Source organism: Aphelocoma coerulescens, chromosome 3 (genome assembly GCF_041296385.1).
Source record: "Aphelocoma coerulescens isolate FSJ_1873_10779 chromosome 3, UR_Acoe_1.0, whole genome shotgun sequence".
Lineage (NCBI taxonomy): Eukaryota > Metazoa > Chordata > Aves > Passeriformes > Corvidae > Aphelocoma > Aphelocoma coerulescens.
The window spans coordinates 91893312-91965400 of record NC_091016.1 but is presented as its reverse complement, the minus strand read 5'-3'; the positions used below and the strand labels follow the sequence as shown (position 1 = coordinate 91965400).

Below are 72089 nucleotides of genomic sequence, written 5' to 3'. Positions count from 1 at the left end.
TAATTAGATTTTTTTTTTAGCCTCAGCTCTAAACCTGGTGAGAACATTCAAACATACTGATTAGTGTTCAAGGTCAATAACTCAGTTGTCCTGCTGGATAGTAAAAATCTTCTCTTTCAACACTGAAATAAGATGCTTATTATTGATTCGTTGGAAGCAGAAGGCAAAAGATGAATGGCATATCCTTGCAGGGCCAGCATTCTGAGGCCATGTCTAGCATTTTACATATCCTTTGTAGCATTTAATGGGGAAATAAAAGCCTGTAATAAAACAAGCAGAAATGTGTGACCAGGGGATTTGGTGGGTTTATAAAGCCTCTGTTTTTGTCTTACTTTCATGGTAAAATTTTCTCACTTTCTAGCAAAAAACCCTGGTCATCGGCTACCCATTTAAACTGATCACGACTGATTAACAAAAAATGAAAAAAAAAAAAAAAAAAAAAAAAAGAAAAAAAGAAAAAAAAATCGCTGTTGAAAAACAGTCACTGCTGTTTTATGAGATGGGTGGTTATATCACAGTATCCCACATCAACTCTCTCAATGGCCAGCAGTATGAAAAAATGCACATATTTTTCCCAGGAAGCCTCAGCCATGTCAAAACAGCTTGCACAGAGGTCACCCCAAATGCAGGTCAGACAGCAAAAGAAGGAAAGAAAGGAAGAATCCTAGCAGTGTGCTGTCACGGGTATGTGAATTGGGCTCCAGCCAGCCCCGCATCCAGTCGCACAGTGGGACTGAGTACGGGCTCACACTTCCCAGGAAAGGGCAACAAAACCACCGTTTCCCATTGCCCCATTTCCATCTGGCAGTTTGGGGCCGCTGGAGCTGTGGTACAAATGCGGTCCTGATGGTCCGAAAATCCTACTTAGTGTGCTTTCCGGTGCTGCACTGTGCTCTGCTATTGTTAATGCATCGATCAGGGACATTTTCTTTTGGCTTCCTTCTCCCAGCCGCTAGACTGCAAACCTGTCTCCACTAGGAGGTCATTGAGTACCCTCTAGCGGATATTTTGGAAAACATAGCTCAGCTCTTTATTGGCCCCTGGAGCCTTGGCGGCAGCTCTCTGGAAAGCCTGGTGTTTATAGTTAAGGTACGCAGGGGATGGATTACGGTAAGCACGGCGCATGCAAACGGTTGCAAACCCCTGAAGAGCTCCTTCGCGTTAGTTAAATCAAACACAAAGGGCAAACAAGATTAAAAATCAATACTTCAAGACAAAAGGCTTGATTTTTTTTTAACCTAGTAGATGTGTACAAGGCCAAAAATACCTGTAAGGAAAATCAATCTTCCAATGACATTCAGTTTCAGTTTTTGGAATAGCCTGAGATGGCAATGGGCCCCTGACCTATGGCATCCAAGGACAGGCTCCTGGGAGAAGCAGGAATATACCCCCATGCTTGGCCTCCTTACCCTTTATTTATTAGCTTTATTAATCATCTGGGTTTTTTTCTAAATTAGTTAATGCATTTGTTTTTTGCTTCCCATGATCTGTATGTGGTGAGTTAGCTTTCCCAAAGAGCCAAAATCCCTCCCAGCTGCTCACTCACTCACCCCCCCCCCCCCCCCCCCCCCTCAGAAAATGTGTGAGAAAGGTCTTATGTCACAGGAAGGACAGGGAGCTTGGTAACTTGCCAGGTAGCATCACAGGCAGACTACACTTGATGGACGTGGGGGGAAATATTTTAAGTTGTTGCCAATTAAAATAGATTCAGGTAGTGAGAAACAAAGATAAACATTAAAATAATACCTTTCTTTTCCCACTTCTTCCCCAGCTCTTCTACTTCCTTTTACCCCCAGGCTGCACAGGGAGATGTGGGATGGAAGCTGGCATCAGTCCATAACTGCTTCTCTTTCCTTCTCATGCTTTCCCCCTGCTCCAGCATGGAGTCTTCCCTGGGCTGCAGTTCTTCAGGATGAACCTGCGCTGGTGTGGATCATCAGTAGTGGGGTGGATATCTGCTTCAGCTCCTGGAGTACCTCCTCCCCTACCCACGTCCTTCTCCTCCTCTGCCCTTGGTGTCCCCTCTGCTGTTTCTCATTTTTTCCCTCCTGCCCTGCCCATCCAGAGTTGTCTGCTCTTTCTGATACAACTTCCCAGTAACATTTTCACTGAAATGTTGAGCAGCATTAGTTTCTGTTCCTGTCATCTGTCAGTCCAATCCCTCTGTCATCATCTTGTCAGTTTGTCTTGAGCTGATGTCAGACTAAATGTTGTAGCATTAACCTGCTCATCTTTATGCCTTTTATCAGTGTCTTAATGCTAATGCTCTGTAAGACTTCAGGAATTTCCCTGGTACATCAGGATGTTCTCAAAATGCAGATGGGTAGGTCAATTATATCCTTGGCAGATTTTCCAGGCCTTCTGAGTATGTAGCAAGACTTAAACCTGTTTATGTCTAATACAGATTTTTAATGTCCTCACTTACAACTTAGCAGCTGAAAAAATATCACTTCTCTCATTATGCTTGAAAATACCATCCTGCTTCTTTCTAAATGCATTTCAGAAATCTCTGTTTATCTGTCTACCTCTTCTCACCCTTCTCCTTAGTAGGATGTTGCTGCTGCCTGCTGTTTTTCAGGTTTCTATGAGGCTTTCACCTTTGTGTGTCCTATTTCTCTTTGGGAGCACAAGTTCTATGCTGGTCTGTTGGATATTTCATAAAAAATACAGATCTCTGTATATACAGCTTAAAAGGCCTCTCCTGGTGGTATGTTGTAACTTCATCTCTTTTTTAACATCGTTTTCTGTGGAGCTTTTGGCCATGGCTCCTGGAGTTGGGCCTCATATGGCCTGTTCTTATGTCAAATTCTGAATTTTCAATTTCTGAACCATCCTGGTGGGTGAAGTTTTGCTTTTTTTGCTGGGTATCACTATTATTTCCAGCAAATAGCTGGCTCTCTGTTTGTCATGACCTAAAAGAAAACCAGACTGTCTCTATGTGCAGGTAGGTAAAAGATGGGCCAGTTGAGCCTCTCCCTAACCTCTTATTTCATATTTGCCATGTTTCACCCTCTCTACTAACACCTCTGACCCCTTCTGCCCTGTCCCTGGGTTAGTCAAGGTGTCCAAAGAGTGAATGTTTGGTAAGGCACATTTTCAGTAATGGGAAGGGGTTATCCGAGGAGCTTCTTGGTCATTAGAAATTGGTCCTAACCTGAGCAGGAAATTGGGTCAGAAGGTCACCAGAGAGACCTCCTAGGCGACATTGTTCTATAATTCTATGCAAACATATGGTATATCACTTAATAAGCTGGCTGAAGGTATTAAAGAGGCAAAGGCAGGGTACAGGATGAGACACATGACAGAATTGCATTGCTGAAAAAGCTTTTTTCTTTTAAATTTTATTTCCTGAAGTAAAAACTCTACAAGAAGTGTGTAACCATTTTAAAAATTTTATATTCCCTAATCCAATGATATTTTCAATGGCTTTGAAGGTTTTCCAGTGATGCCAGGCTGCAGTGCTAGTGCCCAGGGATGCACCCAACACACGATGGTGTACATTTCTTTGTGGGCTCCTTTGTTACACAGAACCTGTGCTCTCTGGTAAGAGAGACAGTAATAACGTGGCTTTTTTGAAAGCAGTGAGTCAGCTGTGTTTGCCAATAACACATTCAAAATCTGTGCCATTTCTGGCTGTGTTTTAGCCGGGTCTCTGAGACACCTACCAGACAGTGTGGGGCCACAGGAGGAAGTTATCCAGCATCAGCAAATGAGAAAGGTGGTTTTCTAAGGAACTGGACCCAAGGTGCACATAGCCCTGGCTTGTCAGAGAGCTCTGCAAATACATATCTACCACACAGGAGGCTTGTGCTGCCTCTCCAGAGTCAGCAAGTCCTTGGCTTTGGCTTTGAGAGTGTAGTGGTATGTAAGGGAGGATTTTTTTCCCTCTCACTTACTCCACTTTTATATGGCGTTGGAAAACAGGGTGTACTGTGTTTGCACAGCAAGGTTTTGGTGGCAGGGGTCTACAGGGGTGGCTTCTGTGAGAAGTTGCTAGAAACCGTCCCCATGCCCAAGAGAGCCAATGCCAGCCAGCTCCAAGATGGACTTGCCACTGGCCAAACTGAGACCATTGGTGATGGTGGTAGCTCTGCTGGGATAACAGATTTAAGAAGGGGAAACACTTACTGCCCAGGAGAAAATTTTGGCCAGAGAAGAGTGAGAATATGGGAGAGGAACAACTCTGAAGACACCAAAGTCCGAGGGGAGGAGGTGCTCCAGGTGCCAGAGCAGAGATTCCCCTGCAGCCTGTGGTGCAGACCGTGGTGAGGCAGCTGTGTCCCTGCTGCTCATGGAGGGCCATGGCTGGAGCAAATATCCACCTGCAGCCCTGGAAGACCTCTGGAGCAGGGGAAGAGTGCAAGGAGTCCCCCTTTTGAGGAGGAAGGAGAGACAGAAACCATGTGCTAAATTGACTGCAGCCCTCATTCCTTGTGTCCCTGTGCCACTGTGAAGGAGGAGGTAGAGAAATCAGGAGTGAAGTTCAACCTGGGAAGAAAGGAGGGGTGGGGAGAGGTGTTTTAAGATTTGTTTTTATTTTGCATTACCCTACTCTGGTGTTAATTGGCAGTAAATTAAACTAATTTCCCCAAGCCGAGTCTGTTTCACCCATAACAGTAATTGGTGAATGACCTCTCCCTGCCCTTATCTTGGCCCATGAGCTGTTTGTTGTATTTGCTCTCTCCTGTCCCAGCTTAGCAAGAGAGTGATAGAGTGGCTTTGGCGGGCACCATGCATCCAGCCAGGGTGAACCCACCACCCAGGGATGTGCCAGCTCAAGCACTAAGCAGACAGGCTGTTTTACAGAGCAAGCAGAAGTGGTTTTATCCCCTGTGATTTCAAGCATGAGCAACAAACATGTAGCACAAAAAATAAATTGGCTTAGCCAGCGCTTTGAAGGGTGTGAGCTGCTACCCATGGTAATTTCAGTGTGAAACCTGCCGACTTCCCCTTTGCAAAAGGCCTCTTGAATGATTCATGCTCTCATCTACTGATGTTCCTGGCTTCTTAAACCACACCACTAGCCCTTTGCCTTGGACCCAAAATTTCCAAATTGTTTTTAAAGGGTGCTTTTATGTGTGTGTGAGCCTTCTTTTGAAAGACAGGCAATCCCAGCCTGTGTCCCAAGAGACAGATCTGGCAGTGGAAAGTCATCATCCTCCCTGGCCTTACTCATCTCACTCATGCTTGCTTTTCCCCTTGAAGGGATGGAGTGTGTCCTCCCTTCCCACAGGCGCCAACTGAGACACAGAGGTGCCAGGAACTCTCCATCTCTTCCTGGGAAGAGGTGCCTTGCCTTTTTCTGATTAGATGGCATAGTTAACGATGCTGACCCAAACAGAAAGCCAGGATGAGTGGGCACTTCCTCCCCGTGCTTACTGCTGGGCAGAGGAGGGAAGTTTCCAAACTCTCCTTCTTTTGGATCCTGCCATGTCAGCTCAGATGCTCCCCATTTAAAGAACTTTCAAAATCTTTTCTAAAATGCATCCCCCTTTTTTGTTTTAAGTAGAACAGATGGCAATGACTACTTTTGAAAAGGCACAAGGAGCTCCCCATCTCTCCAGGCCTGCAAGTGAAGCTGCAAGGCACTGGCACGATGGGTGGCAGTGCTTCCCATGGCAGCAGACCTATGAGGCCACGCTTTCCCAATGCCTCCAGTGACTGATCCACTTAGGAAAGCAGCTCTTCTGGTTACGTTTAGCTCTTTAATCCTCTTCTCTCCCTTTCCAGAAGTGACAACTTTTCTGTTTGCACCTCCATTACGTCACCACTCCCCTCTACAGCTGCCCTGCATTTTTTTTGCCTAACAGCATGTAATTAATCAGCTCAGGTTTGCAATAAAATATGACGCCCATTTAATAGACTGAGTCACCGGTAGAGCCAAGCAGAATGAGCTGATGGGAAGGATGGCAGGGGAGATAACACAGGGCTGTCAGCAGGCGAGGGGCAGGCCTGCCTTGCGCAGCCAGTGCTCTTCAGAGGTGGCCTGGGCGACACCAAGACCAAACCTGCTCATGTTTCCCTGTTGCTTGGTGAGGTTTTTGGCACGTTTTCCTGCCTGAGCCAGCACTTCTGCGGCAGGAGCCAGATGGGTCGATCCTTTCCATAAGTGATGGGCATGAACTGAGGGTTAGGCTGGGAATGAGGAAACACAGAGAATGGGTGGAGTGGAGAGGTGACTGCCAGCCCTGTGGGGACACTCATCCTCTGGACAAGGTGGAGGGGTTGGGCCCCACGTGGTGATGAGCCTTTTTGGCAGGAGCCACCAGTCTCATCCCTGAGCTGTTGCTGGCTTTTCAAAACACTTCTATATGTAGTATTTTTTGTTGCTGGCTGTGGTACAGTTACCTCATTAATCTTCATTAGAGGGTGCTAAAATACTTACATAAACACCTCATAAAACCAGCTGATCACTGGCACTGTACTACTCCATGTGTTCTGGAGTTTCAGGACAGAGCAGTTCTGTGATGTTATAAAAATCTCTCTTCTGTGGCTCAGAGACAGTCAAAGCTAAGGAAGAGCTGTTGTGCAGCTGACAAAGGCTTTAGGGCCTGCACACAGACAGCTAAACTGGGAATGCTCATGAATAACACCAGAAAGATGCTGGGGATTTTACAATTTACTTTGCAAGAGCTGTAGAAAAAGTAAAAAGTGCAGCACCATGACTGGGGAGATGGGTGTCCATATGTGTATATCTAGACATACATAGCAAAAATAAACACTTTCTGATTTTCTGGCTAACACAACTACTGTTGTGCTAAAAGCTTTTAAAGCAAAATGGTTTTAGCTCTATTTCCAGTAATTAGGAATATTTCCATGTGACTGCTTTTCAGCTGTTTGTTAGAAAATGCTTATCTAGAATTTTTTTATGGTGTAAGCTACTTACATCCCAAATTAAGAAAGACCTTATTAATGAATAAGATACTGGGGTTTGGCATTTGATTTCAGCATTCAGCACAATTCCTGTTTAATGCTGTGCAAACTAATTCAGTCTCTTATCCCAGAGCAGAAACTGCAAAAGCCGTGACGGTACAAATCACACGTTGCGGCATATTCATTGCACGAGAAGATTCAGGGTGCTCTGGGGATGGGCAGGAGAGCAAAAGCTCTGCCAGTTCTCGGTGTTTCTCCACACCACCATGTCCCAGGAGGCAGCAGTGGCTGCGGGACCTCATTTCCAGCCCCTCAGTGTGACAAATCCTGCACTGAGCTTGCAGATGCAACACCAGCCCTGTATTAGCCTGCCACACTGCAGAAGGAACAGGATCAAAGGAGAGAGTCATCCTTTCCCAAGTCCTTGCAAGTCTTGTTTTTGGTTGTTTACCAAGTATTCCAACAACTTTGTAAATGTCTTTTTTTTTTCCCCTTGGAAAAAAAAATATTAACAAAGAGATAGGACTAACACAAATTACCTACTCTGCTTTTTACTGTTGAATTAATAATCTCCTTACTTTATGGCCCTGCCAGGAGGGATAACACTATTGTTAAGGCATGACACCACACTGCAGAAAGGGTGTCTGCTCAAAACTTGTTTAGTCCTCTCATCCTTGCCTGTAAACCACTGGAAAACATACAAAACTCTCACAGTTTGCACAGCAGCCATTCCAGGTAAACTATAAGTCTTCTTTCGGTCAACTTTCCCTGTTAAGGTAAGAAATATCCCAAAGCTAAAGAACTGAGAGTGGTCTTTTACCAGTGTTGAGGAGCTCTGGAAAGAGCAGCTTTTGATTTTGTGGTAGGTAGACGCCAGAAAAGCCATTTTAAGATTGCCCATCAGTTAAAGTTCTAAAGCCATGGAGGTGGAGCTGCAGAAACGCCCTTCCTATTGATGCCAGGTTATTTAGCTCTTCCTTAGAAAACATCAGCAGTTAGGAAGGGCTCCAAGTTTTCCCAAGGAAACACTGTAATGAAATGCATCATCCAGCTGTCCGTGCCTTCACCACCACTCACCTGTATCCATCCCTTCATCCTGCAATCTGGCAACAGCTCGCAGGTTGTGCAAGCCTGCTAAACTCAAGTGCCACCTAGAAAATGTTTTGCAAGTAGACACAGTTTCCAGCTATGGGAATTTTCACTTTCCCCCCTAAATCACCTGGAACAGATATTCAATGTCCGTTATTTTTATTTATTTACATATTTAAATTGCAGCTCAGTCAATCCCCTAAGTCCTCAAAGGTAAACCAGTTCCAAGAAATAGGACTGACCAGTGATGAGAATGCTGTAATTTTAAAAGTGGGTCAGGGCCAAGTATTGCTATGATTTCTTATTCTTTCAACTTTCATGGGGCAGCAGGGCCATCCTGCTGGGTGTGGATGAATTCCTCCTTTGTAACATAAAATGCTCCTTTTGCTCCTGAATTTCCAGTTTCAAGACCTGAAATTCTGGCATAACAATTCAGATTGCATTATAACAGCTGAAAAAAAGAAATCAAGAAATATACACCTCTGATTGAGTGTATCATCAATCTCTTCTCTAAAGCATTCTTCACAACTGAAATGGCTATTTTATCTAAGTAACAAAGAGAAACAGGCTCCAGCTGGGGATTTAAAACCCGATACTGATTTTCTTAAAATAAATAGCATTAATAAGCAAAAATGCAGGCATTTCTTAATTTGATTGCTTTAGCTCTGAAATAGCAGAGGGCACAAAAAGAACAGTGAGTAATAACCTCAATGAGCACAGGTCAGGGATTTTTCTTTTCTTTACCTTATTCCTCAATGCTGAAGAAAGAGATGACAAAGTTGTATTAAATGCAGACTTTTTAAACATATTTAACACAAGAAATAGAACCCAAACAACGTGTTTGGCTTTTTCTTTTTCTTTTTTTTCTGAATTCCTAGTTCTTAAACATAGCTTTTGCAGCTAATAATCTCTATATCCTGGCCTAGTCACAGCGCTGGAAAAAAAAGCTGTTGACTATATTGATTTTGTGGCAGATTATGGAATTCTTTTAAATTTGTAATTTAGATACAGAATGCGCTGCTCACCAGGTCACAATGATGTTGGGAACTAATCTTGGTGTCTGGCATTATGCTTATAATGGGAAATTTGCTCAGTGAAGGAGACACTGCACAGCATTCTGCTGCTGTTCTAACAAACAAAGAATTACATTGCCTGAAGTTGTCATGCTGCCAAAATTGCTACACCAAAAATTAAATTGAGAACAGAGTCTTAAATACTTTGTCTGGCTAAAACATCATGTTATTTTGAGCATCCTTGCAATGCAAAAGCAAGCAAACCACTAATGCTTTGTGCATCTCTTTGTTCCTATATGTTTCTACTTCCCATGAAAACATAAATTAGGAGATAATGTGAAGAAAATATCAAGAATATTTTGGTCAGATTAAAATACCCACTTATTCCCCAGTCAGTTTAAATTCCTAACAAAACACTTTACAAAGTAAATGGATTCCTTCTGCTTAGTGCATCTCCTACCGAGCTGAACAGCCATCTTCTAATACTTGCCATGAACTGCAGAGAGCCCAGTGCTGTTCCCTGGTACCAGTGGCTGGACCAGAGGCTGGACCAGAGGCTGGTCTGGCAAAGTCAGACTCAAGGTGTTGAAAGAATGAGAAATTGGCTCATTGTCAAAAATGTGCTGGAACCTATTTTGAAAGGCACCCTGTGAGTCTGAGTATGAAAAAAATAACAGGCTTGCTTAATTTGGAACTGAAACTGTTGTTCTAATGGTTCAGCTCAAGGATTTTAGTAAATCAATACCTCTGTAGATTTCAACAGGCTTCAGACAACACCTTCTGGATCCAAGAGATTTTATAGACCTGTGAGACAGGCAACTTATGCCAACTGCATATCAAGATGGTACTACAGGTGTATTCCATAGTGCTGGTGCAATCAGAGGCATTAAGGAGAGTTTGAGTTACAAGCATTGCATATACAAGTCTTGTATCTCATCCCTTGTCAAAAGCAGATTTAATAAAGTGCCATAAAGCAAGAAAAAAAATCGCCCATGCACTGGTCTGCAGCACAAAGCAGGGTTCTCTCAGTAAGAACTCTGCCACAGCCAACATTGTGTAAGTTCAAAATACATTGCTAATTCTAGTGTTTTACTGAAGTAATTATATCTTCATTGTGAAGTCTTAAAAAAAAACTAAGTAGAAAAAAAAGTAAAGTTTATGGTCCTTATTTTTCTATTTTCCTCCAAATTTCTTAGTGTGCAATGTGAGGTCTAGATGGTAAGTAAACTTATATAAATTCTGTTAGCATCATGGACTGCCCTTAGTGACAATTCTCACTGAAGTAAGTGAAACTTCACCTAGAGAATACAAAAAAGCATCAGAAGTCACAATGAGGGATTTTACCTGTGCAAGAAAACTTACCTGACTTTAAAATAAGAATATCTGAAAGTCAAATTTATATAAAAATGTGTTTTTTATTAAATTTTCATCACAGAAGAACTCAGTATAAAATCTCTAACAAAGCAATTTTATAGCACACTAGTAAACTCTCTGTCTCTCACAGCCAAAAGCTCTGGTTACGAATGTACAGTGTGCCTTCATATCATAGAATACAAAACTGGAGTTTGCCTTTGTAGCCCTGTATTTGTTAAGCAGGAAGATGAATTTAATAAAAGCTGTTCCTTCTTCTAGTTTATTGTATCCACAACACCCAGTTTTGAGATTATTAAATGAAAAATGTTGTTACAACTCAACTTGCTCAGACTCTGTGGCTGCTATTTGGCATTTCAGACTGCAAGAAAAGCCACTCCACATGCCCCAGTGACAAATCACAGCAGTAAACAGTTCCCTGAACACACATCACAGTCTTCATCCAAGGAGCCACTCTAGCAGTGCAGAAAGGCATGCATAGTGATTGAAGAGGCCAAAGAGGGGAAAAAGGGGAATTTTCCAGTAAAAAACTAGCTACTACCTAAAATACCATTTTCTGAGTAAATCCTAAGAATGTGGTGGGTTTTTTCCTATTTAATTGGAGCATTTCCAGCATATTTGGTTTATGTCAAGCAACTAAGAACTGAAAAGCATGCTAGGCTCTCTACAAGTACTGAATCCAGGGACACATTTTCTTCAAACTCTGTACCTCACACTATCAGCAGAAAATGTTCCAACACCCCCTTCCAAGTTTGGTGTTTTGAGAATAGGTAGAACTACAGAAAACCCCCCATTCCTCCTTGGCCCAGGGGCTGCTTCTGTGCCATCTGCCAAATGTGTCAAAACCAAATGTGTCAGACACCAATTTCCAGGTGAGAATCTGTTGTTCAGTAAAAAAACTCCTATCAGGCTGGGCAGACCCAGACTGCTGTACCCTGTGCCCAAGAACAGCATTTGAGGCGAAGCCAGTGTAACAAATGATGCCATGGACTTGAAATCCTTGACTATAAAACACCCTGAAGTTCATTTTAACATTTTACAGACTTGCATCTACTACAAGATCTTTCTATGACATACATCCCACTCTGGAATAATTTAGTAATCAACCACCTGACCTGAAGATATATGTACAAAAAAGAAAAAAAGCAGTAACAGAAGCTCTGCAAAAAATAGGTTTTTTAGCAGTTATACAGCAATTTTCGGCTTTGGAGGGCTTTGTGTTATTGCAAGAAGCTACTCAGAAGTTCTGAAGTTTATTAATTTTCTCATTATTAATGAGAAAATAGTCAGACCTGCCAATGCAGGAGTATGATGTTTGTCATTACTTTCACTCCAAGCATTTGTAGTTAGACAAATTGCTCTCTTGATTGTCATTTAAGACAAAGCAATTTTTTATGTACTTCAGAATGTATATGCACAAGTACACTACTTGTGTACCATTACAGCATCTGTAATGAATACACAGCAATAACAGTTATAGAATAGTCATTTAACTCCTGCAACATCTAGGGGCAATGGCAAAAACTAGAGGAGCAATTACCTCATGTTCTCTAGCTTCTGGCCCAAGTTGTTTCTTGTATTTCTCTGGTTTCCTCTCATAAACACTCTCCAAAAAATACTAGCATAAAAGTGGTTTTCTTGTCAAACAAATTAAGGTTATACCACTGCAAGAACAATAGCTCTCTAACTAAAGATAAGGACAGAAAACATTTTGAATCATTTCAAAAACCAAAGATTTCTTGTTTAGCAGACTAAAACCTACCTGATATTGATTTGACAGATAGCAGTGATGCCATATGAGCTTGTATCAATTCCAACCTGCTGAATCAAAATGCACACAGCTTTTTCCCTCAAAGCTGCACTGACCATGTGGTGCTCTGGCAGGAACTGCCAGCACTGTTTTATAGTGTGCACTAATCAGGGCCTGGGTGATCAAGAGACATAAACTTACCCATCAATAAGTATCTTTGCAATTAAGTCAAATGCAACGTCACTGACCTGTCAGGCAGTCAACAGAAAAGTGTGTGTGCATTCATGAGGTGTCCTAGAAGAAGTCCCAAGCATAAAAAGACACTGAAAGGCACAAGTCCATAGATGGTACTGCCTTCAAAGCTGTCTTTGAGTACAGGCTTCATGCGTGTGTCTGAGAGTAGCCCACGTTCACCCAGTGCTTTGAGCTGAGCAAGAAAACAGGGAATAAAACCCTTCCTCCACCCAACCCAAATTTCCCAGAGGTTAAGAAGCAAATAATACAAAAAAGAAAATGGAACATCAGAGGATCCAGTCTATTCTATCCAATCATCTGATGAATCTGATTTGATCACGTGTTCTTATTTTTAATTACTGGTGGGGAATAGAATTATGAGAAAGATGCCTGCAGAGAGAGCCTACTCCAGCATATGTTAATAATCTAAGGGACAAATCCTCCTCTGAGCACTTGGTGTATTTTCTGATTCCAGGGAGGATGTAAGCAGTGGATTGAAGCAACAGTTGAGAATTGTGCAAGACATAATGGACCACACCATATTTTGCTATGATGGCAGACTTGATTCTCTACTACTTGACATTTGGAATAGCTATTTGCACTTAGATTCTAGCAGTGCAACATGGGTGCAACTTGGTATTAAAAGGTTGATAACAGCAATCATACTTGGCAGACAACAAAGGAACTTACTGTACCCAGCAACACGTAACCACGAATTGCACCTAATGCCAAAAGTGCTCCAGGTTCTCTGGGATGAGAGATGACATTAACACCACACAGTGTCCAGCAAAAGCTAAACTACATGGCTAATTGTATTCCTAATTGTTAACACTTCCAAGACCAAATAGGGAAACTTACAGGGTTTTTTTGTTTATTTAAGTGGGCATCCTATTTTCAGTCATTCAAAGGGTGATTTCAAAGCCACTGCACTATTATTTGGGGACAATATTTGAAACTAGGAAGTCCCTGTAACCTTAAAATGGGAGGATGTGTCACAAAAACGGTTTTCTCAAACTTCTGGGGAACAAAACAGATTAGATCACGTGATCTGCACAACACCAAAATTAGCAGGCATCCTGAGGCAAAATGGGACACAGAAGAACATACTACAGAATGTATAAAACCAAACTCAAACAGCATGAAAAAAGTAATGTTTATTTTTAATGTTTACAAAAGCATGAACACCTTATGCAAAAGCAGCACCCTGAACCATACATTTCCCTCAATCCTCCTGGGATATTGGCAGAAAGCAAGTATTTTCCCTGTTCTTTAGTGCTCAACATACTCTGCTGAGGTAAATGGGAACCAACCCACTGACTTCCATGGAGCTGCCTCTGCTTATATTAGCAAAGGGTCCGGCACATCAGACTGCAGTGCAATGAGATGTCATATGGGTGTCTTGCTTTAGGTATCAAATTAGGTAAGTCTGTGTTTCTAACCAAGATAAATACACTATCCAGATAGTTAATTAGCTCCCCATTCTCTTCAATTTTAACTGAAATAGATCTCATTTTAAATTTGACTCTCAGCCCACACTAGCTTCATGCAAGGTTTAACTTTATGCACCATGAACAATTTTATTCAAGTTTTTAAGAGATAGCTAGTGCTTGTAAGCTATTTTAGGACTGAGGTCTTGCACCACAAAAGCTATTTAACCTTTCTTACCTCCCAGCACATGCAGTTCAAATGTTTACTCTGAAGAAATGTGCCCTTAGGTTAAACCTGAAAAAAAATGTGCAGCATTTTCATTTTGCCTTCACCTTTTTCTCCTGATCTGGAGCTGGAAGAAATTGATGGTCCTGTAATCAAGTAGGCCATGCTTTTGAACCTACAGAGAAACATTTGTTTAATGGTTGGACTCAGTCATCTTAAGGGTCTTCTCCAACCTAAATGGTTTTATGACTATGATTTATTTTTAAAAGTTTTCTGTTAAACAGATATGACTGCAATGATTTCAAAGACTCACCTGGAGCAAGTTACTCATACTAAAATGATCTCTACTATAATACAGCGTAATTCCCCAGCTACCCTGAGTTGAGATCCCTCCCCTCAGAATCTACAACTGATGCCCCAAAATACTTATTATACTGGTAGAAAAGGCTCTGTCTTGTCTGCCATCCTATGTCTAAAATGACTGACAAATACTATTTATGTTTGCAAGACTGATATTGGAACTGTGGAATGAAAACTGCTTCATTTTACTGCTGGAGCTGTAGGAATCATTCTGTTCGCTCCTGCCAATTCACATTCAAGAAATATAATTTACTTCACATATTGAAAGAATCTGCTAAGAACCCATACATATATACACACACACATACACTATGTATGTGTACACATATATACACACATGTATAGATAATTCATACTTATTTTACACTGAAAAAGTGCTAAAATAATCCAAAAACTGTCACTGCTAGAGATGAGGCTAAATGAAATTGTATTACTTACATGGCATCAAATATTTATGAGACTCTGGTCCAAGAGCTTCAGAACTCTTAGCAAAAAAATTATCATTCGTTGGCAAAAAAAGTTCCAAATAGTTTGAATTTAGTTTTTCAATAAATTGAAAGGATTTAGAAGAAAAAACCCCAATAACCCTGCAAAGTAGATTGTATAATTTAAATTTCAGTACTGTGTATAGAAAATACACATATTTATACATACTTTCATGGCAAAATTTTAAGTTTCCTTAGACTCAAGTATGACTCTAATGAATCTGTCAGTATTTCACATGTGCATTATTGCCTCATATTTTGAAAAGCAAAAAGCTGTACAAGTTCAGCCCTGTATTCTATGAGTCTGGCTGCATAGTCAGAAACAGAAATATTGCACTCAAGACCATGCCTACAAAAATGCACATTTAATAAGGCCATTATATTCAAGATGGTAATGGGACTTGAATTACATGAACAATCAAATATATCATAAATAGACCTAGGAAAGTCATATTGCAAAAGATGTACTCAAAACAGCAGTGTTCCAGTAATTTAATAACTGGGGCTTTTTTCCCATGAAATGGCAATCTCTGGTTTTATGCACAGGGCCAGACAATATGATGTGCATGTACACATGCATCCTCACAGTGAGTTTTTTCACTTTTTCTTAGAATTTAACAATTACCCCAGAGTTTGACAGTAGGCTTCTACTCAAGTTCTGTCAATAGGGTTCAAGTTGCCATCAGCTTTAATCCACTTCCATGCATGATGAGGGGGAAAAACGATTTAACTTTCAGTTATTTAAATATTTGCCATCATGCAAGACATAATTCTTAACTCAGAAAATGTAGCAAAGACATAATTGAACCTGCACTGGAATACTCCCCAGTATGCTGTTTCAGAGCTAGATCACATTGAGAGTATCAGTTTAGCTGATCTGGCTTATTGAATGAATGACAGAGCAAACAACCAGTTTAACACAATTCACGGAATGATACAGATTTATAAGTTAGCTGCCCACATCCCATGGCAAATAGAAAGAAGCTACCCTTTAATCAAAGTGGAGTAAACTACCTTGAAATTACAGTAGGGTAAGTGTATTCACACCAGCCACTGCCTTGGAGTAGCGGGTGCGCTGTAAATCTGCTTTGTAGTTATTTACTCCTTTAGCCATTCCAAAGTTACTGAGTCAGCCAGCATTTTGGCTTGGTTAAGGGTAGTGGCATTTGTCCAAGAAGGAAGGGTAGATCACCGTCCCTCCTCCCCATGCCACACTACATAAATACACAGTTATGCAAATGCAAAAAGCATCATTACAAAGGCTGAAAGAATCACAAGACACAGAAGATAAGAAACTTAATGGTCACATGCATTTGAGTTCAGCAGAAACAGTTTTTCACAATTCTATATTCTGTCCAAAAATCCTCAGTGGTGGTGATTAGGGATGAACCACCTTCCAGCTGAACCAACTCCAGCATTAGGAATTATTTTTTAATACAACAGACTATATCCAAAACTCTTTTTTCTAGGACCTGTTTTTTGGGTTTAGATGGTTTTTTTGTATAGAGACGAGACAAACCTGAGACACAGAAGATGTGACCTGCTTGCATATTACAAACAGATGAACAGATGTTTGAGATACAAAAATCTATTGAACGTGTCACTCATTTTACTCTTACAGTTCCGTGTACCCTTCCTGCACCAATGGTGCCACTTGCCAGATATATGTTTGTTGCTACCTCTGGATATGTTTTTGACCAGAGCTGGGGAATGCATTTGGACAGTAACAATGCAGCTCTTGCAGTGATGGCCAAGGAATACAGTAATTCAGGATATAGTTTCCAATTCCACCCATCTTCTACTCATTGCATGCTAAGCAGCTCAAAATGTATCTCCTAGTAATCACATTATTCAGAAGGAGTATAAATCTTTCCCTATTTTCTTCACAAAAGGAATGGTAAAAAGTCCTTTATGTAACATGTAAATGAAAATCCATCTAAAAGTTTCTACTTATTTTAGCAGTTTTGACTTAAAATGGTGGCCTGCCAGCAATACTTTATCTGCAAGTGTCTAACAAATAGAGTTTTGACAGGTACCAAGCAACAGCGATATTTTCAATATTTTATGTTTGCTGTATTTAGTACTTTTAAACCGAACTCCCTCTCCCAATTAAGTGGCGGCCTTGTAGTTAGCATGAGTACTCATGCACACAACATTTCTAAATGGAATTACATGCTGTTTTCTCTCCACCATAACATTATCTTACTATTTTGAGTATCAATCAGCACCACAGATTTAATGCAGGTCACGGACAAGAAGCAGCAGGCCTATTTTTACTACTTGCTTAAACCAATATATTCATTCATATTTATACGTTCTTAAAATGTATTCTTTACTTGGCTCTACTGAAAGTACCACTCCAAAATGTCAGTTTACATTAAAAAAAAGGTTATTGATGACTTGATCAAAGGATACCACCAAAAATCCCTTTTACTCCCACAGGGAAACATACGTTCTCCTGAATTAGTATTAACAGATATTTAGATTAGAAGACTCCATATTTCAGAAACCAGTTATTTAATGCTCAATATTCTTTTCAGCAGATGAAGAGGTAGGTATATTTCCACACAAGAAAAAAAATAATAAAACAAAAACCAAACTGTAACAGATACTCAATTAAATCAAGTAATGTCTGAAAAGTCAAACACTGTTCTGACAGCACATATTTTGTCTTAAGGTACTCTCCAAGGAGGACAAGAAAAGTTGCGCATTCTGATTAGATAATACGTCATAATTTGAAATTTAATAATTTTCTGGAAAGAAAGCACAAGTATTCAAATGCTACTTCCTTCCCCTCCCCTCCCCTCCCCTCCCCTCCCCTCCCCTCCCCACCCCCCTGAGAAATGTGGGTGCCAACAAAACTGCCTTTATCAATGGTAGTATTAACTTTTGGACTGCTAAACATGGAATCAACTGCAATTCTTCCTTACATTCACCAACACCAGCAGTCTACAAGTTTACACAGAGACCATATGCATGATAATTACATAATTACAATAGAAATTCAACTTTAGTGTTGTTCTTAAAACAATCTTCATAAATAATGAAAATATCTGTGTTCTAGCTCTTCAGTAACCTAAGGTTAATTGGTACAGATAGTGTTTTTTTCTTCCTTTTATAAACCAAACTGGAGGCTCCTCACTGCCAACAATGGTTAAGGCCTGGATCAAGTTACTCTCCTTTTGCTTTTCCCTTTTTCTGCTTTTTTCCATTTTCCACCACCGCATTATTTTCTGGTTTGCTTACTCCATTTGCAACAGCACCATTTGCTATTTTGCCATTCTTTACAGGTTCCTTGGGCAGCTTATATGTCCGATAGTAGAAGTTACCAAACAGGAAGATGAAGGTGACAGCATAGAAAATGACACCCCAGTGCATCCATTTAGGGAAAGGACAATCAATATAAATAGACAAGGCTGTGTGGCCAATAGTCACATGGAACTGCACCTGAAAGACAGAAAATACAGAATCAAAAAAGTCTGGATATATTCCATAGGTCTGAGTGCATAGATTTATACCAATTCATTAATTAATGAAAACTGCTGAACTGGGAGGTGGTAGGGAAGCTGTATTTGGCTGTCACATTCATGCATGCACACTATGCTTGACCAGGAACTTCAGATTCATTGTAGTGTCTGGTATCAGTTTTCAGAAACAGGAAAATGAGAAGATAACAAGCCATCTGTATTTTCTCTACATTTTGAACATGTCTTTGCAATTCAGTTGAAACAACCAGCAAGGAAGCATTAGAGTTTAACTCACACAACTCTTATCTATGCTGCATATTTTTTTTTGAAGTTGAATAAATGCTTCCATCTCCAGGAAGTATTCTAACTTGAGGAGTGTCAGACAGAGAAGAACTTTTGGAAGGAGCAGCATCTGTTCCAAAGCTCTGCAAATGCAAATCCACTCAGAAGCAACACCTTTTACCTCAAAAGGAGAAACTTTACTTACCAATTGCAATATGGTCAAATATCGTTTCCACCACAGGTATTTCTGAAATTTAGGGCCACAAGCTGCTAATCCATAATACATGTACATAATGACATGAATAAATGCGTTCATTTGAGCTCCGAAGAAAGCTGTCCAGGAACAGAAGGGAAGATCATAATGCAATTTTGGAAAAAAGAGGATTATTTTTTAGTATTATCCGTATCATTATTTTTAATAGTAAAATTTACAAAGCACAGGACACGTCAGGATTCCATCCCCAAAATATTGAATAGTATAGTACAGACCTGGCTGTCAACATGTGCTGACACAAACAAATGTGAATGCAAGTTGTATGTCACATCTTCCATGGAACTACTTATGCCAAAGCTTTTTATAAGATTTTTGTTGAACAGACATAAATGACATGTATTCCACATTAGTTGTTACAGTGTAACTGCAATTGTTTTTCTAAAGGATTATTAAAAGCTTTTTTTGACAATGTAAAGTACGAAGTACCAGACTCTGTACTTCTATCTTTTAAGCTGTACTTAAATGCAAAACATTCACTTCTCAGCAAGAAGTCAAGAATCTCACATGGAAGTCTGATTAAATAGGCCAAAAAAACCCCATACAAAGCAAAACTTGACTTGTGTTTATAAGAACTTTAAGGCATTGCCAGGTGAGTTTGTCTAAATTAATCATCTTTAGTTTCTTTATTTATGATTTAAAGTATCCAGCATTCTTAAATATGTCAGTGTATAGTATAACATTTTCCAGAACGATCCATGTTAGATCCATGCTTACAGTTTAATTTGCATTAAGATCTCTTTGCTTTGTCAAGATTAGCAGTCATTTAACAGAATCCTGTTGTATCTTGTTAAGGTATTCTTACACTGACAGAGAGGCTCAAAAATGCTCTAATGTGTAAGATTAGGGCAATACAGACAATAGCTGCTGACATCAAATAGCTCAGATGCCCATGTGGTCTGGACCCAGTTGTTATAATAGGGTCTAGTTTATAATAGACCTGTCTATGTAAGCAATGTGCTATCAACTAGAAAATAGAAGAACACAGATCTATCCACATTTATGCATAAATGCAGAAAAGCAACTGCTGCTTTTCCTTTTGCAGGCTCTAGAAACTAAGAGGCAGTGCTAGAACATCAGAACTTGAAAGAAATTTGGAAATAGTTCCAACTGTTGTATTAAAAACTGCTGATATTTAGCATGAAAATTCTGACAAGGCAATGAGGGAGAGGGCCTTTTGAGATACCCAGGGAATTTCTAAAGCAAGACTACAAGTAACCATCCAGTCTCCAATAATCTTATTTTACAGGTGCAGTTGCAAACAAAGATCATGAAATGTCTGGTTGAGTACCTGCTTCCTGCATATTACATGAGAGAAATTAAATAGTAGTTGCAGATACTAAATTTATATATTTTTCTTTGTAATGTAAGTGGCCCCTCAGTACAAAATAAGTATTAGTGTCGTTCAAAAAAACCCAAAACACCAACCCCAAAATATTAGTTTGGTGTTCATAATATGGTATTTTGTGTTTACTGTATGGTATTTTCAGTGTCATAAGCCTACAAAGTACACATCAAACAGAACAGGGCATTTTCCCTGTACCCTCAGCTCTGGAGAGCTTTTAATTTGAGAGAGAGAAGGCTAAACAACAGGGACAAGAGTACAGTGTAGGCAATTGAGGATGTGGCCAGTGCAATAAATAGTAATAAAATTATTTGATGGAGGCTTTAGAAAGGAAGCAACGGGAAAAAAAAGGCTGATAATGAATTTAGACTTGTGTCAGTATGAATAGGTTTTAAAAGTGAATTGACAGATTTATTGGCTCGCCTCCAAGGGAAGGTTTCAGAATTTTATACATGCCTCTTTATAAAAATAAAAGCAAACCTCAAACTCATATACAATGCCAAAATAACATCTCCATTAACTTCATTAAATTTGCACACAGAATGTGGCCCACAATTAGATTTTGCAGCTCTCTGTATCTGCAAGAATCAAAGTTAGGCAAGACACATACATCTCTGTTTCACACAGATACAGATACTTTTGAAGGCAGAACTTCAGACTTGCAATTGATTCCCATGAGGAAAAGAAAAGAAGTTTTGCAATTCATTAGATTATTGCCCTGCTATCTTTTCCTCCCCCATGTTTCCCACAGAGGGAGACTGTATGCATTAATAAACAGTTTTGTGTATTATAAAGTCAAGTCTATGAAATTTTCTTCTGTTGCTACCAAACAATAATAATTCTCCCTTCTAACTGGTCAAAGGCATATGAGAAGAAGGGAACTCACCTTGTCCACCTGCAACCCACTTAATACCAATCCACCACAAGGTGAACATGGTGAAATGGTGATAGACATGAAGAAAACTAATTTGGTTAAATTTCTTTCTCAGGATGAAGAATACTGTATCCAAATATTCAATTCCTTTAGAGACATAATACCACCATAAAGCAGCAGCTATCTGCAATGAAAAACAGAGAATACTAAGTTTTAGTGATTCCAAACTGAACGGAATAAAGTTCTCACCATCTATCTGCTGTAAGAGAAGGATACCTCTTCCTTCCCTAAATCCTGGTTAAATGTTGAGGTGGAGTCAAACATCTAACAGAAAAACAAAAAAATACTCCTTCATCTATTCTGGACATGGAAGAAGATTATGGAAGAAGATTTTTCTGAGCCTACTGCTCACAAATCACATCTGTAAAAAAGAGCTGATATGGTTAAAAGCTTTGCCATATCTGAACAGTTTACCAGTTAAACACGGGAAGTTTGTGTCCTCATTCTCTCCTAAGCTTTGCAGAAGAAAATTCCCACAGGGCTTCCTCTTCTAATGAGGCAACACTTCGATGTGGTCAGAAAAATGAGGCAGAAACATTATGATAAAATGAAGTTGCAAAGGTTGAAACCTTCAGTACCGCAGGCATATGGGTGGAAAGATACCAAAAAAAGTTAGGTGCAGTACAGATTTCACATTCCTTATAGCAATATTCCCTCAGCTTCTTCTGGCCTGCTCGGTAACCCCTCTGTAAAGCAGCGTTCCCCCAGTGGCTCTCTGCCATTCACGGAGTAGGAAAAAAGAGACAGGAGCCATAAAAACTGAACAAATATAACCCATCTACCCAACAGGGAAGTGCTACACACCCAAAATTCTTTTTCTAATCCACCCATCACAGCAAATCTTGCCCAGGATGCAACATAAACAAGGCTTCCTGCTGAAATTAGGATATTGTTAAAGCAAGTAAAGCCCAGAAGCTCTGTGTAGCAATATGCTAATGCTAGGATATGGGAGTACGGTGGTGGTAGGGACTCCCTCCCAGGTCCCAAAACATAGCAACAAGTCTAGGTTTGGCATTGTAAGTCATCTAGCTTGTTATGCAAGGGTGGGACCAGATGGTGACTCATACAGAGAGTGAAAGAAAAAAAAAAAAAAAAGTTGGAATTGGTACCACTAGCAAGGAGAGCAGGCAATGTCACAATACAGCTATTTGTGAGAAGTTCACCTTGTCTTTCAGGACTCAGCGGATGGTAAATCAGACTTTCTTAACTTAACATGGTGTGAAATAACCCCACTGCCCCCTCAGTCCCCAGGGAAAACAGAAGAAAAAAAGAGTTAACACAGAGTAGCTTCCCTTCCCAATTGCACACATACTCTTAGGTGAGAGAAAGGGGAATCATAATGAGCTGTAGAGAACAATGCTACAACCCTGCACAGTGTTTTCCTCCACCTCTTCAAACCACTAGGAAAGGACAACATCTCTCCACAGACTAAGTTTGTCACAGCCATAATTGGTCTGGCAAAGAGTTTAGGAGAAATTACAGCAGAAGCAAAAATGCAGCATAGGAGAAGAGTGCTGCATATCTGCATTGCAGGCTCTGCAGTTTCCAGAGGGACTGCACATCTTACTGCTGCCCAAGTGCAGCCTTCTATGTATCTATTAATGAACAAACACCCTTCTCACTTCTCTGGACATGATTTAGCCCACTTCAGGTCTTGGGAAGAGGAGGCAGATTTCTTCAGTTTTATACAAAGACATATTAATAGCTAAAGCTGGAGAGAGGCTTAATGACAGAAAAGTGACTCCCACAGATCTTGGAGCTCTCAGACACACAGGCAAGCTGCAGGAACCATATATATATATATATTGCTCAATATCCAGTACTGCCTCTTATACCAGGCAGCCAGATATTTAATAACACCCACATCAAGGTTTGTCTCACACCCAATGGCTTAGCATAACAGTCCAGCATCTTTTACAGGTCTTTGCTAAAGTTGCATCTCTTAAATAAATTAAGATAAGCATCTTTTCATTTCATAAATTAACAACAAACACTTTGGACTCAGTGTATCCATAAAAATGACAATGCAGCACTGCAATACTTCAACTCTTTGGAGGTCCTCCCTTCCAAGAAACTTTTAGAGGACCAGTAGGTCAGTTACAAGCAAACTGCCATAAAATCTTTTATAAGGTAAATGGAAATTTTTGGTAATGAAATAGGGGAACAATAAGTCAAATAGCCAATAAGCAAATAGCCAATTTACTGTGATATAGAGCAAAATATAAGTGAACAAAAATCCTACAAAAATACTTCTCTCTTATGCTCAAGATGCCACAAGTTCAGTATATGTTCTTGGACAAGTCACATAACACATCTCATTGCCCTTCTTTTGAATTCCACCTAGCACAGAAAGCAATTACAGTCCATGGGTAAAAATAATCTGAACTTTTGATCAAAATGCTTCCCATCACTTAAGAAAAACAACAGGATTCTTTGAAGGATTATACCTGCTGATTTTGTGCTCCTGTAGATTTTTTTGCCTGTCAGCTTCTTTGCTGTCTTACTATCATCAAATTTTCTACCATTTACTCTCAAACCTGATAGGTTTTGTGTACTGATGATCTATTTCAGTACTTCCAGTGACTTCTGCAGATGTTTTCATCATTAGCTTATAGAAAAAAATGAAACAGATGTCAAGTCATTCGCCTGAGGCCATGCATAAAATCAGTGAAAAAGGGCAGAAATAGAGTAGAACAATACACTGATATGTAAGCTGTGTCAGGAGTAGGTGGCTACGATTAAACTTCTTTTGCAAAGCATCAGAAATCGTGACCTAACCTGTAGCCTTTCTTTGGGCACAGCATGCAAGAAAGATTTAGTTGAAAAGAAAACATACATTAAAAAGGCACATTCCTGTAATGAACCATACTAGTCACAACCACATATTTTCTGGTAATTTTCATATGCACCAATCTAAGTCTGTTAAAACACCAGATGGCACAGAAAGATTACATTACAGCTGAGGATTAAGGGGGTCAACAAGAGGTCCAATCCCATGTCCTCTGCCTGCTGCAGGGTTTTTGAATGGAGAGCTGTTTTATTACAGGACTGTTTCTGCACCATTTGTCCTCATTTTGGGTTGGAGACAGTTATCCATTAAGGGATATGAAGGGACAGGTACTTCTTGGAAGGTCACAGCAATGTGAAAAATTGAAGTGGCTTTTACAGTGAAGTCTTTTCCCTCTTTCAGTTACAGAATTTTGTTTCCAGAACTTGTGAAGTCAAGTTTGCTTAAGTTTAAGGTATATTATGTCTTTTTCATAAGAGGAAACCACTCAAGCTCTAGACATAAATACAAACAATGCAGATTACAATTACAATACAGAAAACAACCATTGCTCAGCTTCATGATTACAATCAGCACACTTAAAATAAGAACTAATTCACACAGCCCTGAATTCCCAATTCTTCAGAAATGCTAATAAAATAGATGAATTTTGACCTGGGAAACAAGGACACACAAATGTAAGCAGAGGGGGAAATGCCTACTCACAGACACTAATATACATTAAGCTAGACAGTGTTACAAAATCGTTCACTTCAAGTACTGAAGGAGTACTACAAAGCATGGATTTAACACCTTAGCCCTTTGCATTTATTATTTTGACTCTTAAGCTATAACCAAAAAGTTTTTCCAAGACGTATCTGTAGATACCTCTAAACACTTTCTTAGAGATTTGTTCCCCTTTTTCTTTCTTGTCTACTATGAATTTTTCTTTTCATAATAAAACCACTCAACTTCCTGCCAGCAGTCAGTAAGGTGGCTACCTAATACATCCCTCAGATAAGTCCTTCACAAAGGAGTTTATTTCTGCCAATGTTTCTGCAATTGTGGAATTTAATTTTCATCCCTGCTTGGTCCAGGTGTCCATTGCTTCTTGTAGAACAGCCAGTGGAGCCTAAATGAGATTAACAGGTGTAGGTAGGTTCAAAACAGTAAGGAGGAGGACCAGCTTCTTCAAATTTTGTGTAAACTACCTACACAATCATCAGTGAAAGCCAGAAGACTGATAAAGTTGAAGAAAATACATGAAGAAAATACAAATACATGGAAAAATACCCCCTTAAAAACTGGCAAAACCAAAGAGGCTATGTGTGTCTGAGCTAGGGGTTGCTGGTGTTACTAAACTGTACAGGGGAAGTGCCACCACATGCCCTTACACTGTTCCCTTAAAATCACTGACTTACTGTCTTGACAGATGATGTGGGTTGGAGAGGCAGAGAAAGACATTCTCTGGTATCCAGGAGAGCCAAACTTTTTTTTTCTTTTTTTTTTTAATTGTTTTCTGGGAGCTTTCCATACTCCCTTGAAGGACAAAGGATGGTTTCTTGACCCCTTATTTTGATCAAGACCTTTAGACAAAAGAGGCCACTCAATGTGATGGCAATATCACAGCAGCACATTCCCAAAAAGCCAGAAACAGAGGCCATACCAAGGCTCCTACATAGCCATTTAGACCACTTTATACAATCAGTTTCACATTTCTCAATATTTGTTCCAAATTTCAAAGCCCCAAATTAAAGTCCTATATGAAGCTCTGCTTTTCAGAGCATGTTCCATGCCTTCTGGGCTCAGTGCTGTTTCCATGTGAGTTAGTTCCAGTCTTCTTTATCCCAGCAACACAGAATTTATTTACTCATTCTCTTGCAAATACAGTCACTGCATTTGTAATTGATTCTACTGTTGCAGTGAAGCATTTCTCTGCAGAGCAAATCTGGTGCCAATAAATGCTAGACATTTAGTATCTAGATCTATTAAAAGGGTGTGAGAGATGTGCTTAAAAGGGTGTGAGAGATGATGCTTATAAATTCTATACTCAAAACTGTAAAAACATTTTAATATTGCTTTTGCAGGTTTATGTTATGAAAAATGATGTTGAAAGATCTTGAGGAAGTTTGGGTTTTGGGGCTTTTATTTTTGTCTGACAGTGCCAAAAAGCAACATACCTTCTAAATGCAGAGCATGATATACTGTAAAGCAGGACAGAAATGTATCCCAGAATCCTCAGCTAGACAAAGTACACTTGTGGAAAGTATCATTTTCTACTTGCAACTTATTTACCTAACTGAGAATTCATTCAAAAGAACTACCAGAAAATGACCAAGACAAGAATCTTGGCTGATAACATACTATACAGTTGCTGCAGGAACTTGAGAGAACTCAACTTTCCCTCCTTCCTTGACTCCTTCAGTTGCAAACCGAACATGCTACAACTTAAAACTTCAGAGATAAGTTTTAGGCAAATCCACAAATTTAGGGAAAGAAAATTTTAAAAATAAAAAAAAATTAAAAGGTCAGGAACTCAAAAGAGTACATATTGCTAAAGCAACCCTTCCTTTCTGGGCATATTATATAGTGCATATACATTCTTCATGTCATTTTGCCTTTATTTCATTGTATAATAATGCTCTGCTTGTCATAACAAAATGGATGATAATTCTTTTGAGCAGGTCTGAACTCTCCACTGCCTCCCACTAACAAGTGCACCTAAAAGTGAGGCTATGAAACAGAATACTGCTCATATTTAGCTAATATAAAAATTCTTTGAATATATGCCATACCAGTCCTCAAAGTCACCCACCTAAGTACAAGGGCATTCTATTTTGCTTATCTATTAAAAGCCCCAAACCTGTCAAGCACTTGCTATACTTTGCTACATCTTGTTTTTCAACAAAATTTTTAACAGAATCATTCTAGTGACTGAAATAGCGAGAGCGCCATACCAGCAAAGGTGAAAGATTGGCAAATACCATAAGGCCAATAAAAATCCATACACAGAGCTGTTCTGCAGTATCAGCCATTATAAATAAGGTGTAAGACTCAAACCTTTTGTTCTCACTACCACCCCCGCCACATGCACAAGCTTTTGAGTAACACTATCCATGAACAGCCACCTCATAGACATTTTTTAAACTGTGCTATAAACATAATGCATTTAGACTATACCATACTTTCACTGCATTTTCGGGAACATGTTCTAATCTGTACATGAAACTTGCAAGAACAGCTGAGAGATTCTCAAGTGTCAGCTCTGCTGGACGATAAGGTTTAGTACATGAGCTATCAACAGCACTACGAAAATGAACAAGTATCTGCACTTTGCTTTTAATTTGGATGTTTTCCAAAGCCCAGATATCTGAAATCTAAGATTATACAACGAAATGTACTGATAATACATTTGCCAAATGCCAGCAAGACCTCACAAAGCCAAACATGGGTAAAGGAGACAAAGAGTTGCCTCACCGGCATGGATGAAGTGCAACCACAAGATAAGATGACAAATCTCGCTTGCTTTGATCTAGCCAGAACACACCACCTTTAATGTGGTTACCCTGGTATCACAAACTTCAGCAAATCTAGGAACCAAAGTATGTGCACAAAGTTTACCCTGGATTGTACAACTGTGAGTGAAGCCAAGGATGGTATCTTTAAGACTGCCCTTACTTGTAGCAGTCAGATTAAAGTACAAATATGCTGATGCACCTTGATTAAACCTGCTATGTACAATGTAGTCAAACCTGAAGTGGCCTGTGAGGATGTAACGGGATACAGTCATGGCTGACAGCAGCTGTGGAAACACTGTTTTCAGACAAGGCTTAAACCATCATGTAGTGCTATATATTACACACATTCATATACAAATACAAAAAAGAAATACTCACCCTAACTTCATAAACATTATCTGAGTAATCCACAGTCTGGCAGACATAGCTGTACCCTCGAGCTCTTGATGACAAGAACAACTGAAAATATTAAAGCCATACATGAGGGGAAATATAATACATAAAGCACATTTATAACAATTATCAGCAAATTTCTTTCTACATCAAACTTAACAGAAATACTTAAAATATTCTTATTAGTCCTGAGAATTGAAGAAAGCCAATATTTAGTACTAACAACTTGTTACAAAGCACTTTTTTTCTCATAAATTAAAAAGAAAGTACTCACTTTTTCCTGCATGTATCAGATAATTAGAGCCTTGTACAACAAATTCCAGTATGACCTTAAGCTAATCAGACACTAATATTCTTTCTGATGGCTCTAGCTTCAGAAACAGAAAATACCTAATTGCTTTCACTACAAATGACAGAAATGCTATTCCCAGTAGAGATTCAAGAGAACACTATTCAAGAGACAGGGATTAGATAACTTGGATCTACAATATACAGTATATATATATGTATAACAATCAAACTCCAGAAAAAAAAACCAAACACTTCGAACAGCCAAAGCTGAACACCCACAAAACACAGTGAGGGAAAACTGATGTAGAAAAGGTCCCAATTTTGTGCCAACAAAAATGGCCTGAAGCAATTTAAGTGCTCCTGTAGGGCCTCTTCAAACCAAGCACGTTGCAAAAAACTGGACAGGAGAAGATAAAATTGACATTTGAGCAAGTTCCCACTGGAAAGAAGTATACTTGTCTAGAGCTGTACAAAGTTCAATACTTCTAATCTTGACATCCATAAATGTTATGATCCAAGGATATTTAAAGCCGAGTAATCCCACTCTGTTAAGGATCAGAGAGACAGCAGTGGAGCAGATAAAACCTGTAAATTGGGGTGATAGAAAAAGATCTCAAAAAAAACCCCTCATGGGTAGGGACTTACTACTCTTACCACTAACCTGACTTGTGTCTTATTCAGACTGAGCTTGAGTATACTTTGGTGTCTCATCTTTCACACAGCACTAGGGGTGCAGTCAGATGCAAAGACAAATGCTATCTTGTCTCGTATACAACATACAAAGCCTTGTGAACCTCTGGACTTACTTGCTGCACATGTGTGTTAAAGGAGGTAAATGAAAGAACTGTCCACAGAAATTACCCTAGAAAAGAAATTGAACTACTTCTGCATCATCTAAGTCCATTTATAAACTACTGCAACTAACTGGAACTCCAGTGTGGTCCCACACAGGCACAAGCACATCCAGTACTAATAGAGAAGAGCAGGGAAAGTTTAGTTTGCACTGTTACAGAAACCAACCACTCTCTACTGTGACCTACTGGATAACTCAACCAAGGTTCCCCTGGTAAAAGGCAGTAAATTGACTTCACCAGACTGCCTTGAAGTAAAATAAGAAATTCATGATTTTGTGGCAAAATAGGGTCTATTCCTTTGTGACTTCTGCATGTTCTAAGCAAAATTTGCTCCAAATTTGGACTTGAATTTGAATTCAATGTATGAGAGTCTTGCACTAGACTCGCAGTGCTTTATGACTTACTATTTAACATAAGCTAACACATATGAACAAAAGAGCTTGCCATCAGAATGGTTATTTAAATAATGTTTAAAGGCATTTCATATTCAAATTCTGTTCTTAGCAGTGTCTGGAAACTTTACAATCACTCACAAAATACAAACAGTATCATTTTACTCATAGCAATTACATTAAAACTGGTGTAAATTTCAACAGTGGCATGGTGGTATTGTAAACTTCATGTAGAGGGAAGCAGAAGTTACCTCATTAAAGGGAACAACTGAAACTTGAACACCTTCCTCTTATCAATCTCTACGATCAAGAAAAGACACTTCCTGGAAATGCTGTATCCACTGCCTTAACATCCACTGCATAACAACCTCCCATTAGGAGAGAGAAGGAAACTAGAACCTCTGTGTATAAAGTTATGAGCTTTCAGCATATCAACAACAAATATGTATTTGCAGTCCCATTCATTTTTATGTCAATTCAGTGACTTGGAAATGCTACTAACACATATCCTGTAAGGAACATAGGTTTGAAAACTATTTGACTGCAAGTTTGGTAGAATTCAGCTTATGGATAAAACAACCAGTTTAAAAGAATAAGTGAAAAAGACAGGCATGGCAGTAACACTGTGGAATTAATTTCAGGAGTTTCAGTTTTAGCCTGCCAAGATGATTTGATTTAATATCTTCCTTCAACTATGCTTGCATGTCAGCATTAAATTTTTTTGTACCTGTTGTACTTCATTACTTAGTTAATAGGCCAGGAAAACAACTTAGACAAAATGATGACTAAGATGTCATGGCTAAAATTTTACAAAACCATGTCTTAAAGAGAGGCTGAAATCATTTCATGATTAATAATTCTATGCTAGGAGCTCTGGGAAAGGGTCAAAATGCAGATCATCATCAGATGTGCCATTTTGTCCTGGAAAAAGTACAGAACGGGCCAGACAGTTCTGCAATGCTGTAATTTTAACTGCTCTGCTCATTTGCTTACTCCTGGAAACAGATTTTACAAATCTATGATCAGAGGTCTTCCAGGAAGACAACTCCTGATCCACATAAGCAGTCACAGCAGCATAAACTTAGCATCATCATAAACAGCATATTCTGTACAGAGATCCTTGAATAATAATTACCAAACCGTTAAGTAATCCCAGTTACCTACTCTACACAGCTGATCCACTGCAGTGTTACTACTCTTTTCCTTTGTCCAGAAAATCCAACAAAGGAAAAATGCAGCAACACTGAAATGTATGACAATTAACACACTCAGAACATTGCAAAACAAATATTAGAAGTCTGTATCCTTTTATTTTTATTTAAAGATATAGTTCACTTCATTTTTATTCTTAAAGATAACTTGCAGATAAGATACTTTTCCTCACTACAGACAACAGACATCTGAATTTCTAAAAATTATAAACACATTGAAAGCATAAACAAACAGCTCAATTTCTAACAAGATACATTTTGATACCCTTTGGGATTATTAAGATTTTTTAAAAAAGTATCAGTTACAAGTGTTAAATCTACAGATATTATTCTCTCCAGTATTTAGACTAATATAAATCTAAGAAGAACTTGGAATACCTCAAACACAAATTCTGTCTATAGACTCATTTAGTGCAATTATTCTCAAACAGAAACTACCTATTTATAGAAATACTCACCTCCAAGGCAAACACATCTTTAAAAGTCTGTCCAAAACATTCACTCTCAATAGACATCAAGAATATGCAACATCATTTTCATTCTGACATCTTCAAACCTCAGTAAGAATTCCCTCTTGCAAGAGGGCATACACACCTCTTTGAAAATGAAGAAGTTGAGCAGAACCATTCCAAAGTTGTAAACAACCAACAGGAAGCGTAACTGGAAGGGCTCTCTCGTCTTCATCCATTTGGGGCCCAGCCAGACAGTGAGAAGATAAATAGTGCTTATAGTCAGTGTTGGAAATGGAGACTGCATCAAGGGCCAATCATCAACACGTTTGTCTGGGGGAGTGAAGCAAACAGAAGGAGTCAACAAGGTCTGAATGAAATATATTCCATCATCACTTTAAGCATTGAATTTGTTAAGTATTATTTTCCCCTGGAATAGCTGCATCAGACAGTAGAAACACAATGCACTCATTCTTTCTAGGAAGGTTAAAGAAAATAGTTTTAAAAAAAACCCCACTATATCACATTACCTCACACAGAGATTCATTATGTCATTCAAGCTCTGTTGTCAACTTCTACAATCCAAAACAATAAAACAAACAGAATCACATGAGCCCAAACACAAATCAACCCACTAATCCCCCCAAACAAATTTCACTTATGATGAATAGTGACTGCAGTGGCAATATAACCAAATATTCAACACCACTGCAAATGAAAGATACACAAATTTGGCAAAATACTTATAAAACCAGTAGCTTTTATTAGTTTAAAATTAGACATTAGAAAGTCTCCTATAAATTTTGTACAGGTTGTATGATGATAACCTTTGCTGTTTGCTGTAGGTCAGTCTCATGTTTCAGATAGAATACTAACAATGTTACCAGAAAACAACCAAATAGAAGAGTTCAAAAGGGATGGTTCTAGTCAATCTGTGTTGGGAAATGGGAAACAAAGGTTTTATTTACAGTCTCCTTCAGTCACTCACGGGATCCAGTTACATTACACATATTTCAGAGCTGAGAATATGCTATATTAAGTTCTGGATCAGTATGAAAAAAGCAGTCTTAGCCTGATGAACCAGTGACATCTAAGATTAGAAGACAGCTCTTCTAGAGGAGGAAACCGAGACTGCAGTGACACCTCCTTACCTAGTGCCCATGTTGTCCCATGTGTCACATGTCCCCCCCACCCCTGTCCTGAAGGCTAATATCAAGTTGTAACAAGAGATAAAAGGTAACTACTTCATAACTATCAGAACTTCAGATACTGCACAGCTCTATGATACTAAGTGGATTATTTTCCAGGTGCTTAGGCCAGTTACACTGCATATGGAAATCACATCACAGGGCTCCCTGGGAAGCTCAAACATCTAAAAAACCTGCCTTCAAGTCAGCTGGGGGTAAACTCACAAATGCAGCTGCCCAGAGATTTACCTAGAGGACAAGTTTCTTTTAGAGAATTGTAAGTCAAAGGCCATGAAAAATTCCTATACCATAAATTAATTTGTGATCCCAGGCATACAACCAGTAGTTTAGAAAACCCTTCTTATCAAGAAAATGAGGAACTGCAATGCAACGAGGAAAGTACAGAACAGCGCTGCCATTACTTCTCCTACACTTCTTTCTCATTTTCTTTGTTGTTCTTAAGGCCATAAATTAGAATCTGATTTTGGGAATGAATTTCATGAAGCCCTCTATTTCTAATAAACAAGTACTGTGATCTAGGGAAAGACAGTGTGCAGAACACAGATTCTTCTTACTTCCAGATGATTTAATAATTAGGCTGCACATTCCAAGATGCTAGGAGACCTAAAAAGAAGTGAAAAAGAAGAAAGAGAAGCCTAGCTGCTTCCATTATGGCTGTTAATACCAGAACAGAGAAACATCAAGAAAGGACACTGATGCTGCCAGAATGATAGGATTCATCCATGTTGCCACGGGCACCAAAAGAAGCCAAGGTCAAGACAGGGCAAGGACTACACGGAGGAGTGTCAAAAAGTCAGATAGATTGGCTGTAGAAACACAGGCAGTAGAAGAGGACTGAACAGAGTGAGAGAAGACAGTTACTGCTTAACTTTTCGGCAAGCTCCTGAAACCACACCGAATACCACCTACCAAAGTTAAAATCACTACTGCATTGCAATTATTACACTCTTATATCCTTTACACCTTAGTTCCTTCTTGCTTTTAGCAATTGCTCTACCAATTTGAATTTAAAAATAAAAGATAACACCATTAAAAAAAGAAAAAGGAGAACCTCATCATCTACCTGATAGCAAGTAACAGGCAAGGACTCATCATGAAACAAGAAGAAAGGTGTCAGTTAAGATACAGCTCTGGGAATAGTCTATAAGTGACACGCTTTAATCAAATTCATATCTCCCTTCACTGTAGCGTACAAAGAGCTAACAGGTGAGGCAAGAGACACAGCTGCTTTCCCAGGCTTCTTGCAGTAAGCAACATAAAGAGGATAAAGAAGAAAATACACATTAGAGAATCTGTCTTCTATTTTCTAACACAGTGTTTCATGGTATCTTACACACTAAAGTGGCAATACAAAGAAACGTGAAAGAGGAAGATTTGAATTTTACCCAGGAGGTGAACGTTACCACCCACTGCTGAAAACAGGAGAACCATGACCTATTTCAGATTTCTTTTTTGGCAGGAGACAAAGACTTCTAGACTTCTAGATGGAAGAATGAGGATTCACTAGAGGGTGAAAGGAAAGACAAAGTGACAACTTCTATTAGAACCCAGCTGAGAGCAGGCTTTGCCTCACACCTCATCAGCACAGTAAACAATTCTTCCACCTCTTTTCCAGAAATACTATAAATTGAAGAACTTCACTGGAGAAAACCAAGAGATATATTTCATTAACTCTGACAACAACATAAGAGCACCTGAGAAGCTGCCATTACTCTTCCCTAGCATGGTTTCAGCCTGTTACTTTCCCTCTACAACAGGTTTTCGGACAGTGAGCCACCACATCTCAGGGACTTGAAGTAGTTATAGGAAAAATATATTTTACTGATACAAATCTTGTAACACACTGCCCAGGGAATCTAACATTGCCATTTTGGGGGCCTGATCTCTCCTAGGACAAGTAATTACACTTCAAACACAAAATGTTTCTATGAGAGAGAATATGGAAGGCAATCCAGTTCTGGAGTACATCCTGGCCAAAACAGTAGAAGAGTCTGGTCTACTGTGCTAACTACGAACATCACCTTACATTTATTTTAAGGGCATCTAGGAGCCTCTGCATATGATTATTTTTAACTAGTACTGTGGCATCAGAAAACGTGATACTATTAATCACAGAACTTTTTCATCATAGGATCTCTCCTGGATAATGCAAAGTAACTTGCTGCATTATAAGTCAACTCCACATATCATTTTTATTGCACAGAAGGTATTACAAAACCAATTTAATTTCAGTTTACCTGGCAAGCCTGCTTGTCCATGTTCTACACAGAAAACCTAGTAAAATGCAGACCCTTGCTCCAAACTTCTTTTCAGATGCTCTCTTTCAAACCAAGATAAATTCACAATCTTAAGTCATCTGCTCTGACAAACATTCCAAGCTACTCCAACACCTTCCTCCCTCCCATCCCCCAACCTGTTTTAGCAAAACCAGCATAATTTTGTGTCCTACTTACTAGCTGGTGCTGATGACCACAAAAGATTTCTGCAAATTACAGAGAACTGTGATAGCTTAAGGGGACATATGAGTGCATTAAATCCTGCAGTATTTCACATGGAATAGGGACAATTTTACCTGAAAGATGAAATAAGTTTGAAACAAAAAGGCCAGCTCCCTGAATTAAAAAAATCCCTCTAACTGCTTTGAAGCAAAGAGACCAATGCCTTTACCTGATTAGAATTGACAGAGATTGAATCTTTCAGGGGATTAATGCGTTTGTCTTTCAAATCCCAAGACCCAGATTCTAATTCGATCACAAATAAAGTGTCTGCTGTGATGGCACAGCCTGTAGTACAGTGCTGTTTTGGTAAGGAGGGAAAAGTTTTAGAACAAGCACTTAGGGTTGTACTTTACAGCAAAAATGAATCCAGCCTAGACTAAGGCATCTGCTAACATGTTCCTGACAGAAAACTATTGTTATGTAAGGAAATAGTAGGAAATATGTATATACACAAGACTTTCCTGTCATTTTGTGTATATATATTCTAAAGTTTCACCTTGCAAAGACAAGAAACAGAAGAACTTATATATCTATACGTGTATATACATATTATATGTAAGTATGTATATTATTATTCATATATATATATAAAAATAATTGAAATTGCCCTGAGGTACCTACCTTTGCAGGATGTAATTCTTTCTGTGGGGAAATAAACAAGAAATACACACATAAATCCCTTTGATTTCTTCCTTCAAAGCAAGAAAAAGAGTAGGACCAATGAAAAGGACTGAATATCCTGCCTGGCAATGTCCAAAGAGGATTAATTAACCTATACGGAAATATGGATGGCAAGCGAAGATGAATTTCAGTAAGGTTGCAGTGATGGTGTTCTAGCATTAAAAATCCCAAGAAACTTTTGAGAAACATACTGTAATTGTTTTAATATGCAAGCATTTCTGTTAAACATGGTTTAGCACTTCCTTTCCAATAGAGAGGATTTTAGATGGTTCAATTTCCTGCATATTACTTAGCCTATGATCTTTTTCTTTTCTTTCCCCAAGAACTACAAACTTTAAAAATAAGCAAGCAAATGCATAGCACAGTCACTTTGACATTCACCTAGAGAAATCCTGAAGCAGTACAATGATGATTATCTCTGCTTTTAAAATTAGTTTTAGAGAAAGTATTACATTACTAAAATACATGATTTTTGCAATTCCCTGTGTTCATGTTAGGTTCAAAGTAAATACTTAGAAAATCTTTATTTCTAGTTTAACAACATATGTATTCCTTAGCTATAAGGTCGCTACTCACTAATTTACCTGGAGAGACTTTCAAAGTTATTAATAGCTATGGATACTATTCTCAGCGCAAAGACACTTACAGTGCCAATCCAGCACATCCATCTGTCCGATTACATTTCTAAAGACATTGCAGAAGTGATGGCGACTTTTAAAAGTGGTTCTGTGAGAGCTCTCTGCAGATCACGTTGACTTTAACAAAAGTACTCTCAAAGCCAACCTCAAGTTTAAGAACGATTTCCTTAAACAAGTCAAATTTTAACTCCACAATATAAGGAAGGCAAACCAGTATTACCTAACGGGAGTACTGTTCCATGAACCACACAGTTTTAATTATCTAAGAATTTCCCACATCTTGCTAGTTCTACTACAATGGAAATCATTACAAAATGAAAGCACATATCATATAAAAAAACAGGTGAGAAACATAACTTCACATGCCTTTGCTTTTTTTGAATGAATAATCAATATCTGCTTTGATATTGATTATTCATTGAACAAATTGCACTCTAATCCTCAATTCATGAAATTACAGAATCACTAAAGTTGGAAAAGATCTTCAAGATCATCAAGTCCATCCTATAACTGAACACTACCACGTCAATTAAACCATAGCACTAAGTGCCATGTCCAGTCATTTCTTTAATACATCCAGGCATGGTGACTCCACCACTTCCTGGGGCAGCCCATTCCAATGTCTAACCACCCTTTCAGTGAAGAAATTTTTCCTGATGTCCAACCTGAACCTCCCCTGGCATAGCTCGAGGCCATTTCCTCTTGTCCTGTTGCTAATAATCTCAGTTTATAAAGGTTTTTAATGAGAAATCCTATAATAGTAGATTTAAGCATGAACTCAAATGATATCCCTATAGCTTCATCCAGGTTTCAGGCAAAAGAAAAGTCCATGTGTTCTTAGGAGGGATTGTGCAGACAGATAGCTGCAGCAAAGCAAAAGGATTGGGACAAAAGGAATGGTCAGTTTATGCTTCTTTCTTATCTATCATACTTGGTAATGTCTGCAGTCTTCTGGCACTATGGGTATTTCTAAGGAATCTGACAAGGTCAAAGATACCTGTCCCTAACTCATAAAGAATCTTGTATCATCTACAAAGCAAAGGCCATGAAGCTTCCATTAACACATGTATAAGCTAAGGGATCTTTCTTAGAAGAATTTCCCATTTTAGTACAGGGCAGAAAGCCCAGTAGAATATATAGCACCTTGCTATAAAATGTTAACTAGACCCACTGCATAAAGTGGCTCTCTACATCCAAAGAAATTAGGATTAAACTTTAACTAGTTCATTATAATTTTCTTTGCTAGACCCATCATTTAATTTTTTTTCCTTTCTCATTTGGGTAGTTTTGAACAGTTATCAGGTTGCTCACTAACTGCCATTTTTTCTCTTTTTAAAAATTTTCTTTAAAGGAACACTTAATCTCATTCACCTGATGGAATATTTTGCAATCATAGAATCATCTTCATGGCTCATCTCTGGATACTCTACAAACCTTTAAATCAGCCTTGCGCTGGCTTCTCAGAAAACAGTCAAGCCCCTGCTGCTTTATCTCACAAAAAATTCTGTATTATCATAATACCACAGCATCAGTGGTGGTTATGACTGGCAAGAAAACAAAGATGTGAGTATCAGAGAATCACAGAATGGCTTGGGTTGGAAGGGACCTTACAGATCATCTCGTTCCAACCACCACCGTGGGCAGGGACACCTCCCAGAGATTGCTCTGAGCCCCATCCAACCTGGCCTTGAACACTTCCAGGGATGGGGCATCCACAGCTTCTCTGGGCAGCCTGTTCCAGTGTCTCACCACCCTCACAGTAAAGAATTTATTCCCATGTATGTTATTGGTAAAGCTAAGGATGCTATGCACAGGGTGCTATAAGGACAAAGGTTCCCAAAACTCAGCATATAAAAGCATTAACAGCTGGCCTGGTTTAAGTAATTTTTTTTCCTTTTTTATTAATTAATAGAACAGTAGAGAGAAAGCAAGTTTATTTTGATCTTTGATAATAGACCTAAACATCTGAGTTAAGTATTTTGTCTATCCTCAAGATTTAACTACTCAAGAACAAACTAATTTGTTTGGGTCAAGAACAAGAGACATCAAAATTTTATGGCAAAGCACTTTCATTTTAACAAGCCGTAAAGCATGAAACTAAGGTGCAAGAATAAAAGTATTCAGCCTCAAGCACGATGAATAATGAGAGCACATACTCTGAAAATCAAAACAATGAAACCCATATACTCTTAAGTTTGCAGACAAAGCTCTACAAAATCCTGTTCCGGTCAGAAATGAGAGATGCCTGCCCCAAAACCAAAAGGACTCCAAGGCAAGACAAACAGGTACCACCCATAACCAGTTGTGGCTTTATTTTGAATTTCAGGGCTTTGTAACTGACTGCTTAGTCTTCTTTAAAGCTGTATACAGCAACATAAAATCAAAATGCCACACAGCCAAGAGCAACATCTCCTGCAGCTAATGAACACCTGTGTAATATGCATGTGTTTCATAAACTCTCATTAAAGTAACAGGAAGACCTAATCCCAGTTTGCTGTTAAAAGGCCAGATGTATTTTAACTAGCCTTCCCTTTATTCTGACTAGCATTCTAGTGTTCTCAGGACTCCTATCACTCAGTCATTAATACCATATTGTCTTTGTGCCTGTATATAGCAATTACATGATACACATGTGTTTCAAGACAGGGATAATAATGGAATTACTATGAAGTTCAGGAGACATGACAATTTACCATCAAGTCTCAGGATTTTCAAGTCCAAAGACATTACCTTGCTCAAATTATATTTGATTTATCTCCTCCATTTGTTATGATTACTTGTGGGGAAAGTACAAATGCTCTGCTTCAAGGAATAATAAAAATATAATCCTCAGTGAAGCTTATACAAGATTTGCAAGATACAAGCCCTCGAGGCATGAAGCATTCTTCTGTTTGCCAAATCTTCTTTTCCAAACATCACAAATGCTAGATGCATTCCCAGTGCAGTGATACCTGCATGCCTTTTCTTAAATATTGTAAGTTATGGAGTAAACAGATGAGAGCAAACAAAACCCCCAACCCTACCACACAATGTAATTTTATAAACTAGTTGCAGACTTTACGATCCAGTCTATGTCTCTGTATTTCTAAAGCAATAAAAGTACTGCACAAAACACACTTTACAAAGCTTTCCTTCTACTGAAACTTTTATTCAAACTTCTGTGGTTTTTGCCAAAAACTATTTCTCAGTGCTCAGACTGGACATGTCCTTACTTCACACAAAAGCATTGGGGTTTGGCACTATGAAAATAGTTGTAGGGGTATCAGTAAGCAGTAATGCAAACACAGGATTTAAGCACATCCAATGCTGCAATAATGGATTAGTCTATTGGCCCACCCAGAGTTTTATAGTGCTGAAGGGGATGATCATGGAGTATGATGATCTTCTCCACAGACAGACATTGTTACTGGATTCCCCAGTTTAAACGTAAATTCCTTGAAAAATATGAAAGATTATTAACATCAGTTCAATAATAACTCTGCAAGGTCTTACCCACTGTAGAGACAAGTGTTACATACTCGGCAAATGTGGCACAGTAAATTCAGCACTGATACAAGTCCTGCTACTGCTAGCACACTGGAAGGATAGTGATGCTTAACTACATAGCAAATGTAAACAACTTACATGGCTGCTCTTGTAACACAGTAATTTGGGGTTGCAGATGAGCATTTGGAGACTTTTAAATGCAGTGCTTGAGCATGTATGAAAACCAGCAATGGCAAGTGAAACCTACCTAAGAAAAATACCAGAAAGCTACTGGAGAAAATTTGGAAGAAGCTGCACAGAAAGCTCTCTGACAAACTACCTGTTTTTCCTGTTTTCATTACCACAAGGATGCTTCTCATCAGTTTGGTTTTACAGAAGGATGAATGAGATGAGAATTTTGTTTTGATAAAATCTACAAAAGGAGTCATTGAAATGCATTATCTCTTCAGAGTTCAGAGGCAGAAGTAAATTTACAGTTGTGAGATACATTAGGTCTTCTGTTAGCTTAACACAAATACATCAGTCAAAGCCTCCAAGGAAAAGCAAAACTCTAAAACATTTAGAACTTAATTCCTCAACATCCCTTTAACATCAGCAAAAATGACAAGTCGGGGGTGAGGAACCAAACACCAAAAAAAAAGGACTAATTTTGAAATGCTGATTTTCAAAATATGAACTGAATGACAAAATGTTCTTAACGCAAAAATGACAAAAAGAACCATCAGTGTCTGAATCTTTCATTCATTAAATACACAGTAGCAAAATTATCAGTTTGGAAGTTACATAATGTCCATGTCCAAATGACTGCTACAACTAAGTGTTTTCACTTCTACAGCTGTGTTACCTTCCACAGTAACATGAGGCCCTCAAGCTTCTCTCATGGTTTCTGCAATTAAGTTTCTCTCTCTTGGAAAAAAAATCACTGAAATGGAGATTGGACAGAGTAGGAAAAACCCTGACCTAAATATCAAAGCATTTTGGGGTACTCTGTATGTGAGTATTGGGCACATCTGTTCCTGGTAAACCACTAAATATTAAATAGGAACTGTAGAAAATATGATTATGAAGTCTCCTATTTACAGCCCAGCTAGTCAATTTAACTACTAGCTACTTTCTTTTTTTTTTCTTTACGTCATCTCAAACCATTTAAAAACAAGGTGTTACAGTGATGTTCTAGGAACAGAAGGACAGAAAATCATGTCAGAGAGATTTGCCGGCTCAACAGAAAAAGTGAAAGACATGGGTTATAAATTCCCTTCTTCCAGCAATATTCTAGGAACATTTAGAAAGCAGTAAAACAATCTTTCTTATTGGTCATAACTGGGAGAAGGAATCAAGGAGGTAATATCTATAAGCAGATAAAAAAAGACAGTAGAAGAACACCATAGTCAAGCATGTAAACTAAGTGTAACATATGCAAGAGCTGGAAGAAGACACTTTTTAGATACAGCAGAAAGAGATAAGAGAAATAGGAAAATATGATGGAAACAAACCAAGCAGTCAAGAGTTCATGATTACGATGAAACAGAGAATAAAACTAGGGATGTGGTGGTTTGACCCTGACTGGAGACCAGGTACCCACCAAAGCTGTTCTATCACTCCCCTCTCAGCTGGACAGGGGCGAGAAAATAGAAGAAAAGGCTCATGAGTTGAGATAAGGACAGGTAGAGGTCACAAACCAATTACTGTTATGGACAAAGCAGGTGTGACTTGGGGTAATTACTTGAATTTATTACCAATTAAAATCTGAATTGTATAATAAAGTAGAACAACCCTTAAAAGCACCTTTCTCCCAAACCCTCCCTCCTTTTCAGGCTTAACTTCACTTCTGATTCTCTACCTTTTCCCTGCCAGTGGCAATGGGAGACAGGGAATAGGGATTACAGTCAGTTTATCACATGTTGTTTCTGATGCTTCTTCTTCCTTAGGAGAAGGAGTCTTTCCCCTGCTCCAGCGTGGGGTTGCTCCCACAGGAGACAGTCCTCCATGAACTTCTCCAGCCTGAGTCCTTCCCACAGGACTTCCCACAGACTGCAGTTCTTCACAAACTGATCCAGTGTGGGATCCTTCCTGCCAGGAGCCTGCTCCAGCACAGGCTTCCCACAGGCTTCCACCTGCTCTGGTGTGAGGCTCCTCCAGGGGCTGCAGATGGATCTCTGCTGCCCTATGGACCTCCACAGGCATCAGGGGCACAGCTGTGTCACCATGGTCTTTCCCATGGGCTGCAGGGGAATGTCTCTCCAGTGCCTGGAGCACCTCCTCACCTTCCTTCACTGACCTCCATGTCTGCAGAGTGGTTTGTCTCACATATTCTCACTCCTCTCTTCTCTGGCTGCAATTACTTCTGTGCCATTTTTTTCCCCCCTCTTCTTAAATATATAGTTGTAGAATCATAGAATAGCCTGGGTTGGAAGGGACATTAAAGATCATCCACTTCAAACAACTCTGTCATGAACAAGGACGCCTTCCACTAGAGAGGGTTGCTCAGAGCCACATCCAACCTGGCTTTAAACATTCCCCAGGATGGGGCATCCACAGCTTTTCTGGGCAACCTGTTCCAGCACCTCATCATCCTCAGAGGAAAGAATTTTTTCCTAACATCTAATCTAATCCTCCTCTTTTTCAGTTGAAACCATTCCCGCCTATCCTCTCACTACATGCCCTTGTAAAAAGTTTCTTTCCATTTTTCATGTAGGCTCCTTTCAGATGCTGGAAGGACACACTTAGGTCACCCCAAAGTCCTCTTTTCCAGGCTGAAGAATCCCAATTCTCCTAGCCTTTCCTCATAGGAGAGGTGCTCCGTCCCTCTAAACAACTTGTGGCCCTCCTCTAGATTTGCTCCAACAGGTCAATGTCCTTTCTGTGCTGCAGACCCCAGGGCTGGAAGCTGTACTCAAGGTGGCGTCTCACAAGAGGGGAGTAGAGGGACAGGCTCATCTACCTCAATCTGCTGGCCATGCTGCTTTTGATGGTGGGATTGTTGTCACCGAGATTTTACTACTATCACTTACTGGCTCAGCCTTGGCAAGAAGTGGGCCCATCTTGGGATGGGCTGGCATTGGCTCTGTTGGACATGGGGGAAGCTTCTAGAATAGCCCCCCCAGTACTAAAACCTTGCCATGCAAACACAATATAAGGGAACAATCCCATGGTACAAGCAGACACAATGTCAGAGAGAGAGAGAACACTCCAGGGCAGGAGTTAAGGATTAAACTACTGAAATTATTCAAGTATCTAAAGAAAGAAGTTGACTTGCAGGCACATGAGCAAAACAAATCCAAGAACAATCGATGCCCACAGGCGTGTCACTATCTTGCATCAAATGCAAGCCAAACTGAGATAGCTTATTCTCCCTCACCTTCCATGAGAGAAAGGTAACCTAGCTCATGCTTATCTTGAGATCCAAGCACGCACAAAGGGCACTAATACAAACCATGTCGCACTTTATTCATCTCCAGGCTACTTACTGCTTTGCCTGCAAGTTAGGTGCAGTGCTCAAAACCCCAACAGGGCTAACACCTAAGTATTGCCAAGCCTGAATTTCAGAGCTGCCTTCATTTATATCCTTAAAATTCCACAAGACTTTGAAGTTCATATACTCAGAAGCACTTGAGTTTGACAACACTGAGCATAGTTGTACCCACTTGTCACACACAAGATCCAGTAACTGTATTCACATCTACAACCTCCTAAATGAGGTGACAGTCAGACAGTCCCACTCAAAGAGTTCTTTATGGAGTGCAGGGGTAGCTCCAACTTGGGTTCCAAATACAGCTTGAGGAAGCGAAGCCCTGTCATGTATTTACTACTCAGAGAAGTCCTACATTAAGGATCAGATCTGTCCGTAAAATCACACTGTCACAACCTCTGTGCCCTGAGTGACTCCACTCAGATCAACACTCTTTAAAAGCCAAAGCTGTCATTCAGCCAACTCTGTTTAGATAAATTAACTCTCATTTAGCTCCAGTTTTTCAGGCCATTCAGGCATTTATTCAACCCCACGTGCCTTACCTCAAGAAACTCTTTGGTACACACAACAGCCTCTTCTCCTCCCTTAGTCTTGCATCCTAGCAAATTTTTCCTCTCAAAGTCCTCTCCATATCTGTTTGGAGTCTTTTCATTCATTCACCTTTTATCTAAGCGCTCTCCTAATCCATCCGAATCAAGTCACTCCAAAAAACTGTCTGGACTGGCAGAGGAAGAAGTGGAGTCTTACCTCACCCACTCCTCACGATTCCTGATGTACAAGGCCTTAAAAGGAACTACATCCTATGTTCCCTAACCTTCCTCTACTAACTGTCCTTACGCAGCCTTTAACCCTCTTCCCTGGTTGCACCGGACAACACAGCACAGCTGCCTTGGACACAACCTCTTCTGCTCTTCTGGCACCTACAGCCACAGCCCTGCTGCATGCCTCTTCACCCCGAGCACAGCATAAATGCAGGGTGAGGTTACAAACATTTCTAGTCAAGGTACTCCAACAAGAGACAACTACCTACGAACAAGAGTTCGGCCACTATGCTCGATCAATCTGCGTAACCAGTGGAGTCTCCAGGATGGCTGCATCTGCTTCATGCCAAGGATTTTTCAATTACTCAAGAATTCTTCACCTCTGGCTGCAGTATGTGGCTCCAGGACCACATACTGATTTGTACCTCATGATGCCTCAGCTGAGAAACATGATTTGCTGAGAGCTCCACAACAGCAATTTACCACGTGCCGAATTTTAAATATCTAGTCATTTGGCCTTCTGCAGTAGGTACTAAGGTCATGCAGTCAGCGTGGTTAAATTCTGTATACAGCCGTTTCCTGATCTTTTCCTACAGGTTCTCCTTTAAGAGTATTCATAACACCTTATTTCCTTCAAAGATTTAAAGACATGCTATCTACACAGCTTTAGAATGAATTTTCAAACATTCAGTTATGTTCTTGTAATTTTGTCTACACATTTCCTTTTCCTTCTGAAATATGGTGATGAGTGTTTAAACAGAAGTTCGTATTACATTCTTGCTGGTGCTCTTTGCATTTTTTTTCTGTTTCATTTCTTTGCTGGAGCTGAGATTTGCAGATCATCCCTACAACTTCTCCTCCTTCATTTTAGGAAAGAGAAGTCTACCACTCATAACTCAGCTACTCATCCATAGAGTTCATTTTGCTTGGTGCTATTCCCTCATGATCAAGGTCTTGAAGTTGGTGACCCAAGATCTCTAACCCTAACCCTTCACTAATGTACTTTTCTGACTGATGTTTCCATTTAAAAAAATGCTTGGTAGCTGTTTTGTTCTGATTATGTCTTTTGAGTTCTACAATCTGATAAAATCTCCTGATGATGAAATGGGGGTAGAATTTCCCTCAAACACCCAGCGAATTGCTTCAATACCAATCATTATTTTTTTTCCTTCACTAATAAAGTCCCTCCTTCCACTAACTGGCAATTATATGTTAAATGAATCCAGTAAACTGGGATGCTCCTATTGCTTAGTTTGGTTGACAGCAGACTCATATGATCTAGGCTTTAACATTCTTTACTTCCGTAATCAATTTCTTCAAGTGATGTTTTTGCCAAAGGTTTTTTCTCTGTGTTTCTGCCACAAGACAGCCAACCCAGTTACAGCTTTTCCATTTCTGGTGTGTTTCTACCTGTCTAATCCTTGTGTTTTATCTAGTCATGACCACAGACTGAAAAAACTGTTCCCTTGAGAAGAAAATTGTATCTGCAAGACAAGTATTGTGCCAAATCACCAAATCTGACCCTCAGCCAGACGTCCGAAAGTTTAGGAACACATTCTGCTTTGTTTCTGTGAAACAGATTTCATGAGCCTTAATCTCACCCTTTGTTCTCTTTCCCCATCATCACCCTCTGAAGAACTTTCACTGGGATTCTATTTGCCACCAGCTTTGGCACAAATCCTCAGCTACAAGGGACTCATTGCACTCAGAGCGTTCTGCTAAGCACCCCAGTGAACTTCTCTCAAGCATAAACACTCAGCATAAACATTTGGTCATACTTGGGTTCTCCATGGGGGAAAGAACAAGGGAAGAAGAAATATGTTTTGTTCCAGTTCTGTTCCCTGGACTGAAAAAGAAAATGAACCTGAACTTCCTGGGCAATTTTAAATTAGTCCTAAGATCTCCTGGCAAAAGCATTTATGGCCATCGATGTTCTCAAGGAAGCTGCTCCACTGGTTCACCTTTTTAGGCAAGCAGCTGTAAGTTTCCCATCTTCTCCATCCTCACTGCCTTACACATCTGACCCAACTGATAAAAGCTACAATTGATGTTGCTCCTGAACAAGATGCTATGTAGAACACTACCCTACCACTAAAGTGAAAGTTTGCATCTCTCTCCTTTCCTACTGATGGAAAAAGTCTGTAATCTTATTAACTGCAACAGCTGTAAATAGTTGCTGTTCCAAAGCAGCCCCACATGGCCTGGGATGGCCCTGCCTCCTTTAAACTCTTGAGCTCCAAGATCAATCATTCTCACCCAAAGTCAGTAAAGCCTTCTGTTTTTTAGCCCAGTACAATCAAATTAACTAGCTCCTCTAAACAAATCTTTTTGTACAGTGTTTCACAAGTCTTTTCAAGCCACAGTCTCCTACTCCCTTTCTCCAACTGACAATGGTCTCATCACCCACATTTTGAGATTTCCACACTCTTCTTTCCTGGATTATGTCCTGAGTTATTCATCTTAATAGTTCCCCTGGACTCAGACTGGAACCTCCCTTTAAGTCACTTGCCCAGTCATCTAATCATACCCTTAATCCTTCCTGGCAAATCTAACCCCAACCAGCTACTTGAGCTGAGAGAAAGAAGGAAGCCCTGCCCTAGCAATTACATGGAATTGGTCCCATGCCCTTACAGAAATAAGGGCATGGAATTCCTAGATCATATTTCCTGATAGTAACTGTTCCTCCGACCACCTTTTCTTTTTTTTCTCTTGATGAACACTAAGAACATGGTTTTGACTTTTCTATCTCTTCCTGAAGTTTACAGCTTCCTAACTTATGTCCTTCAGCCTTCTAGGTGAATATATGGTTTCAATGGATTTTGAGCTTTCATGAAAGGGGTCTGAAAAGTAGTCAAGGGAGGAAAGAGGAAAAAAGGAGTTTTTCAACAAATGAACAAGGAAAAGCATTAAGCTAATGCTGAAAATGTATTTGATAACATATATGGGGAAAAAGTCACAGAAGACTGCTATTATTCACAAATGCAAGTTTTAGGAAACCAAAACCACAAACAAACCAGCTTTACACAGCATGCTTAATGCTAAAAGAAATTGTAACATCAACTCAAAATCCATTTAGGCTCATTATATACTTGGTCTTTTGGGGTTTTTTTTTTTGGTCTCAGAAAAGGTCAGTTGCTTTTTAAATAGCACAACACAGAGAAGGAAAATGATCAAATCTTTAATGTGTAAAAATAACGCAGCACAAGACTCAGTGGGATGTTGTGGCACAGTTCTACACAAGTCTCATCACAGGAGTCCAAGGCAGCAGGAGAAAACACCCACTGGCAGGACAATCCTGCTGAATAGAGAACAGGGCTAAAGACACACAGGTGTTCAAAAAAAAATGGAAGTGGGAACTGGAGAGAATAAGTGTAGGAGTAGTAGTGGGAATAAAATTTCTTCACATTTTGTTGTGTAATTTTGCTGTGTAGTAGTGTTTCAGTATGATTTATTGTGTAATGCTATTGCATAGCATCATTTGTTGAGCAACTTTGCTGCGTGGTATAGTTTTTTATTTAATGATATTGAACATTAGGCAATGGTCTTGCATGCCATAATTTGTGTTTTCTGTTAAGCAACATCATTGTCATAGCTCTTAACACAAAAGTGAATCGCGTGAATCCATAACAGTGCTGAATTCATGATTTTAACATATCATAGAATGATTTGGGTTGGAAGGGACCTTAAAGATCATCTAGCTCAAATCACCCTGCCATGGGCAGAGACACATTCCACTAGAATTTCAGAGCCCCCTCCAACCTGGCCTTGAACAATTCCAGGGATGGGGTATCCACAAGTTCTCTGAGCAACCTGTTCCTGTGCCTCATCACATTTGCAGTAGAGAATTTTTTCCCAGTATCGAATCTAAACCTACTCTATTTCAGTCTGAAGCCATTACCTTGTCCTATCACTACATGCCCTTTTAGAAGGTCCCTCTCCCAGTCTCTTCTCACACCCCCTTTAGGTACTGGAAGGATGCTGTACATTCACTCAGAGATGGCAGATGGAGACAATTACTTTTGTCTGAACAAAGAAACATGCAGAAAAGCAGCAAACTGAGCAGGTATTTTTGCAGAACTTAGGGCATTAAAAAATTATCTCACTGAACAGGCATACAGCATTACTTCATGAATAACACTTTCTTATCCAGAGCTACCTTGTAACTACAATGTGAGATATTACATATTTCACCTATCCCTACCTGACTCTAAAAACCACAGGAGAACCCTGCTTCACACACTACTAGATATAAGTAAGAACTGTAATGTGTTTTTCATGTCACTTAGGCTCTACCCAAAACTAGCCTTGCAGGGACCTGCTGTAATCCAGAATCTGAACAAGAAACTCTCCACAAAATAGAACTGATTACTTCATTACAATGGAATCCTGCTTTAACAGCAAGACTACCGAAATTAAAGCAAAAACTAAAAATTTTCCATTAATAAATCAGTAAGACTTACACATATTTTATGTGTAATATGGGCAATTTATGGGCAGTAACAATGTCATCCTACTACTGCTTAACATTCTCCAAAGAACCAGAAGGAAAAAAGTTTGCTCTATGTGTAGTATCACTGTCAGTCACTTATTGTTACATTGTTTACATTTACTTGCTTTTTCTTCTTCGTTTTTTTCCCGCTCTGACCATTTTTGCTTACAATAGACATGGTCATTTGATAGACTTAAATAACATGTTTGAAGTTCAGGAAACACACCAGAACTTGAAGTATTTTTTTCAAAGAAATCAAGTAATCTAATAGGCTATCAACTTTGTACCCCCATCTATTTTTATATCCATCTGAAAATGCTATTGATTGACTAGAATTGCATCTCTTTTATGCGTTACCTGGCAGTCTATGAACAATTGTACGTTGCAAGAGTCAGAGAAAGAGAGCAAACACTGGTAGATTACAATGCAGTGCTGCTGCAAGCATTTTTATTTGCTCTCATATTCTGGCAGTTTTTAAAAGCAGAGGAGAAAAATATGCACACAGGCTCAAATTTTAAAATATTGCAAAACACAGAAGTTAAAGGAAGGCAAATTGTGAAAAAAAGTGAGCTCCTTCCATCTATAACATAAGATTAATTTATTATCTGACAGATGGCAGAAGGGAGGGGGGCGGAAAAGCAAAGACTGCTGATGCAGTGAGCTTCCCGTCTGCAATGAAGGCCCCACATTCCCACTTATCACACTGCCACGAAATACATCCACAGTTACGTGCACTCCAGTTTTGCTCTACGTGTTTCAAAAGAGCTAAACCTTATCGTTGTGTGAACAACGAAAAAATGAAAACATCCAGAGGAGCAAACGATACTTCTGTCAGCTGCCCGTGGCCACTCACAATAGCAAGCAACTGTAAAAGCTGCGACTCCTTTCATTTGACACACGAGACGGAGCCATTCACGCTGACCAATAACACTTCCAGAGCTACCGGTCGCTGCAGCAAGATACCACCTCATTTGCTGTCCCAGCACTGAAAGCTGCTTTTCCACATTTTCTCCATATTCCAAGACATTTACTCTTCCTTCAGCATCTGCCACATTGCAGTCGCGGGGTGCCAATACAGGAGTGGAGCATATTGAAAACGGAAAACAGCAGAACTGACCCAAACGCATTTAATACAAAATGAAAAGCTGCTGCATTAGCGGTAGCAACCATTGGCTCATTTCGTTTGCTGAACTCCGCGCGATGTCGACACGGGGCTCCCACCTGCCGCAGAAGCCAGAGGCCGCCTGAGCTCCGGCACGACTTACCGGAGGGCCCCGCTTACCTCCGACATCATATTCCCGTATGACCACCCCAAGGCACGCCGCGGCGGCAGAGAACCGGAGGAACCACGGCCCTGGGAAGCGGATTTCGCTACGTCCACCCGCGGGCGCCCGGGGGACGCGCTCACCTTGCCGCGGATCGGTGCCCCGGCCACCCCGGGCCGCTACGCGGGATTACGGCAGATAAACAAACACTGCACCGAGCGCACCCGGAGGGGCGAGGAGGGCAGGCGGGAGCGGGGGAGTCTGGCCCCCGCCGCGGCTCCGTCCCGGGGCGCCGGAGCGCGCTCCACGTCTCCCGGGAGACGGAGCCATTTTGAGCCGCTGCGCATCAGTGGCAGCGGGCGGGGAGCGCCGGGCACGGCGATGGCGGGGCCGGGGCGGCCCTGGCGCGTTACCTCGGATGCTCCAGGTCCAGCGGTAGAACTCGAGGGTGTCGTTCACCACGCTGGACACCAGGCCCATGGCGCTGGGGGGCTCGGCGGCGGCGGCACCCATGGTGAGCAGCAGCAGCAGCGGCGGAGCCGGCAGACCTGTCTCGGCGCGTGCGTCCGTGCCTCTGCGCCGGGGCTGCTGCTGCTGCTGCCCCTTCTACAGCCGGGGATGTGATTTAAATCTCTATCTCTCGGTATCTTCCCTCCAGACTCCGCCTCGCTCCCGTCACCGGCTCCCGTGCCCCGCGGGCAGGGTGGAGGGCGCGGAGGCGGGGGGCGGCGCGGCGGCGGCCGCGGCTCCGCAGCTCGGTGCTCCGCAGCTCGGTGCTCCCGGCTCGGTGCTCCCGGCTCGGTGCGCAGCGCCCGGCGCGGTGCGGGGCGGGGGCGTCACGTGGCCGCCGTCCCGCTGCCCGCCGGCGGCGCCCGCGGTGCGCGGCCCCACGGACCGGCCCGGCCGCGCAGGCGCCCGGCGGCCCCGGCCGGAGCAGGTGCGGGCGGCGAGGGGACCCCGCTCCTCCTCCCTCGGAGGCCGTGCGGGGTGGCGAGGAGGCGCTTGTTATCTCAGTTTGGCTTTTTATTTTCAAATAGGATTTTTTTTTTTTTTTTTTTTTTTTTACCAGAAAGGGGGGGAAATGAATATTTCAGCCAACTCCTATTTTCTTTCTTTCTTTTCTCTTTGTAGCAGTTTGGATTTTTCTTCTCTCTTCCCCTCCTGCTGCCCCTTGACAGACACGCCGAGGGTCCGGCGTGAGCGGTGCTGGCGTTACCTCCGTCTCTGCGTACCGAGATATCGGCTCTTGTTCTGCTTCCAGGAGCCTCCCCTAAAATCCCTTCTCCTCCCAGTACGGATAACACCAGCAACCGCAATGGGACCTCGCTACCTCCCTGCCCCACCGCCTGGTGGCACTTCCCCGAAGAGCCTTCTCCAGGCGTCACCCAGCTGCCCTTCACACACCTCCCCGTATCTCCCGAACCAAAGCCTTTATGATCTCTTCATTGAGCAGAGAGATTCAGCTGCCCGGAGTGTTGCCGGATGCTGCAGGAGAAGGAGCATCCATTCCGCGCCCTTTCAGCCCCAGCAAACCCTCTGTGGTGTGAGAGCACCAGCTGCTCCTCACGCCCTTTGCTTCTTATCTCCTCCTTGCCCGCTTGTCTGTCCCATGATCTTGCATAGTGCAGGTGGCTGCATGACACCTTCGGGAACAAGGGGCAGGAGGGGACCTACTCCACCCAAGTTGCAGGCTTTCCTCCTAGCAGGCAGCAGATCAGATAGTATTTGCCTATCCCTCCTCCACTGCAGCAGCACCGCTGTCACTTGTCACTTGGTCTCGGTGAGCACAGTTCACACTCCTCCTCCTGGGTGAGTCACCCCCGGCTTAGCTCCCGCACTGCTCTGGCTGCTGCGATCCCAGCCCTATGGACAGGAGAGGCACACTGGCCATCACTAGTTACTCCACTGGAAGCAGAGTCACTGCACCAAAACCAGGTGGCTGGGAGTAGGGATAACCTACGCTGGGAAAAGGAAGAGGAGCTATTGTCAACACCTGGAGGCCTCGATGTACAGGGAAGTCCAGCTTATCCCAGTGCTGCCTGAAAGTTGGAGCGAAGCAAGGTTATTGCATGTGGATGTATGGACAGCTGCTACTTCTCTCATGTGAGAAGAGTCAATCAAAATTCTGCATGAATTACACTGACTTGAATTATGCCTTATTTTGATGGCGCTGATCATGGCAGAAGGTCTGGTGAGAGCTCTGAAATGGATCTGTCACTGGGTAGTGCAAGGTGTACACCAACCTGCTTCTCAAGTTGCAGGCAGTGTAGTGTTAGCTGTGGTTCCTGTACCTCCCAATAGGTGAAACCGCTGGAGTGTATTGCTGGACATTTAGAATCTGGATATGTGGTTAGCATTGTCTAAAGCACAGCTTCAGAACTTTTTGTAGCATTATCATTTAAATCAAAAGGAAACCAGGAGATTGAGTCATAATCCTCAAACTGGTATGTGGCCATTTGCGTTGGCCACATGCTTGAAACAGAATGGGCTACTGAGTGAATCAACATGAAAAAGGTTTGCACCCTGTTGGGAAAGATGTGGACTCAAGAGAATGCCACCAACACAAGGAGTGAAGATCCACAGTCTACCAAAGAACAAAAAAGGAACAAGACATATTAGCAACATGAATACATAGTTGTGTTAATATTATAGCCTAGATATGCTTACTTCTTTATTTGAATGACTGTTTATTCTGTGGAAGTATTTTTTTGCACAACTGACACCAATTATTATTGTTTATAAAATGTTTATATAATTCAATTTACTGTTTCATCTATTTCCAATTAGGTAACTTCTCTCAATGTCAATTAAATCCTTTATATTAGCAATATGATTGTACACAGATAATTTTACAGAGCAATTAAGGCTTGAGAGGAGCTGCAGCTGAGTTGCAGAGCTTGGACAACAGGGAGAAGATGAACTATCTAACCAGAGTAACTTCCTCTGTGCTTTGAGATTGCTTTTAAAAAATGTGCTGAAATGTATGACTAACTATTTTCATTAGTTTAACTTCCAGCCTGCAAATATGTGGATGTGCTTTTAAGATTAGGTCTTTGTCTGGGGCTTCCAAACATGTCCCAGCTAGTTCCCTACATTTGTGCACCCAGCAGGATATGCTGGCTTAAGAATGCTGAGACCATGTCTTCTACTTAAGAGAGCGGAAGGAGGAAGGCATCCAGAGGCGCAGTATCAAAGCATCCTCCAAGGAAATCTACAGCATGGTAGTCAGAATAAGATAATTTTTCATTATCATTAGTTAGCTAGTGTTGTCATCTTCTATTTGGTGATCTACATGTTCCTAAAACCTGGACATCTCAGATGGGCAAATTTCTGCCAGGAAAAGGCAGATTTGTGGCAGCTGATCCCAGAGGAACACACACATGAATTCCTAGCTGTGCTCTGGCCATTTGGCTCCAGGGTGCTTCTGCTGGCAGCAGGCAATTGTGTGCTTTGGGAAGGCTGCAGAAGGTAAAAGGAAGTTGTGGGACAGGTGGCTCAAGGAACGTCTCCTCCCAGTTCCCATTCCAGAAACAAACCATTTGTATTTCTTCCAGATATTTTTATAAAAAAACCCCAATGATATCTCATTTCAGAACTGCTTCAAGCCATTTTCTGTTTCTTCATGAAACAAATAAACAGCAATAGAAATGTTACAAATTCCCGATGACCAGTGCCTTTAGTAATGCTTGTAAAAACACATTTATTCCTTAATTCCAGTGAAGTATATGCTATCATAATGATTGATGAATCAGCAGATGCTTCTGCACTAGTTGAAAGTATTCCCACTCAGGTTTTGCTTCAGGTTAGCAATGAAATTGCTGTAAGGACAAAATGTAATGCGGGTATGTTTGGTAATATTTGTGAAGTGTAGTAGGAAGAAAGCAATCAGAGCTTTGTATGTTGCCACCAGTGATCCCTCCAGACTCAACAAATGACAAAATCAGCAGTAAAAGAATTCTGCTTTGCTACAAAGAGAATCACCACAACCAGGAGCTTACCTGGTGGGAAAGCATAAAATTGCTTGATCAACACATTTGACAGATCTGAATGTTACATGACATGGTAAAGGACAACCTATTCACTTATCAGTAAAGAAGGCATATAAGTATTATATGTGTTGAGCATGACCAAATTTAAATGTTGAAAATACCTTTAAAAATGTGTTTTGACTACTTTAACTATTAAGTTCTCATTTTTTTTTCATTTGATTCCATCCATGTCTTAGGAGGGAAAATGATTAAATAAATTAGCACATTAATTTGCAGTGCATGGGACTTTCTTGCACAGCCTGTCCAATTGATATGCTCCTTGCATTAAAGCTTTAGAGCTGATATGTCTTATAAAGACTGCCAGCTGAACCAAAAGAAGCTCATTTGATCTTTGAATCATCAAGTACAGACTCAAGTGTATTCATATGGAATAGTACAAATGCTATCTGCTTCAATACAGAGGCTGATTTAAGACAGCTTTATACTATACAAGCTTAAAAAAAGCTGTTTTCATACAACCATAACTTTTAAAAACAACAACATTAAAACCAAGAATGTGTCTTTCAGCGCTAATTAATTTTTTTTGTTTATTACGTAACATACTGTTAACTCCATAATTTGAGGTGGGGTAACTCTGCACACAGGGATTACACAGCTTTTGCACAGAGAGTCTTCCATAGGATCTGAAACAGATCCCACTCTTTGTCTTCTAAACCATCTGCTAGATGCCATCTGTCTTTTCATACGTTCAACTGCATCAAAATGACTTTTTTCCAAACCAAATATATTGGTGTGATGCATCAGAAAGTATCCAGAGATGTTAATTCTCAGTGCAAGCTTTGGCCAAAACTTACCTTTGATGAAAGTTCCCACAAGGTTCCACCTCACTGTTGTCACTAGCACTGAATTGGATTTCTCATACGTGTCAACTTCATGTTTTGAACATGAGCCATTTTTACTGTGGCTCTATCTGAAATATAAGAATTAAAGTATGTTTAATATTCTGGTTTAAATGGTCACGGGCCAGATCAAACATTCCCAGTGAAGTAAATGCAAGTTGTGTTTCCACAGGACTCTCTATACATATTGAGATTTCTTCTTCATCTTTCTGTATAAAAATTTGTTGCCAAGAAGAAGATGAGGGAAGTGGTGGACAGCTTTCTCCCAAGCCATATCAGACTTTACTCTCAAGTAAATATAACTGTGGTTTGACTCAGGATCATTATATTTACAGGGATTTTTCTAAACTGTAGAACTAACCCCATTTACTGCAGTCTGGGCAGAGACTGGAAGTGTTGGCCTGCAGTGTTGGGTTGCATTCAGCTTAAACTGCTGCTGTTCAGTAGTGGTTCAGAAGAGGAGCCATTAGTCCAGTGTTTCCCAGTGCCATTCTGAGAGATTAATCTATAATTGGTTCCCATGTGAGAGATGTCACTAACCATGATAATGTGTATATCCAGTATATGAGATGTGTTGTATACCCAGCAGGTCCACATATGTTCATAGTTTTACCTGCATGTCAGCTTACTTTTAAAAATGAGTGTTCAACAAACACAAGGATGATAAAAACCTGTATATATACTATCTCACTCTGCCTTTATGATACTTTTCTTACATGGTTTCTCATACTTTTACACAGCTAAGATTTTTATCTGCAGCGATATCTGTCACAGCATCTATCATTTGTGAGGTGTGGCAAGCACGCTTTTGCAATGAGGGCTTCATATGTGTACATGCTGGAGAAGGACGATGCTAAACTATGGGCTGATGTTTTGAGGGCGCTGTGTCGAAATGACAGCAACATGTATAGTCAGATCTGCAGCAAGTCACTAACTACCAAATCCAGCCTTTTCCATAGGTGTGTGTCACTGCTACTGCACCCACTTCACTGGGTGTGTCAGCCTCCTGAAGGCGTGTAGCTGTTTGTAGGGATGATCTTGCACCTTTGCTTCTGTGCTGGTAATGGCCTGAAATGTAGGGCACAGTCCCCTGCAGAAGCCACTTATAGCAATGCAGTCAGGTGGAAGGGCGTTGGTTATGCAAACTGGGTGCCACCATGCTGTCTCTGGCTCTAGCTGTGTGAGATGGGTGGTAACAATGGTGCTGCCCATACCCTTTATCTGTGTGGTGTGTGGAGGACAAAATTGTGGTGAAGGAGTTGCATAAAGACTGTGTCAGCCCATGGGCCTCTGAACTGGTGTGACCTGGCACACACTCTGCCTTTCACTGTGCCAGGGGAACATGCTGTGGATCTGCATGCTCTGCAGGACAGCCTGAGTGCCAGTCCTCATTATAGGTGTGTTGTCTTATCCTCAGAAAATCATGTGAAAGTATTTGCCACAGGCTTACACATTTTACAAACAGTAGGTTAGCCATATAGCCCTACTGAGATAATCTGGCATTATTAACTTCATCTTATATATGGTGAAAACAAGCCTAGAGAAAAGTGATGCCAGTTACAGCCCTTTGGAATGGAATAGAGCAGAAGTTTTTGGCATGTCCCTTAAGCTAGCTGTGTGTTGGCCTCTCACTGGTATAAACCCATGGTTCACTGGTCTTTCCAGGCATGGGCATGAGCCGCAGGACACTACTTGGAAAGAACCTGAAGATCCACCAGGTAGTTGTAGGCAAGACAAACATATAAAACATAACACTTCCTATGCTGGATAGTGAAATTCCAAATTTCTTACTAAACATAGGAGAACTTTTGCTCTAAGCTTTCGTGCAGCGACTACTGTAAATCTTTTAGTTGTCAGGGTTCACAGTAGAAAATTTTGTAGTAGTTGTGTGTATGCGTGTGTATAACAGAATAGTGTTTTAAGAGAAAAAGCAAGAGCAGAAAAAGATCATAGAACATATGAATATTCAGTTGTTGAAATCAGAAATACAGTCATTACCTTGTAAAGGGCCTCGAAATCATCATCTACCACATCCTGTTCACACTCAGCCCAAGCTGTCATGCATCCATCTCTCCTGCCTGGGGATAGGCAGGGAAATCCCCAGGGAAGGCTGCTGTGCAGGCATACTGTACTTCCTACTGGGATTTGCACTGCCCATTTACAGGGTGCTGTGGCACTGGGCTTGGTGTCAGCCTCTGAGCCCTCCATTCTTAGCGCAAGAGGCAATTAACACTCAGGAAGATTTTGCCAGGATTACAAAGCTTTGGTGGCAATGAAGTCATCTGTCCCCAAGGTAAGAGTCACAGCTCTACGTGGCAGATAAATGGACTCCAGAAAGGGAAGCTGACACCTTAAACTGTAGTGTTTTTTAAAAGACAATTATTGCCTATGAGTAGGTGCACAAAAAAAGCACATTTTATCTGTGTGCACATTTTATGAACTCTGCATCTACCCACAAATCTTTATTCTGCCTCAAGTCTTGTCTCAAAATATTAGGTCTTATCTATGTAATGGAGCAGGATGCTTAAAATCAAAACCTGGGAAGCCTGACATTGGAAGAGAATCTATCTGCTAGAGACAATATTAAAGTATGTCCAAATGACATACTTTATACAATGTCCAATACTGCAATAATTGCCAAAAAATCACAAGTAGTGAGAGGCTCATGGACACAAAAGGATAGCTTTGTATCTGAATTATTTCAAGAATTAATGAATCAGTACTTGGAACAGATCTTGTGTAAATGAACGGACTGCGCTGAATTCAGTAGAGTCTTTACGGACACCAATTTTATGTTGTTTACAGCAGAAACACCAACAGAAATATACTACTTGCCTTTTCATTGAGAAAGTGGCCAATGTGAGGAAGGCCAAGGATGCTGCATTATAAGAGTACAATAAAATATTTATAGTAATATTCTGAGGATCAATTTATTGATACATGTCAAGCTGAAAAAAATTTTTCTTCTTTTTAAATAAGCTTATTGAATAATAAAATTTGTTTTTGTTTCTGCCTAGCTGATTCAAATAACAAAAGAACCAGGATTGTTTGGTCTAGACCTAGTAAGTCATAAGATTTGAACATGGAAAGTGAAAGAGGCAAGTAGTGATATCAACTCTGAGCTTTAAAAAAGAGGACTTCAGGGAGATTATTGTTGTGCAAGTTCCTGGGAGCTGCTCCGTTGAAAGGCAAAGGACCTCAAGAGAGAGAGTCTCAAACCATGAGAAGCATCAACTTCTGTTGCAGAACATGATACAGGTGTGAGGAGGCCAGACTATCTGAATGAGGAACTCCTGACAGGGCTTAGATGAGAAAAAGGAATCCTATGGGAGACAGAAGAAGGCATGACCTGCTCAGGATAAATACAGAAGGAATGCCCAAGTCTGAAATGATTGAATTAAGAAAACCAAAGACTAGCCAGAGTAAAAATTGGTGAAGTACATGAAGGAAGCAGCACGAGGAAGAAGAAGGCCAAGTGAACAGGTAGCCTAGTAATGAAGGAGACAGAAAGGTTGAGGTTTTTGCATCCCACTTTTTACTGGCAAAATTTCTTCTCAGACTTCCTGTGTGTTTGGTGGAATGCAACCAGTGTTAGAGGAAGACTGAGTTAGAGATTACTCAAGCAACTTGAACACAGAGCTAAGTAGGATGCATGACTGCTATCACTGCAAGGCTGTTCTCTATCTCTTCAAGAGGTTACAGTGATCAGACGTTCCCAATGACTGCAGAAGCAAATGTCACACTCATCTTCCAGGATGACAAGGAGGAAGAGCTGGGGAAATAGAGACCACGTGGCTTTACTTTCATCCTTGTGGAGGTTAAGGAGCAAATCCTTGTGTGAACCATGTACAGGCACATAAGAGAGAAGAAAGTGATTGGGGGGAAAAAAGTATGTATTTACCAATTGCAAATTGTTCTCGACCAACCTAATTGCATTCTACATTGCAATGACTGGATTTGAAGATGAGGACAGAGGAGTGGATGCCCTTCACTTTGGCAAACTTTTGTCTCTGCTCTTACAACATCTTTGGAACTAAACTAGAGAGATTGGGTGGTGGGTTCACCCACTAGTTTAATTCACTATCTGGGTGAATAAAAGTAAGTAAAAAAACAGGCTGGAGCAACAGGCTGAAAATGGTGTCTGTTTACAAGTGGTATTCCTTGGGCATTCATATTGGGAGTAATATTATTTAACATCTCCATTCATGGCTTTGACAATGGAACAGCATGTATCTGCCACAAGTTCACAGATGGTATCCAAATGTAGGGAGCAGGCATTGTGCTGGATGATATGTCTGCTGTTGGAGTCACCTTGACAAGCTGGAGAAATGGGCTGACAAATATTTTATGAAATTCAACAAATGCAGTCCTGCATCTTGGACAGAATAACACCATGCAACAGTACCAGTATCCAGACAGTATATATGACATATAGTAGCATTCATTATATCAGCATGCTCTAGGAAATGTATCTGTAGGTACAGGGCTAGCTCCAGTGCTGTATTCAAATTCCACAGAGGTTATTAAACTACAGAAAGGAAATGATACTTTTAATTTTTTCTACAGTTTTACACAGTAAAGTATTGGTACCTGAAGAAAAATGCAGTGCAGGACAGTACCTGACTATAAGAGAACCTATCTCCTGTATTTTGCTGACACAGGGGTAAGGGAGTGCACCATAAACTTCTGCCAAAGTGCAGGTCCATGCACAACCCAGTGCCAGCCTAGAGCTGCTTAGTGGCTGCAGTGCAGAGGACATGGTCCTCAGACCTGCTGGTTATTGTGTCAAGAAGCAGATGAAACATCCTTCTTGGCTGCTGTCACCACCTCTGCTCTGCTTTCAGCCCAGACTAGCTGCATATCAAATAGCTTCCACTTAACTTTCTGCAGCAAAGAAAAAGAAGTCATATCTTCTGTCTCTGGGGCATCCAAGAGTTTGCATTTCTCTCCTTTTCTGAATTAATTACTTATAAGTTGTTATTTATCATAAATTTTTCTTGTCAGAATTTCCAGTTGCAACTTTTATATTTTCTCAGCCCTACTGTATAGATCAGTCTATCGTCAATAATCCCTTCTCCATGTAGGTATTCAATTCATATTTCTTCATTTTGTAACTTCGAGATTTTTTATTGGACTGCAAACCAGATTAGTCTTATTTTGATGGTTAGTGTTAGGCACATTCCAGATGTTGTATCATTCACCAAAGTTTTTGCAAGTTTTTAGTATTTTTGTAGAACTGTGAATGCCAGATCTGTCAATGGTATCTCAGATATCATTGTACTCCATACAGTTGATGGTCCATTTGCAGTTACCCTTTCTGTCACTTAGCCACTTGTTAATCCACATAAATTAAATTAACTAATTTTTGCATCTCTGATTTTTTTCCTAAACTCACGTAATTCAGATGCTCATAGAAGCTTTATCTTATAGCTAGTACCTTATTGGTCAGACTTCTGATCTTCAAATAGTAAGCCTATATAACAAAATCTATATTTCATAAAACCCAGTTGGTGGCCATTGATTGCTTACACATTTTATTTTTGTTTTAATGAAATCCAATTTCTGCCTTTTTAACAGAGTCCTGAACCTGAGTCATGTTAATGAGTTACAAACTTGTGAAATCAACCAATTTAATATTTGAACATGTTTTCTCTAATGCACATTAAATTAATGAGTGTTTCAAGATTAGAGAAAAATCAACTTTAATATTTAAGAGAGTTATTTGGCCAAGTATTTTAATGTTTTAATACTCTTAGACTCTGAGTTTTCCATTTCTGTGTAATTTGGGATTTTTTAATATTACCAAAATAATTAAAGAACTGCATCCATTAAATTATAATATTACCTCAAGTGTTTCAAATGGGATAGCTTTTCTTGGTGAGTTGTGAAGTGGCTAAGTGGGATGCAATTGTATTCTGTTCCATGTGTACTGCATTTAATGTGTCAGAATTGACAGAAAAGTTTTTGTATGACAAGTAAAAATGAAATCTATTTGTAGAAGTAGTTTGTCTTTTTTTTTTTTTTCTGATATGTGCAAAAGGACACAGGTTACAATGTCACATGTCCTGAGCTATACTTTCAGTATATGTTATCTCACAGTACATCATACAGGATTTATGATCAGGTAAAGTTTATAATCCCAAATTTGCTCAAATTCATGAATGATACAGATTAAGTCATACAGTAAAGGAATATTTGTGAATGTACTGTGTAATGATAACCACAATATGCTACTGTATAGGAATGGGAATACTGTGATTAATAATAATAACAGCAGTTAATAATAATAATACAGCCAGACCAATATGGTCATCACAGGAGTTTTGGAAGACCATTTTACCTAGAAAACCAAACACTAAACCATGTATAGCATTTATAGAAACTTTTATTGTCACTTGGGCTCAGATTCCATATGAATGTATACAGATTTTTCTTGCATGACAATATCAAACATGTTAGAATATCTTTCACTATGTCCTAAATGTGAATATTCTGTATGTATAACACATGCATAAATGGAATTTTGTCTATGAGTGGAATACATCCACTGTATAATAACTATGGATTATAGGAGGTCTGTGAATTTCACATAGTAATAGTTTATCTGTAATGCCATAGTGACTAGAACTGGAACCTTTATGCTAGAAATCACACCTACAGCAGGAACACAGCCCTTACAATAAAGGCCTTGCAAAATAAGCTTAGATAAAAATATCTTGCAGGCAAGTCGGATATTGGCAGTTTCAAAACACTCTGATGTGGTTGCATGAAAAATGCTTTGGCCATAGGTGGAAAGGCTAGGGAAAATGGCATCTGGTCCATGTTATGGTTAGAGGCTGCCAAGATAATATTCCTATATAGGTATAGTGACCTATAACAATGACTCACTGATCTTACTGATGTTTAAATGGGTAGCTGAGGTGATTCCACCTTCTTCACTTCTTCCTACTCCTCCTTTCCTTCTTCCAAATGTAAGCTCAGCTCTGATGTTACATTTAAATGGATTCTTGCTGTGTATTCAATTTCTGGGGCTAGGGTTTGCCATGCACTCAGTGAAGAAACCTGAGCTCGTGTCTGCAGGACTTGGAGTTTGAAGATTTCCGGGTGATTCTCCAGTGTTGTGTCTGTACCCTTAGAAACACAGTGTAATAAGAACCCACATGTACAATAATAAAGCTGGGTACACACTCGTATACTTTTTGTTATGTGGCTGTCCAATTGACTTTGAAGGATATGGTGGGTACAATATAGGTGATATCTTAGCCCTATCACTCTTATGAATAAGTAAGAAAACAGCAGTTGGTTGATCAAAATGGTAAGTTTGTGCTTAGTTTCACTTTCCTCTGTATACCTGCATATCTTCTATGTGCTGCTTCTGGTTCCATAACCAGTGTGGAGAAATAGATACTTGCACAGGAAGAGCTTTTCTATCACCCTAGATAAAGATGATGTATTCTACCACTCTAAGATAAAAAAAGTCTTTGCCTGAGGTTTTCTATTTCTGTCAATAATATAAAAAGCCTAGAGCAGTGACTAGTAGGTGTTAGGTGACTAAAGAAAATTAATCCCATCCTTATGTATAGTTTAGGTAAACTTCACTCATTCTGACAGTGTATATATTCCCTGTGTACTTACAAGCAGAATGTGCTGTCATAATATGAATAATAAGAATACTTTTCATGTATCTATCTCATTCACCCCAGGATATAATCTGTTTATCAACGTTAATTAATGTGCCTTCATAACAATCTCATGAGGAAAGAATTGCCCCCAATTTAGAGATGAAGAAATGGAGCCATAGCATGCTGAAATAAGTTGTCCCCAGTTGCACAGAAAACCAGTGGCATAAATGTAAATACTAGAGGATGCCTCACAATCATAGCCCAAAGATAAGGTAATCATAAGGTGTGGTTCCCAAATCAATACAAACAGTGTAATATAGTCCTTGCTTCCGGCCTATTCAAAGTAAATAGGTTGAGGTGTGGTGTGCACAAGGTAACTCCTGATGAGTTCACATCAGTCATACACTAAACTTGGTGCAGATATAGCCAGACAGAGGACAAAGCAACAGGGCAAGGGTCAAATACCTGTTCCACATACTTGACATATTTGTGTGTCTGCATGATTCATTTATTTTGATTCGGCAGAATCCAATCTTTCAGCAAAGAAACAATTTGACAGCAGCCCTGATGAGAAGGACTGGGAGTACTGGTGGCTGAGAGGCTGGACATGAGCTGGAAATGTGTACTTGCAGCCGAAAAAATCAACCATATCCTTGGGTGTATGAAAAAAAGCATGACCAGATAGTCAAGGGAGGTGATTTTGTTCCTCTGCTCTGATGAGACCCCACCTGTGTCTAGCTCTGGGGTCCTTAGCACAGGAGCAGGTCCAGAGGAAGGCCATAAAAATGATCAAAGGGGTGGAGCACCTCTCCTATGAAGACAAGCTGAGAGTGTTTGGGTCCTACTCCCTGAAAAAAATCTTCAGAACAGCTGGGAAGAAGCCCAGCTGGTTTAGGCTGAAAGCAAGACAGGGAGTATTTTACGAGTTTGCTAGTGCAGCTGATTTAATTTCAGGATCATGAACATTCCCTGCTGCCAATTTATTTTTGGGGACATAGGTATCTATTGATGCCAGGTTTTATTCACACCTTCAGTGGGCTTCATGTCCCTAGTTACGAGCTTGTCTTCAATACAGATTTGCTGTATATTTTCCCCCAGAGCACTCCTTTTCACCTCGGCTTCATTCCCCTATGGCCATTCTTGTCCAGCACTTCTTATTTGCATGTATAAACCTGTCATCAGTGTGAGAAATGGCACAAGCCATAGACTGGAACTGTACTGAGTTCAACTCATCAGTGTGAAGAAGAAGTCCTGTGCAGTTAACTTCCTGCTTTGCCATATAGAAGCAGCAAACACATGTTGCTAAACTAGTTTCAAAGTATTATTCATACAATTCTCTTCACGTTTTTATTTTCCCTGCTTTTTCCCTTGTCACTCTTCCATGTACTGGACTACTTCCTAATGAGCTGACATTTGCACAGTGTTTCACTTTCAACTCTCCATTTGCTACACAGTTCATCACAGTCATGCCATCCAACATCAATGCCAAGTCACCTTTCCTGCTGCTATCTGGGTCATGGTATGGTTTGGGTTAGCTGCTGGTGTGAGCAACCAACAGCCAACTCCTTCAGCCACCATCATCTGCTGTGACATAACTTCGAACAGAGGCTCTCTCAACTGTTCCCTGTAGGACACAGGTGAAAGCAAATGAGAGGTTTCATGTTAACGGCAGAGAGGTAGGAGGAGAGCACGATGACCACGGACCTCAAAGTCAGCCTCTGGCAATGGGTGAACTAGAAGATGTTCTGCTGAATGCTACAAGCATCAGACTAAGTAAAAGCTGTGTCTTAGAGAATCTATGACACGAAAAAGGTCCACTGAACCACTGTTGTCATGAGTGAATTAGAACAGAATAGGAAGAGACTCCTGAATTTTGCTGCAGTATCCAGCTTTAGGCACTGAGCTTATTACTGGTTTACAGCTATGGGTTGTATTTGTCTTTGTGTAAAGATGTGAAAAGAACGTCTCTTTCGCACCACTTCATTTTTTTTTCCTGTACCTGGTAAGCAATGGAGGAAGGAGGAAAGTGATCTAAGCATACAACTGAGGCCTTTTTAAATTAGTCTTTGCAATTTTCAGAAATATAAAAGATACAGGTATAGTAAGGAAGAGTACCCATCTCTTATGACATTTTTGTAGCTCTAACATAGCAGTAGAGTAAGATGAATTAACTAACACTGAAAAATTATCCCAAATGGATGGACTGTGGAACATGCTACATTTACAGTCTTTGGCTTGTGCCATTTCTCAGCACGCTTTTTCTGACTGAGAGGCATGTGGAAAGGCTTGTGAGACATTTGCTTTTTTGGAATTCCTCTCATAGTTCAGCTTCTTTTCATGCTTGCCTAAATTTTCCCTGTAGCTGGCAAGGGACACCTCAGACCACTTCATACCAGGGGAATTGCAGTGGTCAGTGACATGCTAGTGAGTGCTTGTTTTCAATGGTAATTTCCATAACTAACATACATTGCAGTCCATAATACACTGTTGAGTCACCGGGCAATGAAGAAATCTCCTTTGCATTAACAGATGGAATTATGCTTATCTTTCCATAGTTTGCCTGTTTTCAGTCTCCGTTACTAATGTGTTCCAGGACCTACCAAGTATGAAGCAATAGTGAAACCATTTCTGGTAACACAATCATTATGCCATATATGTTATATTATAATTTTCCCTAGCAAATCCTCCTTATGTTTTCCCAGTTATTAAGTTTTTACTAGTTAATAAAGAAAAAGAAATTCTTCACAGAGTCCTCTGTTTACTTTGTCCCAGACTGCTTCTGAGCAGGCTTCCAAATGCACATTATTTCAAATGGGAATAGATGCATATCATGTTGATAACAATTCCTAACAAACTTTATTTGCTTAGATAAGATGAGAATATTTTCCATCTCTTCTATTAAAAAATATTTTCTTTTGCTCTACACACACTTTTGCTTTTGTATGTACTGCCTGGATACCCTAAAAATGGTATTATGTATTTGGAAATTGAAGGGGAAACATGTTGTACCCAAAACATTTATAGTAGGTAGAGTCTATAAACCCAGAAGTCTCTGATGCACAACATAAATCAATCCATAACAGCAGAGTGGATATGCATACCACACCAGTACACAACACATGACATGACACAGGGTTGCCTGGCATTCCTTCATTCCTAAGCCACATCACTGTGCCATAAAGGATGTGGAAGCAGGAGGCATCCCTCATTTTCCCTGATTGCTTCCCTTTAGACTTAGAGGGAGGGGATAGACTTTCTGTCTCTGTGTGCCGGATTTACAAGCTGAGTGTGTATGGGGATAATGTATGCAACTAGAGCCTGCCACTAACCTGCTCAGGTAATGAAAAGATAACATGTAGAGTGTGCAAGTGCTCGCTCTGTAAGCTCAGCATTCTGCAAAGACATGGCCAGGACTGCATCCAGGTGTTTCTCTACACACTGATGTTTTCACTGCAGCCTGCACATTCTTTCATCATCCTGCAATTGGCACCATGGTAGGAGCAGGTGAGTGGGATTCCTTGCAGCTACTGTGAAATCATGTGCTTCATAATAACCTTATCAGTAAGAGACTAAAATCCCTCTTATCCCACAAGGCAAACATTGTAACTCTTTAACAATGTCACCATACATACCTTTGCTAATACTTCCTATATCCCTGGAGGTGTTCAAGGCCAGGCTGTATGGGGCTGTGAGCAACCTGGTCTAGTGGAAGGTGTCCCTGCCCATGGCAGGGGGGGATGGAACTAGACAATCTTCAAGGTCCCCTTCCAATTCAAACCATTCCATGATTCTATGATTCTGTGACTCTGTGATATATACACATACTCATATTGAGTATCACTTGAGAATGATGGAATGGCAGCCTCAGCAATTCAGTTTCCGTGTGTTTAATGGATAAATAATGTGTTTGAGTGCCACTGATGGTCTTACTGACACTTGGAAAGTCCCATTCCAGACAGCTGCTATTTCAGGGATATTTGCAGAACTTTCCTATAACCTAGAGTTATCATTTCAAGGCCTGATTTTGTATGTCTGGTGTCCCACTCCTAGGGAAAGGGAGCACTCAACAGTCATAGATGCTTGCGGTTGGAAAAGAACAACAGAATTTAGAGGGTCCTCAAAAACAAGTTTTATTAGTAAATTATACACTTGGTGTGGAAATCAATATGAGTTAGTCTCTTATCTTCTACTATAAACACACACTGGTGGATTTTGAATAAGGAGTAAGGTGAAAGAGAAGAGAGAGGGAAAGACTAAAGAGAGGGAGGGGGAGAAGGAGGGGGGAATGGGGAAAAGAGGGAGGGAGGGAGGGAAGAAGGGAGGAAGGGAGGAAGGGAGGGAGGAAGGGAGGAAGGGAGGAAGGGAAGAAGGGAGGGAGGAAGGGAGGAAGAGAGGAAGGGAGGAAGGGAGGAAGGGAGGAAGGGAGGAAGGGAGGAAGGGAGGAAGGAAGGGCGAGCCAACCAGTCCTGGCTCCAGCATCAGTCCAGCTGTTACGGTGTCCAGGGACCTGGGGCTACCTCCTGGAACAGGAGAACAGGAGTGAAACATGCAGCAGTAGAGCAGCATCTGGATACAAATAAGACAGATGCAGGTGAGGAAAGAGATGGGCCTTTCTGCTTGGGACAAATGATATGAAGACAGAGAGAGGAAGAGTATACTTTTACAGTGTAGAGTTGGGAAGGAATTCTCCCAAAGAAGATGGGATTGTTAGAGAAGACATGAATATACAACCAAAATCATTCCATCAGAGAGGCAGTGCACGTGTATATCTAACTGTAGCTTCTCTTATGAGTACAATACAACCACCCTTCTTAGAAGTATATTAAAAAGAGATTGTAGCTGAATACTCAGTTTATTCCTTTGGAATTGTTCCCAAGTTCTTAAATTCTCTAATGGAGCTTATTTTCTTCTTTCTTTTTGCTTCTTATGATACAAAATCTTGATAAATATATAATTTCACAAAAAGCTGTGTAAGTCTTGCAATAATTATGCATTCCTCGTTCAACATAAAGGTCACATCTGAGAGAACCATCTCTAAGAAGTCTCATTTTAAAACTATCTTTTATAAATTCACCATTTCAACAGATGGAGTAGAGAAGAGATAGGACTATGAAGCATAATGGTGGAAACCCTGATGCAAAAAAGGGTTCCACAAAATATTCATGTCATATGAATTACATCTCCTATACAGCTATGCAACCCAGTCACTCAGCATATGGTAAGTCTTTAGGAAGAAAAAAGTAACTAATAAATATAAACGAAACATGTCAATGCATTTGATAATACTGGCATGTTTATCTAGGACAAAATCAACACCATAGTCAATGCTGTATTGCTAGGAATGCAGAGTAATGTACACACTAAATGATTAGTCCATAATGACAAAAAAGGGACATAAATCCATGGAAATTTCATTAGTACAAAATCATATTGAAACACTGTTGAATAGGAGTTTCAAAATGTTCACTGTTTAGTGGGATCTCTTCTTCTGATTAAATGATCTCATGTTTTACTAGGCTTTTTCTATCTTCCATGCACTGCATGTGTTTAATTCCCATCTAATTTTGGTGTTCATGCCTCGACACTGATCAGAGATACCTCAGCCTGATGGGTATTCTTTAGATGTACAGCGTCAACCATACCCATCAGCACAGGATGTACTTTTTGAAGTCTGACGTTGGTTTTGGCCTCAAACTCACTGTCAGGACCTCTGGAATGAATTATGTAATAGTTTTAAGTCAGACAGAACTGTGAAATTGACATCTGTGTTGATATATCAGACTCACTGCATTTCATTGTATTACATTTGTATTGAGACAAAGAAACTTTTGACAAAAAACATTCTCTCAGAGTAAATTCGATTCAAGGATGATTATTTACAAATCTTCTTGAAAGCTTTATTTCAGTGCTTATGCTCAGTGCTGTGTTTTGTCTCAAGTTCCAGCTTCCAGACACTGGTTCCTTGGAACTTTTTCCCACTAAATTAGAGGCCACTGTAATACCTACTTTTTTCTCCCAGCAGAGATTAACAGCAATCAAGTTATGTCTCAAACACCTTTCTTCCTTTCCTCCTTAAATAAAAATGCATTTTGTTCAAGTCTGAGGTGTTTTTGTCACTTTTTTGTGTATTCTAATGACTTGTTTTTTGAAATGAGTCATTTGCTGTTGACTAATTTGAGACTCCCCAGCACCACATGTAAAAATAAGATCGTGTCTGAGTCCTACTCACTAACCACCTGATTTTTATACATGAGAACTGAATAATTTGTTTTTGTGATACCATCATAGTTTTAAGTTTTCTGTCCTCAAAATCCTCTGATATAAATCTCAGTTTCCCAAGATACATCAAGGTTCTGGAGCACGAAAGACCTTTTCTTGGTGAATGAGGATTACGTTAGGGACTATTTAATTAAACTGGACATACACATTGGACCTGATGGGACACACCCACAAGCACTGGCCAGTGTAATTGAAAAGACACTCAATTATTTTTGGAAGGTCATGGCAACTGGGGCAGAAAACTGAAAACTGTAAGAAAGCAAATTTCAGAGAAAATGGTTCTCTTCAAACATCCAAGGCAGTCTTAGAAAATGTCTTTTCTGGCCTTTACAGGGTATTTTGTAACATATTTTCTCAGAAAAGGTGTATTTTATATAAAAAATCAACCTGAAAATCATTCCACAGACAGTATTAAAAAGTATTTAATTTAAAGTAATCAGATCCTACTATCTTTAATATGTAGCAGCATTCACAAAATTACAGTTTAACATACCATCTCTGTAAATAAACAAGGAAGTATTTTGCTTCATAGAGAAATCTTGAAACACACCTTCCTGTTTCAAGCTAGATACTGCAGGTTTCCTGAATGGAAATAATTATTCTTCTCAATTGCAGTTATTGTCCCTGACCCACAAGTAATCCAACTTAGGAGAACAGTGAGGGGGCAAATGGCAAGCAGTAATCTAGGGATCTGAAGCCCCCACATATCAACTACTCATCAGTATCTCCCTATGTGGCTACTCTCACCTTGTGGCAAAAGTGAGCTCACTGAGAGGTGACCTATTTACCATATTTTTTGGAGGTTAAACCAGGCAGTAGTGCGTGGTAACATGGGCAATTAGGCTAAATTCAGACCCTACCTTAGCCCACAGTAACTGGCTGGTCTGTTCCTCTCTTCAGTGTACCTTCATGGTATTAATATGCGACCACATGTGATTTCCTATTGGAAGATATGTAAGATAAAGATGAAGGCAAAACCAGATCTGATGTTACTGGCTGCTCTGCCAGTCTTCTGGCCAGCTAGTATAAAGCACTGCAGTACTTTTAGACATGGGAATCCAGATTCCATTGAAAAAAATCAACATGTAGTGTAATGCTTTCATACGTCAGAAAATTTTTCTATGTCTGCTTAATGTTGGGTAAGAACTAGGCAGATTTTTTTATTAAGATGCTGTGTGGGTCTATTTGGTGAAGAAATGCAATATATCAGGGACTCAGATGTCATGACTTCAGAGAGACAGCAAGCACTTTTTTGGACAAAATAGGACTTGGCATTTTGTAGAGTGCTCACAGAATAGTATAGGCTGTAAGGAATTGCATTTGTTCAACCATGAATGCTTGATTCTTTCACTTTAACATGGAGAACAAAACCCTTCCTTCTTATCCATTTAGATTATGTTGAATTTCCACACTACAGTGAATAATTCACTACTCCTGCTCTAATAAGATGTTAAAATTTAACTTCTATTAAGTTTTATTTTATTTTTGGAAGTAATAACTTCGGTGAATAAAACAACTCTTATTTGCAATCTGTTTTTCTAGGGCTTCTTAAAAGTATTAGATTACATTTTTGTATGAAAGAGTTGGTACAGAGGCACAGGATATGCCTGTATTGGTTAGTGGCTGGGCAAGCAGGAGTACCTGTAAACACTCAGGATCTAGGGTTTACAGAAATGATAGAGATCATCAGCTGAAACCACTTTCAACAGCTGTACAATAGTTTTCCTTTACATCACTCATTGAGAGGTCATAATAATTGCTAATTCAAACATATTCCAGTCTCCATCTCCTTTGCACACTTTTCCTCTATGCTAGCTCAGTCCTTGATCTTTGCTGCTACCTTGTTCAAAACTCAGGCCATCTTCAATGGGCTCAGTACTTTCTAAACATCCATTGGATTTAAGATAACTTTAAGGTAACTTTAATATCTTAAAGTTTCCAACATAATTCTTCAAACAGTGTTAAGCTTGAAGGGTTCCTGACAGGTTTCCCTCTTTGGAAGACAGCCTTCGCATTGCTTCTTGGTGCTCTGTTATCTTCCTTTTTGACAATCAAGATATTTAATTTGGTCATAATTAAATTCCCTTCTTGCCACTTCAAACGAGCACAGGTTTTTCAAACTAGTTGCCACGCTCATACACTGGAGCACCACATGGCTACAGCAGGATAAGGAACCTCCTCAGTGAGAATGAGGCTAAGTGCCAATCTCCTACCAAGTAATTACTGTAACAAATAATCAAGTTTTTCTAGTACATACAACAAAATGTCAGCAACCTTGCCTACCTGTGACTGTAACTCCAGTTTTGAAGGACTTAATATCAGCAATGTCAAGAACATTTGCTTGTTTATGACAATGGTCTTAAGGTTCTCTAAAGTGTCATAATCTTGAATTTCAACTTTCCCGGGGCATAAGGTAATAAACTGGACAACTGATGGAGATTCTCTGCTAGACAGCATAAGAAATGTGCACTGCCATGGTGGTTCTCCTTCAATTACTCTTGTATTTTTTTCCGTGGGGACAAATCCTCTTATGATGCACTCTAAGTATGGAATAACTGTTTATTTATGTCCTTGCCTTTAAAAAGAAGTTTTGTTTTGCCTTGTCTTACCTCTGGGTATCTATTCCATGAACAATGTAAACAAGTGTTGCTGCAAGACTACCGCATGTAGGTCAGCCCTTCCAATGAGCCTGGAGTTATCTTGGCAGGTAACCAAGGGTAACCTCTGGGTAGCATAAGCCACTGCCTCCACTGGCCTCTCCACATGCTCACCCACAAATGGGATGGACAGCAGCAGCACTGGCAAGAACCACTATGTGGGCTGGGCTCTGGGGACCTCAAATAACCACAGTGCTGATAATCATACCATCAGCAGTTGACAGGGCTATCCAGAATACTGAATACGTTCCTTACTGGCCCACACTGTACTGCCACATCTTGACTGTTGTGTTACCTCTGCTTACTGGATTAACCTAGTTTGTGCATGTCTATTCATGCTGCTCACACACCCAGTGGAAACAGGGTGGACAAAGCCTTCTAATCTTTATTTTACTAGTATCGTGTGTCTGGACATTTGCTAATTGCTAATTTCAACTCTCATACCTTGGATTCAATCACTCTCCGTGGTTGGTTTCTTTGTGCCATTAATCTATGGGTTACTTTTTGAGTAACCTCCTTCTTTGAGAAGCCTTGGGAGGAGGTGTTGCTGCAGTGAGTTAACACAAGTACAGCTTGTTACTGAAACTATGGTTCCTTTCCTGATTTTCTCTGCTTTCATACCCCATCAATTAGGGACGTGTGCAGTCAGTCTGCAACATCTGATTCTCCGGGAAATCACCTGATTTTTCATTATCACCTTAGTTTCAAACCTGTCAGGACAGAATAGGGGACCTGGCTCCATACAAAATTATCATAATCTCTTAAATTAGTCATATTCTTATGGAGAAAGCAATGCTTTCTATTAGGCAGTAGTCTCTCCTGTGCTATGCATTATAGGTATTCCCTAAAATATGTTGTTTGGGTGCCAGAAGCAACAGTGACAGCATGGAGAACTGTGCAGCATAGTGCATGGCTTCTCAGCTCAACAGTTCCCAGCAGTGCATGGGAGCCCATGTTGCTCTCTGTTACTGCCCTTGGACTGCTTTCAGTAACCAGGTTAGCTCATTTAAGATGAGCTAAAATTAAGAGCTCTAACGAGGATGTCCTGAGGTGGATCTTTTGGCACTCACACTGGTATTTACAGCTGTGATAAAAATCAGTTACATATTTATTTCTAGTAATAAGATCTTAAAATGTACTTCATGT

At 40.2% G+C, this 72089-nt stretch overlaps 1 protein-coding gene across 2 annotated transcripts; it reads right to left on the bottom strand.

The window, feature by feature from the left end:
* Positions 1-17643: 17643 nt before the first annotated feature.
* On the bottom strand, positions 17644-50331 carry ELOVL4 (ELOVL fatty acid elongase 4). Of its 2 annotated transcripts, none has more exons than XM_069011273.1 (6): positions 49911-50331; positions 31148-31335; positions 27791-27871; positions 21080-21251; positions 18783-18910; positions 17644-18275 (listed from the first exon to the last, which is right to left on the bottom strand). In XM_069011273.1, exons 1-6 carry the CDS (start codon positions 50008-50010, stop codon positions 18000-18002), a joined length of 945 nt encoding a protein of 314 aa, XP_068867374.1. In that variant the 5' UTR covers positions 50011-50331; the 3' UTR covers positions 17644-17999. The 2 variants fall into 2 exon arrangements, with proteins under 2 accessions (XP_068867374.1, XP_068867375.1); XM_069011274.1 differs by lacking the exon at positions 49911-50331 and adding an exon at positions 49641-49735.
* Positions 50332-72089: the final 21758 nt, after the last annotated feature.

Bases quoted from the DNA above. Each gene is read 5' to 3' on its own strand.
- ELOVL4 (XM_069011273.1), bottom strand. From the start codon at position 50,010: ATGGGTGCCGCCGCCGCCGAGCCCCCCAGCGCCATGGGCCTGGTGTCC. The intron at 21,252-27,790 runs GTGAGTATTTCT...TTTTCATTGCAG, and splicing joins ATAATGTTTATGAAGTTAGG to ATAGCTGCTGCTTTATGGTG. The intron at 18,276-18,782 runs GTAAGTAAAGTT...TCTGTCTTTCAG, and splicing joins ATTTGACCATATTGCAATTG to GTGCAGTTCCATGTGACTAT.